The sequence below is a fragment of the Xenopus tropicalis genome, chromosome 8, assembly GCF_000004195.4.
Source record: "Xenopus tropicalis strain Nigerian chromosome 8, UCB_Xtro_10.0, whole genome shotgun sequence".
NCBI lineage: Eukaryota > Metazoa > Chordata > Amphibia > Anura > Pipidae > Xenopus > Xenopus tropicalis.
Window position 1 is genome coordinate 634,442 of NC_030684.2, and position 69,437 is coordinate 703,878.

The 69,437-nt window shown below is 55.3% G+C and overlaps 6 protein-coding genes across 16 annotated transcripts in view; 4 read left to right on the top strand and 2 right to left on the bottom strand.

Moving 5' to 3' along the window:
* Positions 1–3,390: 3,390 nt before the first annotated feature.
* ftsj1 (FtsJ RNA 2'-O-methyltransferase 1) lies at positions 3,391–11,975 on the bottom strand. Its single transcript, XM_031891028.1, has 8 exons — positions 11,770–11,975; positions 7,981–8,117; positions 7,840–7,909; positions 7,644–7,746; positions 6,916–6,994; positions 4,067–4,123; positions 3,581–3,630; positions 3,391–3,500 (listed from the first exon to the last, which is right to left on the bottom strand). Exons 2-8 carry the CDS (start codon positions 8,099–8,101, stop codon positions 3,396–3,398), a joined length of 585 nt encoding a protein of 194 aa, XP_031746888.1. The 5' UTR covers positions 8,102–8,117; positions 11,770–11,975; the 3' UTR covers positions 3,391–3,395.
* A 204-nt stretch (positions 11,976–12,179) lies between these two features.
* sft2d3 (SFT2 domain containing 3) lies at positions 12,180–13,270 on the top strand. Its single transcript, NM_001044518.1, is given in 1 exon segment — positions 12,180–13,270. A coding segment is annotated over 1 exon segment (609 nt). The 5' UTR covers positions 12,180–12,227; the 3' UTR covers positions 12,837–13,270.
* A 1,515-nt stretch (positions 13,271–14,785) lies between these two features.
* On the top strand, positions 14,786–29,727 carry syce1 (synaptonemal complex central element protein 1). Its single transcript, XM_031891040.1, has 14 exons — positions 14,786–14,985; positions 15,142–15,731; positions 20,362–20,412; positions 20,500–20,559; positions 21,569–21,643; positions 22,484–22,531; positions 23,173–23,227; positions 24,312–24,401; positions 24,721–24,784; positions 26,102–26,168; positions 26,411–26,531; positions 27,669–27,758; positions 28,378–28,435; positions 29,421–29,727. Exons 2-14 carry the CDS (start codon positions 15,632–15,634, stop codon positions 29,490–29,492), a joined length of 951 nt encoding a protein of 316 aa, XP_031746900.1. The 5' UTR covers positions 14,786–14,985; positions 15,142–15,631; the 3' UTR covers positions 29,493–29,727.
* A 77-nt stretch (positions 29,728–29,804) lies between these two features.
* LOC100498557 lies at positions 29,805–47,972 on the top strand. 2 transcript variants are annotated; one of them, XM_031891042.1, is made up of 7 exons: positions 29,805–31,820; positions 40,395–40,608; positions 41,697–41,797; positions 42,871–43,045; positions 44,730–44,822; positions 45,438–45,547; positions 45,724–47,972. In XM_031891042.1, the coding sequence occupies exons 2-7, from the start codon at positions 40,434–40,436 to the stop codon at positions 45,805–45,807; spliced, it is 738 nt and encodes a 245-aa protein (XP_031746902.1). In that variant the 5' UTR covers positions 29,805–31,820; positions 40,395–40,433; the 3' UTR covers positions 45,808–47,972. The 2 variants fall into 2 exon arrangements, with proteins under 2 accessions (XP_031746902.1, XP_031746901.1); XM_031891041.1 differs by having other exon boundaries at positions 45,438–47,972.
* Positions 45,039–59,263, bottom strand: LOC100485203 (vacuolar fusion protein MON1 homolog B). Of its 10 annotated transcripts, none has more exons than XM_031891031.1 (7): positions 59,050–59,263; positions 56,105–56,168; positions 55,516–55,829; positions 54,030–55,452; positions 51,258–52,056; positions 47,700–47,847; positions 45,039–46,243 (listed from the first exon to the last, which is right to left on the bottom strand). In XM_031891031.1, the coding sequence occupies exons 2-7, from the start codon at positions 56,148–56,150 to the stop codon at positions 46,016–46,018; spliced, it is 2,958 nt and encodes a 985-aa protein (XP_031746891.1). In that variant the 5' UTR covers positions 56,151–56,168; positions 59,050–59,263; the 3' UTR covers positions 45,039–46,015. The 10 variants fall into 10 exon arrangements, with proteins under 10 accessions (XP_031746891.1, XP_031746898.1, XP_031746897.1 ...); XM_031891038.1 differs by having other exon boundaries at positions 54,030–54,820; positions 55,157–55,829; XM_031891037.1 differs by having other exon boundaries at positions 54,030–54,859; positions 55,157–55,829.
* Positions 59,264–62,784: 3,521 nt separating this feature from the next.
* Positions 62,785–69,437, top strand: part of ptpn18 (protein tyrosine phosphatase non-receptor type 18) — a 16,224-nt gene continuing 9,571 nt past the window's right edge. Inside the window, exons 1-3 of the mRNA XM_031891039.1 lie at positions 62,785–62,977; positions 64,649–64,757; positions 64,982–65,058. Of these exons, the coding sequence (XP_031746899.1) occupies positions 62,882–62,977; positions 64,649–64,757; positions 64,982–65,058 (282 nt within the window). The 5' untranslated portion in view covers positions 62,785–62,881. The remainder of the gene's footprint in view (positions 62,978–64,648; positions 64,758–64,981; positions 65,059–69,437) is intronic.

A 69,437-nucleotide genomic window follows, 5' to 3' on the forward strand; every position in this document is an offset into this window, starting at 1 on the left:
TGGAGAGAGGCTGTGGGTAGGTGGGTAGAGGAGGTGAATAAGGTGGGAGAGAGGGGGGGTGTGTGGAGAGAGGTGTGGTGGGTGGAGAGAGGTGGCGTAGGTGGAGAGAGGGTGGTGTGGGTCCGGAGAGAGGTGGGTAAGTGGGTGGAGAGAGGTGGGAGGTAGGTGGGAGAGGGTAGTGCGGTGGTGTGAAAAGACTCCTAAATAGCCTGCTGAAGCATTGCTGCAGGAGGATGGAGGGCCGGAGTCCCAGGACAGGAAACCAGTTGGCTCAGAGAGTCAGAGGAAGAGAAGTGCTGTTGAGAAGAAGCTTGCTGGAAAGGCTGCAGTGGGAACTGGTGACGCAAAGCAGAGTGGATAACTCCGGCCTCCCACTCATTTGAATTGATTCCCCAGCACTGACCCCTGGTTACCACTTCCAGCACCTGAGTTTACACTCCCAGCACCTGAAGTACACTCCCAGCACCTGAGTACACTCCAGCCACCTGAGTTACACTTCCCACACCTGAGTTACACTCCAGCACCTAGTACACTCCAGCACCTGATTATCACTCCAGGCACCTGAGACACTCCCAGCCACCTGAGTTACACTCCCAACACCTGAGTTACACCTCCCAGCCCACCGAGTACACTCCCAAGCACGTTGAGTTACATTCCCAGCACCTGAGTTACACTCCCAGCACCTAGTTTACACTCCACACCTGGTAACACTCCCACACCTTGAAGTTACACTCCCAGCACCTGAGTTACACTCCAGCCCTGAGTCACACTCCCAGCCACCTGGAGTTACACTCCCAGCACCTGAGTTACACTCCCAGCACCTGAGTTACACCCCAGCACCTGAGTTACACTCCAGCACCTGGTTTACACTCCCAGCACCTGAGTATACACTCCAGCACCTAGTTACACTCCACCACCTGAGTTACACTCCCAAGCACCTGAGTTACACTCCAGCACCTGAGTTACACTCCAGCACCTGAATTACACTCCAGCACCTGAGTACACTCCAGCACCTGAGTTACACTTCCAGCACCGAGTTACCACTCCAGCCCCTGAGTGTACACTCCGCACCTGAGTTGACACCCTCCCAGCACCTGAGTTACACTCCCAGCACCTTGAGTTACACTCCACCCCTGAGTTACACTCCATCACTGAATTACACTCCAGCACCTGAACTTAACACTCCCAGCCACCTGAGTTACACTCCACACCTGAGTTACACTCCCAGCACCTGTATTACACTCCCAGCACCTGAGTTACACTCCCAGCACCTGAGTACCCACTCCAGCACCTGATTACACTCCCATGCACCTAGTTACACTCCAGCACCTGAATTAACACTCAAGCACCTGAGTTACACTCCCCAGCCAACCTGAGTTACACTCCAGCCCCTGATTACACTCCAGCAACCTGATGTTACACTCCAGCACCTGAGTTACACTCCCAGCACCTTGGTTACACTCCACACCTGTAGTTACACTCCCAGCACCTGAGTTACACCTCCCAGCACCTTGAGTTACACTCCAGCACCTGATCACCACTCCACACCTGATCACAACTCCAGCATGAAGTTAATCTGCCAGTTATACCCCCCACCTAACAGAGAGTGCAACTGGGAGCCTCACTGTTGAGGACTGTTACTGGGCTCTGGAACTGCCAGTGACTAATATAAGGGAACTAGCCACAAAATACCCCCTACAGTGTGCCTTTGTTGCAGTACATCTGTTTGTGCCTAAGGGATGCTTGTAATAAACAGTGTTTACCGTTTACCTGCCCCTGTGCTTGCTTATGGCCCATAGTCTGTCCCTGCTCGAGACGTCACAGTGTGGTGGAGAATAGTAGTGGGAGAGAAGTGTGGGTAGTGGTGTGGGAGAGAGGTGGAGTTAGTAGTGGAGATGAGGGTGCTGTACGTGGGAGAGAGTGGAGAGGTAGGTGAGGTGTGGTAGTAGTGGAGAGAGGGTTAGGTGGTGGGAGAGATGGTGGTAGCTGTGCTGTGAGGCAGACAGTACTTTAGCGGGTAGGTTTTCCGAGTCGTATGCGCTGTAATCCCCGCAGCCAGGGAATGGCACCAACACACGGTTGGGGCCCTCCAGTTGGTTGAAGTGCACATCTGGTGGGGGGGAGAGCAGTTAGTGCCCCAGGCTATGCCACTCAATCACACGCTCCCATAACCCCCGCTCTTACCGTTAGCAGTGACAGCAGGGTTGGACATATTTGGGACATACCCCTCCGGGAGCGGTAACCCGGCAAACGACAAAGGCTTCACGTGGCAAGGACAAGGAAAGGTGCGGCGTTACAATCATACACAGTAGCAGGGTGGTACAGGGTGGGGTTACATTGGGCTCACACTGGGTACCATTGGGTCACACTGGGGGGTATATTGGGGTCACACTGGCGGATATATGGGCACACTGGGGGCACATTGGGGAGCACACTGGGGGCACATTGGGCGAGCACACTGGGGGCAACATTGGGGGGTACAGTTGTCACACTGGGGTACATTGGGGCACACTGGAACAGGTGGGGCCACACTGGCGTTACATTGGGGGCACACTGGAGACAGGGGGGATGGCCACATCTGGGAGCACACTGAGTTCAGGGGGGGCCACATGGCGGACACTGGCATACAAGATGGGGGCCACATAGGTTTACATTGGGGGCACACTGGAGTACAGGGGTGGCCACACTGGCGTACATTGGGGAGCACCACTGGAGCTACAGGGTGGTGGGGCACACTGGGGTTACATTGTGGCCACCACTGGAGTACAGGGGGGGCACACTTGGCGGGTTAAAACCCAATGCGGGCACACGAGATACAGATGTGGGCCACACTGGTTACATTGGGGGGCACACTGGGAGTTACAGGGGTGGGGGCACACTGGGTACATTGGGGGCAACACGGGGTACAAGGGTGGGCCACCACTGGGTACCATTGGGGCACACTGGAGTACAGGTGGGGCCCACACTGGGTTACATGTCACCACTGGGGGTACAGGGGTGGCGGGCCACACTGGGTACATTGGGGCGCACACTGCGGCGTACAGGGCGGGGGGGGCCACACTGGGTACTATTGGGGGCACACTGCGAGTACAGGGTGGGGGCCACACTGGTTACATTGGGGGGCACACTGGAGTACAGAGTGGGGGCCACCACGGGTTACATTGGGGGGCACACTGGGAGTACAGGGGTGGGGGGCCACACTGGGGTTACATTGGGGGGCACACTGGGGGGTTAACAGGTGGGCCAACCCACTGAGTACAGGGTCGGGGCCACACTGGGTTACATTTGGGGGCACACTGGTACAGTTGTGGGGGCCCACACTGGAGTACCAGGGGTCGGGGCCACCACGTTGGGTACATGGGGGCACACTGCGGTACAGGGCTGGGGCACACTGCTTACAATGCAGACGTTGCGCTGCTCCGGGGCTTGGCGCAGGTCACCTCTCGGAAGAAGATCTGCAGCTGGGAGTACAGCAGGGTCACATCTTTGCCCCGGAATATCTAAAGGGGGGGCAGAATTGCTCTTACTCACAGCTCCCATAGGGGTAAGTGGTGCCATCGGGCAGCGCCAAGCAACTCACCTTGGCCACAAAAGTGCCACCGTCTCTCAATACGTGCATGGTAATTTCAGGCCTGGGAGAGAAGGGGAGGCGCAATAAGTACCGAGCGGGGCATATGGGCAGTATGCCAGTACATGGGGGTATATGGGCGCTCGCAGTACATTGGCGTATATTGGCGCTGTGCCATTACATGGAAAGGGTATATGGCGCTGCCAATACATGGGGGTATATGCGGCCTGTGCCAGTACATGGGGTATTATGCGCGCTGCGCCAGTACAGGGGTATATGGCCTGCCCCCAGTACATGGGGTATATGGCCGCTGCGCCAGTAATGGGGGATATGGCGCGCGCCAGTACTGGGTTATATGGGCGCTCGCCAGAGTACATGGGTATATGGCCGCTGCCCATTACATGGGGTATATGGGCGCTGCGCCAGTACATGGGGGTATATGGGCGCTGTGCCAGTACATGGGGGTATATGGGCGCTGTGCCAGTACATGGGGGGCACTTACCGCCAGCAGGAGCTGCGCCTGGATGTACTCATCAATGTCATGTAATCCGGTCACTGCAAGCAAAGAACTGGGCTTTACCTTTAGCTGAACCATTTAAAGGGGAAGTAACACCTAAACTTCTGTATTAACCCCCCCCCCCCGCCCAGGTACAGAGCTATTCTCTGCTACTATCCTGCCTCCTGGCTGGCTCTCTTTCCCATGGTCAGGCCAGGACCCCCCTTGGCGTAATGAATCCAATCTCCCCCAGTAACTTACCCAGGTACAGAGCTCTGATCTCTGTACTTCCCCTGCTCCTGCGCTCTCTTTCCCATGTTCAGGCAGGAACCTCCCCTGGTGTAAGTCGCAATCCCAATCTCCCCCAGAGTACTTACCCACGGTACAGAGCTCTGATTCTCTGTACTTCCTGCTCCTGGGCTGCTCCTCTTTCCCATGTCAGGCAGGAACCCCCCCTGGGTAAGTGAATCCAATCTCCCCCCCCAAGTACTTACCCAGTACAGCAGCTCTGATTCTCTGTACTTCCTGCTCCGCGCTCTCTTTCCAAATGGTCAGACAGAACCTCCCCCTGGTAAGTGAATCCAATCTCCCCAGTACTACAGTAAGAGCTCTGATTCTCATGTACTTCCGCTCCTGGCTCTCTCTTCCCATGCGTCAGCAGGAACCCCCCCCCCGTGGTATAGCTAATCCAATCTCCCCCAGTACTTAGCCCAGTACAGACCTCTGATCTCTGTACTTCCTGCTCCTCGGCTTGCTCTCTTCCCTATGGTCAGACAGAAACCCCCCCCCTGGTAAGGAATTCCCAACCCCCCCAGTTACTGACCCAGGTACAGAGCTCTGATTCTCTGTACTTCCTGCTCCTGGCTGCTCTCTTTTCCCATGCGTCAGGCCAGGAACCTCCCCTGGCGTAAGTGGATCCAAAATCTCCCCCCCAGTTACTTACCCAGGTACCAGAGCTCTGATTTCTCTGTACTTCCTCCCTGGCGCCTCTCTTTCCCTATCTGGTCAGCAGAACCCCCCCCCCTCTGCGCGTAAGTGAATCCAACTCCCCCCAGAGTACTTTACCCAGGTAACAGAGCATCTGCATTCTCCTGTTACTTCCTGCTCCTGGGGGGGCCCTGCTTTCTTCCTTTTTTTTTTCCCCCCCCCCCCGCTCCTATATGGTTTTCTTTTTTTCAGGCAGGATACCATCCCCGCTGGGTAAGTGAATTCCAATCTCCAACCCCAGTACTACCCAGTACAGAGCTCTGATTCTCTGTACTTCCTGCTCCTGGCTGCTCTCTTCCAATGGCAGTACAGGAACCTCCCCTCTGGGGTAAGTGAATCCATATCTGCCGCCCCTAGTACTTACCCACGTACAGAGCTTGATTCTCTGACTTCCTGCTCCTGGGCTGCTTCTCTTCCCATGGTCAGACAGGAACCTCCCCCTGGTAAGTGAATCCAACTCCCCCATACCTTACCCAGGTACAGAGCTCTGATTCTCTGTACTTCCTGCATCCTGGGCTCTCCTTTCCATGTCAGACAGTAAACCCCCCCCCTGGTAAGTGAATCAATTCTCCCCCCAGTACTTACCCAGGTACAGAGCTCTGATTCTCTGTTACTTCCTTGCCCTCCTGGCTGCTTCTCGTCCCATGTGTCAGGCAGAAACCTCCCCCTGGGTAAGGTGAATCCAATCTCCCCCATACTACCCAGGGACAGAAGCTCCTGATTCTCATTGTACTTCCTGCTCCTCATGGGTCTCTCTTTTCCATGTCAGCAGAACCTCCCCCCTGGTAAGTGAATCCCAATCTCCCCCCAGTACTACCCAGACAGAGCTCTGATTCTCTGTACTCCTGCTCCTGCTGCCTCTCTTCCATGGTCAGGCGGAACCTCCCCTCCGGTTAAGTGGAATCCAATCTCCCCCCCATACTTACCCAGGTACAGACTCTGATTCTCGTACTTCCTGCTCCTGGCTGCTCTCTTTCCCAGGGTCAGGCAGGACCCCCCCCGCCCTCTGGGTAAGTGAATCCAATCTCCCCCAGTACTTACCCAGGTACAAGAGCTCTATTCTCTGTACTTTCTGCTCCTGGGCTGCTCTCTTCCATGGTCAGGCACGAACCCCCCCCCTGGAGTGAATCCAATCTCCCCCCAGTACCTTTACCCAGTACGACTCTGATCTCGTACTTCCTGCTCGCTGGGCGCTTCTCTTTCCATGGTCAGACAGGAACCTCCCCCTGGTAAGTGAATCCAATCCTCCCCCCAGTACTACCCAGTACAGAGCTCTGATTATCTGTACTTCCTGCTCCTGGGCGCCCTCTCTTTCCATCGCAGCGAGACCCCCCCCCCCGGGTAAAGTGAATCCATCTACCCCCAGACTACCCAGTACAGAGCTCTGATTCTCTGTTAACTTCCTGCTCCTGGGCTGCTTCCTCTTTCAACCATGTCAGCAGTAACCTCCCCCTGGAAGTGAATCCAAACTCCCCCAGTTATCCTTACCCAGGTACAAAGCTCTATTCTCTGACTTTCCTGCTCCTGCGGACTGCCTCTTTTCCCATGTCAGACCAGAAACCCCCCCCCCCCCGGGTAAGTGAATCCAATCTTCCCCCCAGTACTTACCCAGTACAGAGCTCTGATTCTCTTAAACTTCACTGCCTCCTGGCTGCTCTCTTTCCATGGTCAGACAGGGAACCTCGCCCCTGGTAAGTAATCAATCCCCCCCAGTACTTACCCAGTACAGAGCTCTTGATTCCTTTGTTACTTCCTGCTCCTGGGCTGCTCTCTTTCCCATGGTCAGGCAGGAACCCCCCCTGGGTAAGTGACCCCCCCCACACCACTATAAATGCCCCTGGTGCGTAGAAACGCTGTAGGTTACCATCGGGGGCGCCGTCACAAACAACCAGATCAGCCGGTTGGCCTTCAAAGTGTCGGATGATCTCATGAGCAGTGGAGACCTGCGGGGGACAAAGGAGCTTCAGACACATGGGTCATTTAGTTGCCCTGTTCTAGGTAGCCCAAAAAGCAGACTGTACAGCTCACAGGCAGTGCCCCACCCTCTGGTTTAGTTCTAGGTAGCCCAAAAAGCAGACTGTACAGCTCACAGGCAGTGCCCCACCCTCTGGTTTAGTTCTAGGTAACCCAAAAAGCAGACTGTACAGCTCACAGGCAGCGCCCCACCCTCTGGTTTAGTTCTAGGTAGCCCAAAATGCAGACCGTACAGCTCACAGGCAGTGCCCCACCCCCTGGTTTAGTTCTAGGTAGCCCAAAATGCAGACTGTACAGCTCACAGGCAGCGCCCCACCCTCTGGTTTAGTTCTAGGTAAACCAAAATGCAGACCGTACAGCTCACAGGCAGCGCCCCACCCTCTGGTTTAGTTCTAGGTAAACCAAAAAGCAGACTGTAGAGCTCGCAGGCAGTGCCCTCCCCCCTAGTTCTGTTCAGACAGTGCCCCAACCCCTGAAATGATGCATCATGGGATCCAGCCCCCTTACTACACAGAAGAGAAGAGGGTACTGCCCAAGGTGCGGTGCCAGCCTGGTACACAGTTTCCTTAGGGTTCCTGATCCCAATTCCCATCTCTCTGCATAGAGAATTGCCCTCACCTTTGTGATGTCCCCCTGAATCTGAATTACCCCCGGGAGGGGTGCCATAGCCTGGAGATCCACTGCCACAATCTTCACCTGCCCGCTCTGCTCCTCACTGCCCCTGCACAGAGAGAAGGAATGGTGCCAGTTACCCCGGCACAGCCAGACACAGGGGCAAGTACAGAACCCCCCGGCCCAGACAGGAAGTACTTACCGGAGCTTCCTGCTCAGCACCTGACTCCAACTCCCGGGGGCCGCGCACAGATCCACCGCTCTCTGCACCCCTGGGGGGACAGGCAGGTTAGTGCCACAGCCCCTCTCTGCACCCCCCCCACAGGCTCTTTAGGGTACTTACCTTGGAACAGACGGTACTCCTCGTCCAACTGCAGCAGTTTGAATGCACTGCGAGCCCTCCAGCCCTCCTCCTTGGCCAGCCGGTAGTAAATGTCCCTCTTATCCTTCGACGAGCGACCCATGTTGGGCAGTAGGTGCCTGGGGCAAGAACACAACTCTGAGCCCCGCCCACAGGAACCCCGGGCACCTCCCACGGTACAGGTAGGTACATCCCCCCTGCCCCATATACAGCAACATCGGCACCTACCTAATGCCCTCACAGGGTACAGAGGTAAGTACATCCCCTGCCCCATATACAGCAACACCGGCACCTACCTAATGCCCTCACAGGGTACAGAGGTAAGTACATCCCTGCCCATATACAGTAACACTGGCACCTACCTAATGCCCTCACAGGGTACAGAGGTAAGTACATCCCCTGCCCCATATACAGTAACACTGGCACCTACCTAATGCCCTCACAGGGTACAGAGGTAAGTACATCCCCTGCCCCATATACAGTAACACTGGCACCTACCTAATGCCCTCACAGGGTACAGAGTAAGTACAAAACCACCCTGCCCCATATACAGTAACACTGGCACCTACCTAATGCCCTCACAGGGTACAGAGGTAAGTACCTCCCCTGCCCCATATACAGCAACACCGGCACCTACCTAATGCCCTCACAGGGTACAGAGGTAAGTACATCCCCTGCCCCATATACAGTAACACTGGCACCTACCTAATGCCCTCACAGGGTACAGAGGTAAGTACACCCCCTGCCCCATATACAGTAACACTGGCACCTACCTAATGCCCTCACAGGGTACAGAGGTAAGTACATTCCCCCTGCCCCATATACAGTAACACTGGCACCTACCTAATGCCTCACAGGGTACAGAGGTAAGTACATCCCCTGCCCATATACAGTAACACTGGCACCTACCTAATGCCCTCACAGGGTACAGAGGTAAGTACACCCCCTGCCCCATATACAGTAAAAACTGCACCTACCTAATGCCCTCACAGGGTACAGAGGTAAGTACACCCCCTGCCCCATATACAGCAACACTGGCACCTACCTAAGCCCTCACAGGGTACAGAGGTAAGTACACCCCCTGCCCCATATACAGCAACACTGGCACCTACCTAATGCCCTCACAGGGTACAGAGGTAAGTACATCCCCTGCCCCATATACAGTAACACTGGCACCTACCTAATGCCCTCACAGGGTACAGAGGTAAGTACATCCCCTGCCCCATATACAGCAACACTGGCACCTACCTAATGCCCTCACAGGGTACAGAGGTAAGTACACCCCCTGCCCCATATACAGTAACACTGGCACCTACCTAATGCCCTCACAGGGTACAGAGGTAAACAACCCCTGCCCCATATACAGTAACACTGGCACCTACCTAATGCCCTCACAGGGTACAGAGGTAAGTACACCCCCTGCCCCATATACAGTAACACCGGCACCTACCTAATGCCCTCACAGGGTACAGAGGTAAGTACATCCCCTGCCCCATATACAGCAGGACTGGTACCTACCTAATGCCCTCACAGGGTACAGAGGTAAGTACATCCCTGCCCCATATACAGCAGGACTGGCACCTACCTAATGCCCTCACAGGTACAGAGGTAAGTACATCCCCTCCCCATATACAGTAAACTGGCACCTACCTAATGCCCTCACAGGGTACAGAGGTAAGTACACCCCCTGCCCCATATACAGTAACACTGGCACCTACCTAATGCCCTCACAGGGTACAGAGGTAAGTACCTCCCCTGCCCCATATACAGCAACACCGGCACCTACCTAATGCCCTCACAGGGTACAGAGGTAAGTACATCCCCTGCCCCATATACAGTAACACTGGCACCTACCTAATGCCCTCACAGGGTACAAGTAAGTACACCCCCTCCCATATACAGTAACACTGGCACCTACCTAATGCCCTCACAGGGTACAGAGGTAAGTACACCCCCTGCCCCATATACAGTAACACTGGCACCTACCTAATGCCCTCACAGGTACAGGTACATTACACCCCTGCCCCATATACAGTAACACTGGCACCTACCTAATGCCCTCACAGGGTACAGAGGTAAGTACACCCCCTGCCCCATATACAGTAACACTGGCACCTACCTAATGCCCTCACAGGGTACAGAGGTAAGTACACCCCCTGCCCCATATACAGCAACACTGGCACCTACCTAATGCCCTCACAGGGTACAGAGGTAAGTACACCCCCTGCCCATATACAGCAACACTGGCACCTACCTAATGCCCTCACAGGGTAAGAGGTAAGTACATCCGCCCCATATACAGTAACACTGGCACCTACCTAATGCCCCACAGGTACAGACGGTAGCATACATCCCCTGCCCCATATACAGCAACACTGCGCACCTACCTAATGCCCCTCACAGGGTACAGAGGTAAGTACACCCCCTGCCCCATATACAGTAACACTGGCACCTACCTAATGCCCTCACAGGGTACAGAGGTAAGTACACCCCCTGCCCCATATACAGTAACACTGGCACCTACCTAATGCCCTCACAGGGTACAGAGGTAAGTACACCCCCTGCCCCATATACAGTAACACCGGCACCTACCTAATGCCCTCACAGGGTACAGAGGTAAGTACATCCCCTGCCCCATATACAGTAACACTGGCACCTACCTAATGCCCTCACAGGGTACAGAGGTAAGTAACACCCCTGCCCCATATACAGTAACACCGGCACCTACCTAATGCCCTCACAGGGTACAGAGGTAAGTACATCCCCTGCCCCATATACAGCAGGACTGGTACCTACCTAATGCCCTCACAGGGTACAGAGGTAAGTACATCCCCTGCCCCATATACAGCAGGACTGGCACCTACCTAATGCCCTCACAGGGTACAGAGGTAAGTACATCCCCTGCCCCATATACAGTAACACTGGCACCTACCTAATGCCCTCACAGGGTACAGAGGTAAGTACATCCCCTGCCCCATATACAGTAACACTGGCACCTACCTAATGCCCTCACAGGGTACAGAGGTAAGTACACCCCCTGCCCCATATACAGCAACACTGGCACCTACCTAATGCCCTCACAGGGTACAGAGGTAAGTACACCCCCTGCCCCATATACAGTAACACCGGCACCTACCTAATGCCCTCACAGGGTACAGAGGTAAGTACATCCCCTGCCCCATATACAGCAGGACTGGTACCTACCTAATGCCCTCACAGGGTACAGAGGTAAGTACATCCCCTGCCCCATATACAGCAGGACTGGCACCTACCTAATGCCCTCACAGGGTACAGAGGTAAGTACATCCCCTGCCCCATATACAGTAACACTGGCACCTACCTAATGCCCTCACAGGGTACAGAGGTAAGTACATCCCCTGCCCCATATACAGTAACACTGGCACCTACCTAATGCCCTCACAGGGTACAGAGGTAAGTACACCCCCTGCCCCATATACAGCAACACCGGCACCTACCTAATGCCCTCACAGGGTACAGAGGTAAGTACATCCCCTGCCCCATATACAGCAGGATGGGGAGTTCCCAATGGGGGTAAGTGGGAAGGAATAAGCACATGGGGGTCAGTACACACCGGGGGTAACAGCCTGAAGGCCTGTCTGTGCGACCCCCATTGTAGTTACTGGGGCAGTTATAGACTGGGGTGGGGAGTGGCAGTGCGTTGAATGGAGGGGCTAGCGGCCTGGCGGGGGGAGACCGAGGAATGGGGGGTATATGGGGGAAGGACAGACCCGGACTGACTGACTGACTTACCGCAAGTACCGAATCCCCTGGGCAGGTAGCGCTCCGTGTGAGACTGTGTAAGGCGGGGCTACAGGAGCGCAGCCAATCCGTAATGAGGGCGGGGCTACAGGAGCGCTGCCAATCCATAATGAGGGCGGGGCTACAGGAGCGCGGCCAATCCATAATGAGGGCGGGGCTACAGGAGCGCGGCCAATCCGTAATGAGGGCGGGGCTACAGAGCGCTGCCAATCCATAATGAGGGCGGGGCTACAGGAGCGCGGCCAATCCGTAATGAGGGCGGGGCTACAGGAGCGCGGCCAATCCGTAATGAGGGCGGGGCTACAGAGCGCTGCCAATCCATAATGAGGGCGGGGCTACAAGAGCGCGGCCAATCCATAATGAGGGCGGAGCTACGCAATAGTCAGAGCGCAGCCTTTACGAGCCAGGCGCCGCTTGATGACATCACGGAGCCGGAAGTAGGCGCTAAGATGGCGGATCTGGCCCGGCAGCTCCAGGAGTATGTGGCGCAAAGCAAGTCGGGTAAAAGCGGTTCGGTTCCCTCCGGAGCAGCCAGCCCCCCGGCCGGGGAGAGAGCCGAGCCCGCATGGAAGGCATGGATAGGCCAACACGTCCCGACCCTCAGCGCTCTGGAGGCCGACCCCCTGCTGCCCGGGCTATCCGGCTCCCAGAGACTGGCCGGGGCGGGCCTGTGTGTGGCTGTGGCCGCTCTGTGCTTCGGCCTGTCCGGTATGTATGTGCCCATCCTGCTGCTCCGGGCCCGCAAGTTCGCCTTGCTCTGGTCCCTGGGCTCCGTGCTGGGCCTGGCCGCTGCCGCTCTCCTGCGGGGCCCCAGCCGCCTCCTGCGGGAACCCGAGCCCTGGAGCCTCATGTACCTGGCCGCCCTGGGGGGCACTCTGTACTCCGCCCTGGGGATCCGCAGCACCGGCCTCACTGTGCTTGGGGCAGCCGCTCAGATCCTCACCGCGGCCGGGCTGCTCCTGGGCCTGATCCCCGGCGGGGCCCTAGGGAGGCGCTATATCGGCAGCCTGTGCGGGAGCATGATGCGCAGGGGCGTGGCCAAGGCGCTGCCGGTGTGATTGGATTAGGCCCCGCCCATGAGGAAACTGACAATGAGGAACCAGTTGATAAAGCCGGGGCCCCTGGACTAATCATGGGGTGTGGAGCAGGTTTCAGTGCATTGCCCCTCCTGGGGCAGTAGGTTTGATCTACCTGTGGGATATGGGCCCTGTCCCAGCGACTTCCCAGGGGACCCAAACGGTGGCGGTGGGCTCGGTTCCGAGCTGGGTTCCAGACTCTGGTGCTGAGATCTCAAGGCCCGGCGTGGGTACAGCAAATGGACTCCGTGGGACTAGTGATTGTGGGGCTGATATTCTGCCCTGACTGGCGGAACCAAGTGCCTTCCCTGGCTGCCTGTCAGCCCCCTGCCCGCAGCGACTGGCACAGACTCAGGGCTAGCGGGTACTGCTTTATGGCACAGTAGATTGGATAGTAATAAAGGCGCAATCTCTCAGTATATAGTGGTGCCGGGTATGGTTTGTCCCCCAGGATCTAAGCACCAATAACACAGGCAGCTGTACCATGTGACCCCTCCACTGCCCCCCACCCTTGTGCTGCCAGTCACACAGGGGCACAAATACTTGTCCTTATTTACCTACATGTACTCAGAATGGCAGTTATAGCCCCCCTGGGAGGTCCAACCTTGGGTCAGGGCCCCTCATACAATGCTTCCACATGTAGAGAAGCATTGCTTTGTTGGACTCCCTGCTGAGAACATCTAGGGGTGCAAATAGGAGATTACCCCAAATCTCAGCCTAATGGCCGTTGAAGCTTGGCTGTCGGGGTGTGTACAAGAGCAGATAGGCATTTCCTTATTGTAGCTTTGCAGCAGTGCAGTAATCCATAGCTGCTACTCAGCCTTATTCAGTCTGTTATGGTAAGAATATAGAATATATAGATCAGATCTGTTCTCTGGGGGAACCTACATCCCACACACAAACGTCTTTGTGAGAACTAATAACTGTGTTACAAAGAGGTTGTGGGTAATTACTAAATTGCACAGGGAGGGGGTATCTCCCATGCACGCCAGGTTAGTGAGGCAACGCAGAGACATGTAGTGAGAAAGGCTGGGGGGCCCAGCAGGTGTGTGAGTGACACAGAGTGAGAGGCTGGGGGGCCCCTCTCCCTGGGGAAGTAGGAGTAGCCGGGGGCCCAGGATGTGTGTGAGTGACACAGAGTGAGAGGCTGGGGGGCCCCTCTCCCTGGGGAAGTAGGAGTAGCCGGCTGGCCAGGATGTGTGTGAGTGACACAGAGTGAGAAAGGCTGGGGGGCCCAGCAGTTGTGAGTGACACGAGTGAGAAAGGCTGGGGGCCCCTCTCCCTGGGGAAGTAGGAGTAGCCGGGGGCCCAGGATGTGTGTGAGTGACACAGAGTGAGAAAGGCTGGGGGGCCCAGCAGGTGTGTGAGTGACACAGAGTGAGAAAGGCTGGGGGGCCCCTCTCCCTGGGGAAGTAGGAGTAGCCGGGGGCCCAGGGATTGTGTGAGTGTCACAGAGTGAGAAAGGCTGGGGGCCCCTCTCCCTGGGGAAGTAGGAGTAGCCGGCCCAGGATGTGTGTGAGTGACACAGAGTGAGAAAGGCTGGGGGCCCCTCTCCCTGGGGAAGTAGGAGTAGCCGGGGGCCCAGGATGTGTGTGAGTGTCACAGAGTGAGAAAGGCTGGGGGGCCCCTCTCCCTGGGGAAGTAGGAGTAGCCGGGGGCCCAGGATGTGTGTGAGTGACACAGAGTGAGAAAGGCGGGGGGCCCCCCTCTCTGGAAGTAGGAGTAGCCGGGGGCCAGCAGGTGTGTGAGTGACACAGAGTGAGAAAGGCTGGGGGGCCCCTCTCCCGGGAAGTAGGAGTAGCCGGGGGCCCAGCAGGTGTGTGAGTGACACAGAGTGAGAAAAGCTGGGGGGCCCCTCTCCCTGGGGAAGTAGGAGTAGCCGGGGGCCTCCCAGCAGGTGTGTGAGTGACACAGAGTGAAAAGGCCTGGGGGGCCCTCTCCCTGGGGAAGTAGGAGTAGCCGGGGGCCCAGCAGGTGTGTGAGTGACACAGAGTGAGAAAGGCTGGGGGGGCCCCTCTCCCTGGGGAAGTAGGAGTAGCCGGGGGCCCAGGATGTGTGTGAGTGACACAGAGTGAGAAAGGCTGGGGGGCCCCTCTCCCTGGGGAAGTAGGAGTAGCCGGGGGCCCAGCAGGTGTGTGAGTGACACAGAGTGAGAAAGGCTGGGTGCCCCTCTCCCTGGGGAAGTAGGAGTAGCCGGGGGGCCAGCAGGTGTGTGAGTGACACAGAGTGAGAAAGGCTGGGGGGGCCCCTCTCCCTGGGGAAGTAGGAGTAGCCGGGGGGCCAGCAGGTGAGTGAGAAAGGCTGGGGGGGCCCCTCTCCCTGGGGAAGTAGTAGTAGCTGGGGGCCCAGCAGGTGAGTGAGTCTCAGGCTGAGAATGAACCCAGATAGAGGGCCCACCAGCCTATATATCAGATAACTCAGAGAAGCCCAATTGGTGCTGGTACCAGAGAATGAGCCCCTCGGGGCAGTAATGGTGGCCCCTCGGGGCAGTAATGGTGCCCCCCACATATGAAGGGTACGTGTGGGGTGAGAGCACTGTGCAAGTGTCAGGCCTCACAGACTCTTTCCCTGCTGGGGGGGACCTGGACTCCATTTTGTTACCTGTAGGTTTGTACTGCTGTGGGTGGGGCACACAGGGACAGCACAATTCTATTGGAGAACTTTCCTTCCCAGTCTGGGGTCAGTAGCCAATCGAAATAAGGCACGCCTCCAGGCACAAAAAGAGCGGGAAAAGCACAGTTAGTGCCTCTGGTCTGTCTGAAGCACCAACCAACAACATGGAGGCAGCTCCCCCCGCTGGGACTGAGGCAAATCCGCCCGTGTCCCCCCCTCCCTGTCACTCACTGGCTGCAGCCGCCTCCTGGGATTCAGAATCAGGTGACTTACATGGGGTACTGTACCCCCTGTCTGTAATATCCCAGGGACCCAACTGTACCCCCTGTCTGTAATATCCCAGGGACCCAACTGTACCCCCTGTCTGTAATATCCCAGGGACCCAACTGTACCCCCTGTCTGTAATATCCCAGGGACCCAACTGTACCCCCTGTCTGTAATATCCCAGGGACCCAACTGTACCCCCTGTCTTAATATCCCGGGACCCAACTGACCCCTGTCTGTAATATCCCAGGGACCCAACTGTACCCCCTGTCTGTAATATCCCAGGGACCAACTGTACCCCCTGTCTGTAATATCCCAGGGACCCAACTGTACCCCCCTGTCTGTAATATCCCAGGGACCCAACTGAACCCCAAACCCCTGTCAGCAATATCCCAGTGACCCAACTGTACCCCAAATCCCTGTCAGCAATATCCCAGGGACCCAACTGTACCCAATCCCTGTCTGTAATATCCCAGGGACCCAACTGTAACCAAACCCTGTCCAATATCCCAGGGACCCAACTGTACCCCAAATCCCTGTCAGCAATATCCAGGGACCCAACTGCCCAAACCCCTGTCAGCAATATCCCAGGGACCCATGTACCCCAAATCCCTGTCTGCAAATATCCCAGGGACCCAACTGTACCCCAAATCCCTGTCAGCAATATCAGGGACCCAACTGTACCCCAAACCCCTGTCAGCAATATCCCAGGGACCCAACTGTACCCCAAATCCCTGTCTGTAATATCCCAGGACCCAACTGTACCCAAATCCCTGTCTGCAATATCCCAGGGACCCAACTGTACCCCAAATCCCTGTCAGCAATATCCCAGGGACCCAACTGTACCCAATCCCTGTCAGCAATATCCCAGGGACCCAACTGTACCCAAACCCCTGTCAGCAATATCCCAGGCCCAACTGTACCCCAAACCCCTGTCAGCAATATCCCAGGGACCCAACTGTACCCAAATCCTGTCAGCAATATCCCAGGGACCCAACTGTACCCCAAATCCCTGTCAGCAATATCCCAGGGACCCAACTGTACCCCAAATCCCTGTCAGCAATATCCCAGGGACCCAACTGTACCCCAAATCCCTGTCTGCAATATCCCAGGGACCCAACTGTACCCCAAATCCCGTCAGCAATATCCCAGGGACCCAACTGTACCCCAAAACCCTGTCAGCAATATCCCAGGGACCCAACTGTAACCCCAAACCCCTGTCAGCAATATCCCAGGGACCAACTGTACCCCAAACCCCTGTCAGCAATATCCCAGGGACCCAACTGTACCCCAAACCCCTGTCAGCAATATCCCAGGGACCCAACTGTACCCCAAATCCTGTCAGCAATATCCAGGGACCCAACTGTACCCCAAACCCCTGTCAGCAATATCCCAGGGACCCAACTGTACCCCAAACCCCTGTCAGCAATATCCCAGGGACCCAACTGTACCCCAAACCCCTGTCAGCAATATCCCAGGGACCCAACTGTACCCCAAACCCCTGTCAGCAATATCCCAGGGACCCAACTGTACCCCAAATCCCTGTCAGCAATATCCCAGGGACCCAACTGGTACCCCAAATCTCTGTCTGTACCCCATCCCCCTGTCAGCAATATCCCAGTGACCCAACTGGTACCCCAAATCCCTGTCAGCAATATCCCAGGGACCCAACTGGTACCCCAAATCCCTGTCAGTACCTCAGGTACCCCGTCCCCCTGTCAGCAATATCCCAGTGACCCAACTGTACCCAAATCCCTGTCAGTACCTCAGGTACCCACCGTCCCCCTGTCAAGCAATATCCCAGTGACCCAACTGTACCCCAAATCCCTGTCAGTACCTCAGTACCCCCGTCCCCCTGTCAGCAATATCCCAGTGACCCAACTGTACCCCAAATCCCTGTCAGTACCTCAGGTACCCCATCCCCCTGTCAGCAATATCCCAGTGACCCAACTGTACCCCAAATCCCTGTCAGGACCTCAGGTACCCCATCCCCTGTCAGCAATATCCCAGTGACCCAACTGTACCCCAAATCCCTGTCAGTACCTCAGGTACCCCATCCCCCTGTCAGCAATATCCCAGTGACCCAACTGTACCCCAAATCCCTGTCAGTACCTCAGGTACCCCATCCCCCTGTCAGCAATATCCCAGTGACCCAACTGCGTACCCCCAAATCCCTGTCAGTACCTCAGGTACCCATCCCCCTGTCAGCAATATCCCAGGACCCAACTGGTACCCCAAATCCCTGTCAGTACCTCAGGTACCCCATCCCCCTGTCAGCAATATCCCAGTGACCCAACTGTACCCCATCCCCCTGTCAGCAATATCCCAGGGACCCAACTGGTACCCCAAATCCCTGTCAGCAATATCCCAGGGACCCAACTGGTACCCCAAATCCCTGTCAGCAATATCCCAGGGACCCAACTGTACCCCAAATCCCTGTCAGCAAAATCCCAGGGACCCAACTGTACCCCAAATCCCTGTCAGCAATATCCCAGGGACCCAACTGTACCCCACCCCTGTCAGCATATCCAGGGACCCAACTGTACCCCAAATCCCCTGTCTGCAATATCCCAGGGACCCAACTGTACCCCAAATCCCTGTCTGCAATATCCCAGGGACCCAACTGTACCCCAAATCCCTGTCTGTAATATCCCAGTGACCCAACTGGTACCCCAAATCCCTGTCAGTACCCCATCCCCCTGTCAGCAATATCCCAGTGACCCAACTGGTACCCCAAATCCCTGTCAGTACCCCATCCCCCTGTCAGCAATATCCCAGTGACCCAACTGTACCCCAAATCCCTGTCCAGGGACCCACTGTCCCCCCTGTCACAATATCCCAGGGACCCAACTGTACCCCAAATCCCTGTCTGCAATATCCCAGGGACCCAACTGTACCCCAAATCCCTGTCAGCAATATCCCAGGGACCCAACTGTACCCCAAACCCCTGTCAGCAATATCCCAGGGACCCAACTGTACCCCAAATCCCTGTCAGCAATATCCCAGGGACCCAACTGTACCCCAAATCCCTGTCTGCAATATCCCAGGGACCCAACTGTACCCCAAACCCCTGTCAGCAATATCCCAGGGACCCAACTGTACCCCAAATCCCTGTCTGCAATATCCCAGGGACCCAACTGTACCCCAAATCCCTGTCTGCAATATCCCAGGGACCCAACTGTACCCCAAATCCCTGTCAGCAATATCCCAGGGACCCAACTGTACCCCAAATCCCTGTCAGTACCTCAGGTACCCAACTGTACCCCAATCCCTGTCAGCAATATCCCAGTGACCCAACTGTACCCCAAATCCCTGTCAGTAACCTCAGGTACCCCATCCCCCTGTCAGCAATATCCCAGTGACCCAACTGGTACCCCAAATCCCTGTCAGTACCTCAGGTACCCCATCCCCCTGTCAGCAATATCCCAGGACCCAACTGTACCCCAAATCCCTGTCAGTACCTCAGGTACCCCATCCCCCTGTCAGCATATCCAGGAAACCCAACTGTACCCCAAACCCCTGTCTGTAATATCCCAGGGACCCAACTGTACCCCAAACCCCTGTCAGCAATATCCCAGTGACCCAACTGTACCCCAAATCCCTGTCAGCAATATCCCAGTGACCCAACTGTACCCCAAATCCCTGTCAGCAATATCCCAGGGACCCAACTGTACCCCAAATCCCTGTCAGTACCTCAGGTACCCCATCCCCCTGTCAGCAATATCCCAGTGACCCAACTGTACCCCAAATCCCTGTCAGTACCTCAGGTACCCCATCCCCCAGTCAGCAGTGACCCAACTGGTACCCCGGCAAATCCCTGTCAGTACCTCAGGTACCCCATCCCCCTGTCAGCAATATCCCAGGGACCCAACTGTACCCCAAATCCCTGTCAGTACCCCATCCCCCTGTCAGCAATATCCCAGTGACCCAACTGTACCCCAAATCCCTGTCAGCAATATCCCAGTGACCCAACTGTACCCCAAATCCCTGTCAGTACCCCTACCCCAGACTGTCAGCAATATCCCAGTGACCCAACTGTACCCCAAATCCCTGTCAGTACCTCAGGTACCCCATCCCCCTATCAGCAGTGACCCAACTGGTACCCCAAATCCCTGTCAGTACCTCAGGTACCCCATCCCCCTATCAGCAGTATCCCTCCTGGTACCCCAAATCCCTGTCAGTACCTCAGGTACCCCATCCCCCTATCAGCAGTATCCCTCCTGGTACCCCAAATCCCTGTCAGTACCTCAGGTACCCCGTCCCCCTGTCAGCAGTGACCCAACTGGTACCCCAAATCCCTGTCAGTACCTCAGGTACCCCGTCCCCCTGTCAGCAATATCCCAGTGACCCAACTGGTACCCCAAATCCCTGTCAGTACCTCAGGTACCCCGTCCCCCTGTCAGCAATATCCCAGTGACCCAACTGGTACCCCAAATCCCTGTCAGTACCTCAGGTACCCCGTCCCCCTGTCAGCAGTGACCCAACTGGTACCCCAAATCCCTGTCAGTACCTTAGGTACCCCACCCTCTCGTGATGTTGCCCCCACCCCCAGGGTGCAGTGCTAAGGATATGTAGAAGATGGAGTTGCAGCCATCTCTTGGGGTAAATAAGGTTTTTTCCCGGTTCCCAGGCAGCGGCGGCCCAGAGAGCCTGACGTCTTTGCTTCGGAAGCTACTGGAAGGTACGGGCACCCCCCCCCACACACACACAGAGACTGCGGGTACAGTGACCCCAGGGGTAACTCTGCCCCCCATTCTGTCTCCCACAGCTACAGATCTGGAGCCAAAGCTGGAGGAGCTGCTGACTGACATAAAGCGAGTGCAAGAAGGTAGCGGGGCAAGTTACACGTTACATGGAGTCTACATGCCATGTACAAACGCACACAATCCATAACAAGACGTACACGGCTAGTGTAGGGGGGTCTGGGGGGTAGAGGGGTACGGGGGAGTGCCAGCCCCCGGGGGGGGGAAATAGAGACTAAAGTCACATTCACCCCCCCCCCCCCCCAGTAATAAATTCAGTCTCTATTCCCCCCCCCCCAGGGGCTGGCACTCCCCCGTACCTCATAGTCACTTTAAAGTCACATTCACCCCCCCCACTTTCTGCTCTTGGAGTCCCCCCCTCATTGCCCTATTGTGCCCCTGTGCAAAGGGATAAGGGACACACCTACCTAACTCCTTTCTTGCTGATGGGGGGGGGCACCAGGCAGGTACCTCTCCTACCTACCCCTAAGGTGCTGGGGCAAGGTGGCCAACTGGGCGCCCCTGAGAGGAGGGGAGTGGCTAGAACCATGGGGGGGGGGGCAGTTCACCTTGAAGCTGACTTTTAGTACGTTATAGAATGGCCAGTTCTAAGCAACTTCTCAGTTGGTCTTCATTATTTATTTTTTATAGTTTTTGAATTATTTTCCTTCTTCTGACTCTTTGCAGCTTTGAAATGGGGGTCACTGACCCCGGCAGCCAAACCCTATTGCTCTGTGAGGCTCCAGTTTTATTGTTATTGTTACTTTTTATTACTTTGGGTTCTCTCCTATTTATATTCCATTCTCTCAGTCAAATCAGAGCCTGGTTGCTATGGTAATTTGCACCCTAGCAACCAGATAGCTGCTAAAATTCCAAACTGGAGAGCTACTACATGAAAAGTTAAGCTGAAGGTGAACATCCCCTTTAATGGCGCTCTTTGTATTTGAGATGACAAATGCTTTTTATTTCTCTACGAGACAAAACCAGACTGTAATTGGCGCATTCCGGAACGTACCAACCGAGCTTGGGGGCAATAATGCACTTTTTTTTCACTTCCATTTTTTTCCTATGGCTGACACTTTGTTTCTCTCGCAGCGAGATGCGCACTGAGCCGAGAGCTACAGGAGTGCCGGGAGCAGGGCGAGACAGCCAAGAGGGAGCTGGAGGAATGTATGTGACCCTGTTATTTTCCCCCACCCCCAGGATTCTCAGGCTGGTATTAGGGATCCAAGGTCCCCCCCCCCACTAATACCCTTATAATTAGCTATTGCCACAGTGGAACTCTGTATGGTCACATGACTAATTTACCCACTGGCGCCCACCGTCTGCCGTACCTATCCCCTCTGTGCCACACACACAGGGCACCCTAGGAAGGCCAAACCAATCAGAATCAGACTATAGGGGGGGGTCAATTACATACTCAAAGTGCAGTTTTAAACCCCATTGCTATGGTTTCCCCCCCCCCCCCGGAATTCCAGCATCATTGTAGTCACAAGAGCAGGGGGGTATTTAGGTCCGGTGCTGCCCTAGGCGATTGGAGATATTTTCAATAAAAGACCCCACTAGCCCCACCCATCAGTGCCACATCCTGCTGCCTCCTTTCCCAGGCTGTGCAGGGGGGCCGCAACACTGTAGGATAGGAACCAATCAGCAGCTAGGCTGGCCTGATAGGGAACTACAGCCTCTCTGTGCTTGTGTGACTGCAGGGCTGTAATTGGCTATCCCCCCTCCTACTATAGGGATCATTAGGACACGCCCACCCCTCATTTGAAACCCAGACAGGGACCTGAGAGGATCTATAGGGAGCCCCAATAAAGGGAAACTAACTGCCTAGAGGATTAGGGGTTTTTCCTTTATCCCATATGTTGCCTTTAATGAGGTGCTGGGGTGCAACTGCACTCATACATGAACCCCTCTATTTAGCCTGACACACTGGGATCTCTCATTCTAACTGGGCACGTATTGATCCAAATGGACCTGTATTTATAGCTCTTTCCCTGCTCCTTCCAGTAAAGGCAGAGAAGCTCCAGCTCGAGCAAACACTGTACAAAAACCAAGGTAAGCTTGCCAGTAATGTGTATATGTATATATAATATACAGCTTGGGCATTTCCCTATGGGAACAAAGTGCAAATTATATCCTTATAAACGCTGCTTAGTGATGTCATCAGTTATAATCGGAGCTTAGTGATGTCATTTCTGTCACATGACTCACTAAAACTTGTATTATAATAAATAAAGTCCCCCCCTGTCACCTTGGAGTTCCATGACCTGTGTAAAAGCACTCGGCCTTCAGCCCCGTCCCTTTATACAGACATGGAGCTCCTTGGCGACTTCTAATATCCATAGATTTTACAGTATTCACTATATAGATACACAGAAAGGGATTTCTGGGGCCCCGTGGCCCTAACTCTTACCCTAATGCACCAAAAGAGCCGAGTTTAGACTTGTTCACCTTATCATTAACTGGTAGTATGATGTAGAGCTTGATATTCTGAGACAATTTGCAATTGGTCCTCACTTTTTATTTTCGGTGGTTTTTGAATTGAATTTATCTTTTTGTTCAGCAGCTCTCGAGTTTGGCATTTCAGCAGCTATCTGGTTGCTATGGTGTGTGTGTGAGAGTGTGAGAGTGTGAGTGCCTCTGCAGGCAGAGTGGCAGCTTCTGATGATGAGACAGCTCCTTTTCATATTTTGCAGAGACCTTGCAGAAGCTGCAGCTGCAGTGCGAGAGGAAAGGGGCAGAGACCCGCAGGTACCACGTCTCTCCGTGCCACTTGTAATGCCCGCTGTACAAACAGGGACTGAGTGAGGGCTTGGTACTGCCACCATATTTACAGGCACATATATACATTTATATATATATATATATATATATACAGACAGTAAGAGATATGGGCAGGTATATATATATACAGACAGTAAGAGATATGGGAAAGTATATATATATATATATATATATATATATATATATATATATATACACAGACAGTAAGAGATATGGGCAGGTATATACAGTATATATACAATACAGACAGTAAGAGATATGGGCAGGTATATATATATACAGACAGTAAGAGATATGGGAAAGTATATATATATATATATATATATACAGACAGTAAGAGATATGGGCAGGTATATATATATACAGACAGTAAGAGATATGGGAAAGTATATATATATATATATATACATACAGACAGTAAGAGATATGGGCAGGTATATATATATACAGACAGTAAGAGATATGGGCAGGTATATATATATACAGACAGTAAGAGATACGGGCAGGTATATATATATATACAGACAGTAAGAGATATGGGCAGGTATATATATATATACAGACAGTAAGAGATATGGGCAGGTATATATATATACAGACAGTAAGAGATATGGGCAGGTATATATATATACAGACAGTAAGAGATATGGGCAGGTATATATATATACAGACAGTAAGAGATATGGGCAGGTATATATATATACAGACAGTAAGAGATACGGGCAGGTATATATATATATACAGACAGTAAGAGATATGGGCAGGTATATATATATACAGACAGTAAGAGATATGGGCAGGTATATATATATACAGACAGTAAGAGATATGGGCAGGTATATATATATACAGACAGTAAGAGATATGGGCAGGTATATATATATACAGACAGTAAGAGATATGGGCAGGTGTATATATATATATTTATATATACAGACAGGGCCCCATAGGCTGCAGGGGGGCTGTATGTATTGGGTGAGACAGTGGCACAGCCGTGAGTAGAATAAATGAGATGCCACCATAAGAGACTGTTCTGCTTGTTCTCTCACAGACAGAAGGAGCTGTCAGACAGCTGCAAGCAGAGGATTGGAGATCTCACCAACCAGATACAAGAGGAAAAGCTCAAACGCAGAATGCAGAGGTTTGGTGCCCAATAAATACCCGCACTTATACACACTGCCCCAGTATATATTATATATTGTAAGTGTAATGCAGACTCACTGTGGTACTGGCCCAATTCAGGTTCTGCCAGCACTATCCAATAATCCAGGGCTCGGATTCTTGCTAGCTCGTGCTCCAAGCTCGCTCTGATCGTATTGCACTACAAGGGCTGTGCTAGGGGCAAACAGTTTAATGGCACCTCTGGCAATCAGCATGGCAGCACCATGCCCTGGTACTGAGCCTTTCTGCTGGGTAATAAACACATCTGTTTCATTCAGTGATTTCCCATTCTTGTGTAGGCTGGAATACGAGAAGCAAGTGGAGGAGCTGATGGCGAAGCACAAGGACCTCTGGGAGTTGTATGTAAGAGAAACCTCTGGGAGTTGTATGTAAGAGAGGCCTCTGGGAGTTGTATTCAAGGGTGGCCCCTGGGAGTTGTACGTAAGGGCTGCACCTTACAGCAGCCCCCCTGGCATTCCCAGTACCCAGAGGCACAAACAGCCCCCCCCCAGCCCAATAAATAGTGACTGTCTGTGGCACCTTACAGCCCCCCCGGCATTCCCAGTACCCAGAGGCACAAACAGCCCCCCCCCCCAGCCCAATAAATAGTGACTGTCTGTGGCACCTTACAGCCCCCCTTCCATTCCCAGTACCCAGAGGCCCAAACAGCCCCCCCCAGCCCAATAAATAGTGACTGTCTGTGGCACCTTACAGCCCCCCCCGGCATTCCCAGTACCCAGAGGCACAAACAGCCCCCCCAGCCCAATAAATAGTGACTGTCTGTGGCACCTTACAGCCCCCCTGGCATTCCCAGTACCCAGAGGCCCAAACAGCCCCCCCCAGCCCAATAAATAGTGACTGTCTGTGGCACCTTACAGCCCCCCTGGCATTCCCAGTACCCAGAGGCACAAACAGCCCCCCAGCCCAATAAATAGTGACTGTCTGTGGCACCTTACAGCCCCCCTGGCATTCCCAGTACCCAGAGGCACAAACAGCCCCCCAGCCCAATAAATAGTGACTGTCTGTGGCACCTTACAGCCCCCCTGGCATTCTCAGTACCCAGAGGCACAAACAGCCCCCCCCCCAGCCCAATAAATAGTGACTGTCTGTGGCACCTTACAGCCCCCCCGGCATTCCCAGTACCCAGAGGCACAAACAGCCCCCCCAGCCCAATAAATAGTGACTGTCTGTGGCACCTTACAGCCCCCCCGGCATTCCCAGTACCCAGAGGCACAAACAGCCCCCCCAGCCCAATAAATAGTGACTGTCTGTTGCACCTTAAAGCAGCCCTCCTGGCATTTGCCAGAACCCAGGGTCAGACTGGGAGGTGCAGGACTCACAGGGGCCCTGCACCCTCCCAAGGGACCCCCGCTTTGGCCCCACACACACCCACCTGGGCCCCTGCCACCCACCCAACCTCCTCCCCACGCATACTTAGGTGCATTGGGAGAGGGGGACCCGCAGGCCCTGGAGCGCCCATCAGGGATCAGTTCTGGGCTGGCGGGGCCTATATATGTTACATACTGTATGATTGTGAGACACACCTAGCTATGGGCTACCGCACACCAGCTGCACCTCTTTATGCCCCACCATCACTGGGGGTTCCCATAGCCCATGGCTTGCAGTGAGCACTGAGGCTCCCACACAATGTGAGTGTAACAGCCATATTTATCATTACAGGACAAGAAGAGACTTTCTGTGCAGATTCCGCTGATGGAAGAAAGAAAAGTCAAACTGATCGGAGAAGGTGAGTATTGTTCTGTTCTGGGACCGGCACTGGGCGGGGCAAATCCATATCCCTGTAAGTAAGTAGGAGAGGAATAGAGTGCTAGCCTCATAGCACATACTTTCCTAGTTACCTTACTGACACTCCCCTCAGTCTTTCCCTACTTACTGGGCACACTGGGCACAGTGGTACAATACTCACTCTTGCAGGGGCAGCATTATGCCCCCTACTGACCCTTCCCCACGCTGCCATTGCCCACACAGAGACAGAAGTACAACGGAAGCTGTCACGGCTGCAAGAAGATGTGGAGAAGCTGCGAAACCAGGGGGTAAATGTAACTAGTGAGGGTGCCTTCCTGCGCTCCCCACAGGCTAAAGCTGCAATGTAAGTGCATTTAATGAGCATTTCTATTCCACTGCAAATGGAGGTTCCATTCCAGCTGCAGGGAGCAATACCACTTCCCTTCCCACCATCTGTCTGTGTGAGTTCCCTCTGGGCAAGCCCCCCCAGGGGCACGGACTAATGTGTGTGGAACAGAATTCCTTTCAACTATATCAGTGCTACATACACATAGAATAAATATAATTCATTATCTAGACTCATTCTGTCTGTCAGACACAACCAGCACCCCCTGTGGGACATTAGGGGTTATTACATATAGTGAATAAAGTGCCCCCAATTGTAAAATATAGGGATATTATAAGTCCCCGAGGAGTTCCTTATAATATATAGTGAATAATGTGCCCCCTATTGTAACATATAGGGATATTATAAGCCCCCGAGGGGTTGCTTATATTATATAGTGAATAAAGTACCCCCTATTGTAACATATAGGGATATTATAAGCCCCCGAGGGGTTGCTTATATTATATAGTGAATAAAGTACCCCCTATTGTAACATATAGGGATATTATAAGCCCCCGAGGAGTTCCTTATAATATATAGTGAATAAAGTGCCCCCTATTGTAACATATAGGGATATTATAAGTCCCCGAGGAGTTCCTTATAATATATAGTGAATAAAGTGCCCTCTATTGCAACATATAAGGATATTATAAGTCCCCGAGGAGTTCCTTATAATATATAGTGAATAAAGTGCCCCCTATTGTAACATATAGGGATATTATAAGCCCCCGAGGGGTTCCTTATAATATATAGTGAATAAAGTACCCCCTATTGTAAAATATTGGGATATTATTACTATTATTGTTACTTTATTTATTATAATATACAAGTTTTAGTGAGTCACGTGACAGAAATGACATCACTAAGCTCCATTTATAATGATATAATTTAAGTTTCGGTCCTATAGGGAAATGACCAAACCGTATATTATCTAAACATATAATTTATATATATACCCTGTATATACAGTATATATATATATATATATATACCTGTATGTATAACTTCCTGCTGCATACTAACGCTCTTCTATGAAATATAAGTGCCCAAGCCTGAAGCATTGCCCCAGCCCCTTGTGGCATAAAGACTTTACTGCAATTGTATTTCATTTCCTAGAAGTCTTTTTGAGGAGGAAAATATCCGCTCCAAGCAAATTCTTGACAAAACCACTGAGCGTCACAGGAGCGCGAATGAGATTTATACCAGGTAACAAGTCCCCAAGGCTGACATTCTGTGCCCCCCCTGCCCCCGCCCATAAACGAGATCCACAATCTGCTTGTGAATGTGGCCTCGGGGGGAGAAACAAGCAGAGCACGTCTCTTTACATTGCTAGCATTTTGGCGGGACATTCACTAGTGTGTACAGCAATCAGCGCTAGGGAGCAAGATGGCGCCCACGTTCACAGCAGGGGGGCCCACGCTTATAGTGGGGCTTAGTTCTAGTGACACTAGCTCTGCCACTTTACCCGCTGCATGTCACTCAAACAAACAGCTACTTTTGTCTTTAAATAAAACCATTTCTCAAGATATTTTCTGTAAAATCAGGATATTGGGAACTACCCAATAGGGTGACATTGGTCAAGATCTACTGCTAGATCCTGATCTAAGTTTGGGGCACATACTGAAGGGGCGGGCACATACCTACAATGGCTAAAGTATTACTGCAGTTGGCATACAGTGCCTGGCAGATTTGGTGGCTTCACCCTCAGGCATAGGTAGTGAGTTTTGCACCCTTGGCACTTACCAACCTAGAACTGGGGGTATTTAGCTGCAGCCCAAAGCTCTGTGTGGATCCAGAGTACTGACGGGTTAGAACTGTTTTGCAGGTTGTGCCAGGAGTGGGAGGCAGCCAGGAAGAACATGTCGGAAGATTCAGTGGATCAGGTAAGTGTCAGTATGTTCCATGCTTTCAACACCGTTATTGTATGGGAAAACGGGGAACACTAAATGGGAACCCCTGCCCCATAAAACAGGTTGTGTTTCTATTGTTATTTGGGGTTTCTTTGCATTAGAGCACTTCCCAGTACACATAACATTGCATGTCGTGTTTTATCTACAGCCGCCGGGAGCAAATAGGAATTTAGCAGTGCCCCATAAATATGTGGCGTGGCCCAAGTGGACACCAATGTTTTTGCCATAAAGGAATCCTGAAGAGCAGGGTCCATATATATATATATATATATATAGCTTTCTCATCTGCTCAGATATGTGTGTTTGGCTTAGCTGGCCTTACACCTAAAGAGCAGACCTTGGTCCTATGTGCTGGGCCGTATTGGGCTGATCCAATCTGTGGCCAATCTAGGGCCAATGACTGGATCAAAATGGGTGCCAGTCCAGGCCATCAGGGGAGGACTGCCAGTACGCTTGGTCTCCTGATGGGATTCTTATACTTGCCCAGTAGATATGTGCCCAATTTTTAGCCAGATATCAGTTCATGGGAGGAAGAGTCCGAGAAAAGGCCCATGTTGGGCATATAAGCTGCTGACTTGTTCTGAAGGGGCCAAATGTATGCCTATGTATGGTCAGCTTAGGTATGATTCCGTATCTGGGGGGGTCACATGACTGTGGGTAGGGTTGCCACCTTTATTTACAGATATTGCCCTATATTATATACAGATATTGCCCTACATTATATACAGATATTGCACTATATTATATACAGATATTGCCCTATATTATTTACAGATATTGCCCTATATTATATACAGATATTGCCCTATATTATATACAGATATTGCCCTATATTATTTACAGATATTGCCCTATATTATATACAGATATTGCCCTATATTATTTACAGATATTGCCCTATATTATATACAGATATTGCCCTATATTATATACAGATATTGCCCTATATTATTTACAGATGGCTTGTGGAGTGGGAGCAGAAGGTGCCCAGAAGGAGCAGGCCGGTGCCTTGCAGGAAGAGCAGCCGTAGCCATAGGAGGAGGTTTGGGAATAGGGAGTCTGTAGCAGTTCCGGAATGTTCTCTATAATATAATGTTACGTATGACTGGGGGCCACTCACGGCTGCCATATTTGCACGACTTACAGTTGATTGTGCAGTGAGCGTGGGCTGCTCAGAAGTTCTTTTGGTTTTAACATGACATTTCCCAATAGGCCCTGAGGCTTGAAACAGTTTGTGAAAAATAAAAACCACACGTTTAACCTGGCAAATTCTTCTCCAGCTCTTATTTTGCAGATATTTCAGGGGGGGGGGGGAGTGATGCAATTTCACTGTTTTCAATACAGGCAGAAGGTAGACACCCACGCTGCAGCTGGAAACTGATATCCCCACTATAGGGGAACAGTGGGAATAATGGTGTCACGGAGCAAGATTCCTAGTTGCCCCACAACCCCATCGCAGTATAAGGGTTCCAACTGAATGGGCAAAGTGGGACTGCCTGAAACCCACGGGGAAACCCCTGTAATTGGGACTAGGTTCCCCCTCCCTCCCAGGGCAAAAACAGAGAATAGCTCTGAGCCTGTAAATGACTCTCTAATTAGAAGCAAGGGACAGACTGACCTGGAATGACACACAGTCAGGCAGGAATGTGGCAACACCAGAATTTAATGGCACCAATGAGTAAGTACTGCCAGCCAGACAGTCAATACAACTGAGCAACTACCTGGATATTTTAATTGCTCTGTCGTAGAACTGTGCCAATTCAGGATGTGTTAAGGCGGGGGCGGAGATGCCAAGGGCAATCTTAAAGGGACCCATCTGAGATAAATCAGGGTAAAATCAGTGCCCTCAGTTAGTATGGGTAGGGGATGGCAGGGTATAGCCCTCAGTGCCTCAGTTAGTATGGTTAGGGGATGGCAGGGTATAGCCCTCAGTGCCCTCAGTTAGTATGGGTAGGGGACGGCAGGGTTTAGCCCTCAGTGCCCTCAGTTAGTATGGGTAGGGGACGGCAGGGTTTAGCCCTCAGTGCCCTCAGTTAGTATGGTTAGGGGATGGCAGGGTATAGCCCTCAGTGCCCTCAGTTAGTATGGTTAGGGGATGGCAGGGTATAGCCCTCAGTGCCATCAGTTAGTATGGTTAGGGGATGGCAGGGTATAGCCCTCAGTGCCCTCAGTTAGTATGGTTAGGGGATGGCAGGGTATAGCCCTCAGTGCCATCAGTTAGTATGGTTAGGGGATGGCAGGGTATAGCCCTCAGTGCCCTCAGTTAGTATGGTTAGGGGATGGCAGGGTATAGCCCTCAGTGCCCTCAGTTAGTATGGTTAGGGGATGGCAGGGTATAGCCCTCAGTGCCCTCAGTTAGTATGGTTAGGGGATGGCAGGGTATAGCCCTCAGTGCCCTCAGTTAGTATGGTTAGGGGATGGCAGGGTATAGCCCTCAGTGCCCTCAGTTAGTATGGGTAGGGGACGGCAGGGTTTAGCCCTCAGTGCCCTCAGTTAGTATGGTTAGGGGATGGCAGGGTATAGCCCTCAGTGCCATCAGTTAGTATGGTTAGGGGATGGCAGGGTATAGTCCTCAGTGCCCTCAGTTAGTATGGGTAGGGGACGGCAGGGTTTAGCCCTCAGTGCCCTCAGTTAGTATGGTTAGGGGATGGCAGGGTATAGCCCTCAGTGCCCTCAGTTAGTATGGGTAGGGGATGGCAGAGTTTAGCCCTCAGTGCCCTCAGTTAGTATGGTTAGGGGATGGCAGGGTATAGCCCTCAGTGCCCTCAGTTAGTATGGGTAGGGGACGGCAGGGTATAGCCCTCAGTGGTTCCACTGGTCTCTGGGGATGCTGCCTAACATGGCAGTGCTCCTATTGCCAGGAACCAGTTAACTAGTAACCCCAGTGATAACCCTAAATGACAGCTTAGAGTAGGCAGGATTCAGCCCACAAGTAAGAAGCTGAGCAGCAGAATGGAGTGTGAATATGTATCTGTGCCAGTGTTACCCCATATCCCTTGCACTGTTACTATTGGGGATCCACCCACTTCAGTTTCCAGGAACCCCAAGTTTCCGTTACACTTGGCTGGAAACGTGTTGCTTTACAGGAACATGTGATTGGCTGATACGCTCACTTCTCTGTCTCCAGTTCCTTTCACTTTCAGTCCCTGTACATCAGAGAGAAGAGAGAGTGCGGCCGGAGAGACAGCTGCCATTGCTTTGTGGGCTTCTTGTGTCTGCACCAAGCCACCGGGCTGCGGGGAGCCTTCCCTTGGCACTGCCCTCTCTGTGCCCGGGCACAAGTGGCACCTTGGAGAAAGGCACAGAGTAGAACTAGACTGCAAGCAGTGTCTGACCCAGCGCTCCTCCTGTCTCCCAGGTAAGGTGCTTCTCTTTGGGCAGTCACTACAACAACTCTCGGGGTCACAATACCATTTGAAGGGTCTCACGGGGGCTTGGTGCAAGTGCAGGAATCCTAAGGGCCCCGACAGCTACTGGGGGTCAGGGAGGAATGTCCCTCCTCTGAGGCAAATTGGAGAGGCTTCAGCTGGGGGGGGGGGAGGTTATTCACTCTGGGTCAGTAGCAGTCAGGCAGATCTGCACCAAAGAAGCTTGCCTTCCTACCCTGCTAGGGCACCCCATACCCCACTCCTACCCCACTGCACCAAAGAGCATCAGCTTGCCTTCCTACCCTGCTAGGGCACCCCGAACCCCATACCCCTGACCGCATAGCTTGCTTCCACTGCTAGGGCACCCGTACCCCACTCTACCTCCACTGACCAAAGAGCATCAGCTTGCCTTCCTACCCTGTGGGCACCCCGTACCCCACTCCTACCCCATGCACTAAGAGCAATCAGAAGCTTGCCTTCCTTACCCTTGCTAGGGCACCAGGTACCCCACTCCTACCCCACTGCACCAAAGAGCATCAGCTTGCCTCCTACCTGCTAGGGCACCCCGTACCCCACTCCTACCCCACTGCACCAAAGAGCATCAGCTTGCCTTCCTACCCTGCTAGGGCACCCCGTACACCCACTCCTACCCCACTGCACCAAAGAGCATCAGCTTGCCTTCCTACCCTGCCTAGGGCACCCCGTACCCCACTCCTACCCCACCTGCACTAAAGAAGCTTGCCTTCCTACCCTGCTAGGGCACCCCGTACCCACTGCTACCCCACTGCACCAAAGAGCATCAGCTTGCCTCCTACCCTGCTAGGGCACCCCGTACCCCACTCCTACCCCACTGCACCAAAGAGCATCAGCTTGCCTTCCTACCCTGCTAGGGCACCCCGTACCCCACTACTACCCCACTGCACCAAAGAGCATCAGCTTGCCTTCCTACCCTGCTAGGGCACCCCGTACCCCACTCCTACCCCACTGCACTAAAGAGCATCAGCTTGCCTTCCTACCCTGCTAGGGCACCCTGTACCCCACTCCTACCCCACTGCACCAAAGAGCATCAGCTTGCCTTCCTACCCTGCTAGGGCACCCCGTACCCCACTCCTACCCCACTGCACCAAAGAGCATCAGCTTGCCTTCCTACCCTGCTAGGGCACCCCGTACCCCACTCCTACCCCACTGCACCAAAGAGCATCAGCTTGCCTTCCTACCTGCTAGGGCACCCCGTACCCACTCCTACCCCACTGCACTAAAGAGCATCAGCTTGCCTTCCTACCCTGCTAGGGCACCCCGTACCCCACTCCTACCCCACTGCAACAAAGAGCATCAGCTTGCCTTCCTACCCTGCTAGGGCACCCCGTACCCCACTCCTACCCCACTGCACTAAAGAGCATCAGCTTGCCTTCCTACCCTGCTAGGGCACCCGTACCCCACTGCTACCCCACTGCAACAAAGAGCATCAGCTTGCCTTCCTACCCTGCTAGGGCACCCCGTACCCCACTCCTACCCCACTGCACTAAAGAAGCTTGCCTTCCTACCCTGCTAGGGCACCCCGTACCCCACTGCTACCCCACTGCACCAAAGAGCATCAGCTTGCCTTCCTACCCTGCTAGGGCACCCCGTACCCCACTCCTACCCCACTGCACCAAAGAGCATCAGCTTGCCTTCCTACCCTGCTAGGGCACCCGTACCCCACTCCTACCCCACTGCACCAAAGAGCATCAGCTTGCCTTCCTACCCTGCTAGGGCACCCCGTACCCCACTGCTACCCCACTGCACCAAAGAGCATCAGCTTGCCTTCCTACCCTGCTAGGGCACCCCGTACCCCACTCCTACCCCACTGCACCAAAGAGCATCAGCTTGCCTTCCTACCCTGCTAGGGCACCCCGTACCCCACTCCTACCCCACTGCACTAAAGAGCATCAGCTTGCCTTCCTACCCTGCTAGGGCACCCCGTACCCCACTCCTACCCCACTGCAACAAAGAGCATCAGCTTGCCTTCCTACCCTGCTAGGGCACCCTGTACCCCACTCCTACCCCACTGCAACAAAGAGCATCAGCTTGCCTTCCTACCCTGCTAGGGCACCCCGTACCCCACTCCTACCCCACTGCAACAAAGAGCATCAGCTTGCCTTCCTACCCTGCTAGGGCACCCCGTACCCCACTCCTACCCCACTGCACTAAGGAGCATCAGCTTGCCTTCCTACCCTGCTAGGGCACCCCGTACCCCACTCCTACCCCACTGCACCAAAGAGCATCAGCTTGACTTCCTACCCTGCTAGGGCACCCCGTACCCCACTCCTACCCCACTGCACCAAAGAGCATCAGCTTGCCTTCCTATCCTGCTAGGGCACCCCGTACCCCACTCCTACCCCACTGCTGCAAAGAGCATCAGCTTGCCTTCCTACCCTGCTAGGGCACCCCGTACCCCACTCCTACCCCACTGCAACAAAGAGCATCAGCTTGCCTTCCTACCCTGCTAGGGCACCCCATACCCCACTCCTACCCCACTGCACTAAAGAGCATCAGCTTGCCTTCCTACCCTGCTAGGGCACCCCGTACCCCACTCCTACCCCACTGCACCAAAGAGCATCAGCTTGCCTTCCTACCCTGCTAGGGCACCCCGTACCCCACTCCTACCCCACTGCACTAAAGAGCATCAGCTTGCCTTCCTACCCTGCTAGGGCACCCCGTACCCCACTGCTACCCCACTGCACTAAAGAGCATCAGCTTGCCTTCCTACCCTGCTAGGGCACCCCGTACCCCACTGCTACCCCACTGCACCAAAGAGCATCAGCTTGCCTTCCTACCCTGCTAGGGCACCCCGTACCCCACTCCTACCCCACTGCAACAAAAGAGCATCAGCTTGCCTTCCTACCCTGCTAGGGCACCGCGTACCCCACTCCTACCCCACTGCAACAAAGAGCATCAGCTTGCCTTCCTACCCTGCTAGGGCACCCCGTACCCCACTCCTACCCCACTGCAACAAAGAGCATCAGCTTGCCTTCCTACCCTGCTAGGGCACCCCGTACCCCACTCCTACCCCACTGCACTAAAGAGCATCAGCTTGCCTTCCTACCCTGCTAGGGCACCCCATACCCCACTCCTCCCCACTGCACTAAAGAGCATCAGCTTGCCTTCCTACCCTGCTAGGGCACCCCGTACCCCACTCCTACCCCACTGCACTAAAGAGCATCAGCTTGCCTTCCTACCCTGCTAGGGCACCCCGTACCCCACTCCTACCCCACTGCAACAAAGAGCATCAGCTTGCCTTCCTACCCTGCTAGGGCACCCCGTACCCCACTCCTACCCCACTGCACTAAAGAGCATCAGCTTGCCTTCCTACCCTGCTAGGGCACCCCGTACCCCACTCCTACCCCACTGCAACAAAGAGCATCAGCTTGCCTTCCTACCCTGCTAGGGCACCCCGTACCCCACTGCTACCCCACTGCACTAAAGAGCATCAGCTTGCCTTCCTACCCTGCTAGGGCACCCCGTACCCCACTCCTACCCCACTGCAACAAAGAGCACTACCCTGCTAGGGCACCCCGTACCCCACTGCTACCCCACTGCACTAAAGGCATCAGCTGCCTTCCTACCCTGCTAGGGCACCCCGTACCCCACTCCTACCCCACTGCACTTAAAGAGCATCAGCTTGCCTTCCTACCCTGCTAGGGCACCCCGTACCCCACTCCTACCCCACTGCACCAAAGAGCATCAGCTTGCCTTCCTACCCTGCTAGGGCACCCCGTACCCCACTCCTACCCCACTGCACTAAAGAGCATCAGCTTGCCTCCTACCCTGCTAGGGCACCCCGTACCCCACTCCTACCCCACTGCAACAAAGAGCATCAGCTTGCCTTCCTACCCTGCTAGGGCACCCCGTACCCCCACTGCTACCCCACTGCACTAAAGAGCATCAGCTTGCCTTCCTACCCTGCTAGGGCACCCCGTACCCCACTCCTACCCACTGCACCAAAGAGCATCAGCTTGCCTTCCTACCCTGCTAGGGCACCCCGTACCCCACTCCTACCCCACTGCACCTAAAGAGCATCAGCTTGCCTTCCTACCCTGCTAGGGCACCCCGTACCCCACTCCTACCCCACTGCACCAAAGAGCATCAGCTTGCCTTCCTACCCTGCTAGGGCACCCCGTACCCCACTCCTACCCCACTGCACAAAGAGCATCAGCTTGCCTTCCTACCCTGCTAGGCACCCCGTACCCACTCTACCCCACTGCACAAAGGGCATCAGTTGCTTCCTACCCGCTAGGGCACCCGACCCACTCCTACCCACGCACTAAAGAGCATCAGCTTGCCTTCCTACCCTGCTAGGGCACCCTGTACCCCACTCCTACCCCACTGCACCAAAGAGCATCAGCTTGCCTTCCTACCCTGCTAGGGCACCCCGTACCCCACTCCTACCCCACTGCACCAAAGAGGCATCAGCTGCCTTCCTACCCTGCTAGGGCACCCCGTACCCCACTCCTACCCCACTGCACCAAAGAGCATCAGCTTGCCTTCCTACCCTGCTAGGGGCACCCCGTTACCCCACTCCTACCCCACTGCACTAAAGAGCATCAGCTTGCCTTCCTACCCTGCTAGGGCACCCCGTACCCCCTCCTACCCCACTGCAACAAAGAGCATCAGCTTGCCTTCCTACCCTGCTAGGGCACCCCGTACCCCACTCCTACCCCACTGCACTAAAGAGCATCAGCTTGCCTTCCTACCCTGCTAGGGCACCCCGTTACCCCACTGCTACCCCACTGCAACAAAGAGCATCAGCTTGCCTTCCTACCCTGCTAGGGCACCCCGTTACCCCACTCCTACCCCCACTTGCCACTAAAGAAGCTTGCCTTCCTACCCTGCTAGGGCACCCCGTACCCCACTGCTACCCCACTGCACCAAAGAGCATCAGCTTGCCTTCCTACCCTGCTAGGGCACCCCGTACCCCACTCCTACCCCACTGCCACCAAAGAGCATCAGCTTGCCTTCCTACCCTGCTAGGGCACCCCGTACCCCACTCCTACCCCACTGCACCAAGAGCATCAGCTTGCCTTCCTACCCTGCTAGGGCACCCCGTACCCCACTGCTACCCCACTGCACCAAAGAGCATCAGCTTGCCTTCCTACCCTGCTAGGGCACCCCGTACCCCACTCCCTACCCCACTGCACCAAAGAGCATCAGCTTTGCCTTCCTACCCTGCTAGGGCACCCCGTACCCCACTCCTACCCCACTGCACTAAGAGCATCAGCTTGCCTTCCTACCCTGCTAGGGCACCCCGTACCCCACTCCTACCCCACTGCAACAAAGAGCATCAGCTTGCCTTCCTACCCTGCTAGGGCACCCTGTACCCCACTCCTACCCCACTGCCAACAAAGAGCATCAGCTTGCCTTCCTACCCTGCTAGGGCACCCCGTACCCCACTCCTACCCCACTGCAACAAAGAGCATCAGCTTGCCTTCCACCCTGCTAGGGCACCCCGTACCCCACTCCTACCCCACTGCACTAAGGAGCATCAGCTTGCCTTCCCTACCCTGCTAGGGCACCCCGTACCCCACTCCTACCCCACTGCACCAAAGAGCATCAGCTTGACTTCCTACCCTGCTAGGGCACCCCGTACCCCACTCCTACCCCCACTGCACCAAAGAGCATCAGCTTGCCTTCCTATCCTGCTAGGGCACCCCGTACCCCACTCCTACCCCACTGCTGCAAAGAGCATCAGCTTGCCTTCCTACCCTGCTAGGGCACCCCGTACCCCACTCCTACCCCACTGCAACAAAGAGCATCAGCTTGCCTTCCTACCCTGCTAGGGCACCCCATACCCCACTCCTACCCCACTGCACTAAAGAGCATCAGGCTTGCCTTCCTACCCTGCTTAGGGCACCCCGTACCCCACTCCTACCCCACTGCACCAAAGAGCATCAGCTTGCCTTCCTACCCTGCTAGGGCACCCCGTACCCCACTCCTACCCCACTGCACTAAAGAGCATCAGCTTGCCTTCCTACCCTGCTAGGGCACCCCGTACCCCCACTGCTACCCCACTGCACTAAAGAGCATCAGCTTGCCTTCCTACCCTGCTAGGGCACCCCGTACCCCACTGCTACCCCACTGCACCAAAGAGCATCAGCTTGCCTTCCTACCCTGCTAGGGCACCCCGTACCCCACTCCTACCCCACTGCAACAAAAGAGCATCAGCTTGCCTTCCTACCCTGCTAGGGCACCGCGTACCCCACTCCTACCCCACTGCAACAAGAGCATCAGCTTGCCTTCCTACCCTGCTAGGGCACCCCGTACCCCACTCCTACCCCACTGCAACAAAGAGCATCAGCTTGCCTTCCTACCCCTGCTAGGGCACCCCCGTACCCCACTCCTACCCCACTGCACTAAAGAGCATCAGCTTGCCTTCCTACCCTGCTAGGGCACCCCATACCCCACTCCTACCCCACTGCACTAAAGAGCATCAGCTTGCCTTCCTACCCTGCTAGGGCACCCCGTACCCCACTCCTACCCCACTGCACTAAAGAGCATCAGCTTGCCTTCCATACCCTGCTAGGGCACCCCGTACCCCACTCCTACCCCACTGCAACAAAGAGCATCAGCTTGCCTTCCTACCCTGCTTAGGGCACCCCGTACCCCACTCCTACCCCACTGCACTAAAGAGCATCAGCTTGCCTTCCTACCCTGCTAGGGCACCCCGTACCCCACTCCTACCCCACTGCAACAAAGAGCATCAGCTTGCCTTCCTACCCTGCTAGGGCACCCCGTACCCCACTGCTACCCCACGCACTAAAGAGCATCAGCTTGCCTTCCTACCCTGCTAGGGCACCCCGTACCCCACTCCTACCCCACTGCAACAAAGAGCATCAGCTTGCCTTCCTACCCTGCTAGGGCACCCCGTACCCCCACTGCTACCCCACTGCACTAAAGAGCATCAGCTGCCTTCCTACCCTGCTAGGGCACCCCCGTACCCCACTCCTACCCCACTGCCACTTAAAGAGCATCAGCTTGCCTTCCTACCCTGCTAGGGCACCCCGTACCCCACTCCTACCCCACTGCACCAAAGAGCATCAGCTTGCCTTCCTACCCTGCTAGGGCACCCCGTACCCCACTCCTACCCCACTGCACTAAAGAGCATCAGCTTGCCTTCCTACCCTGCTAGGGCACCCCGTACCCCACTCCTACCCCACTGCAACAAAGAGCATCAGCTTGCCTTCCTACCCTGCTAGGGCACCCCGTACCCCACTGCTACCCCACTGCACTAAAGAGCATCAGCTTGCCTTCCTACCCTGCTAGGGCACCCCGTACCCCACTCCTACCCCACTGCACCAAAGAGCATCAGCTTGCCTTCCTACCCTGCTAGGGCACCCCGTACCCCACTCCTACCCCACTGCACCAAAGAGCATCAGCTTGCCTTCCTACCCTGCTAGGGCACCCCGTACCCCCACTCCTACCCCACTGCACCAAAGAGCATCAGCTTGCCTTCCTACCCTGCTAGGGCACCCCGTACCCCACTCCCTACCCCACTGCCACCAAAGAGCATCAGCTTGCCTTCCTACCCTGCTAGGGCACCCCGTACCCCACTCCTACCCCACTGCACCAAAGAGCATCAGCTTGCCTTCCTACCCTGCTAGGGCACCCCGTACCCCACTCCTACCCCACTGCACTAAAGAGCATCAGCTTGCCTTCCTACCCTGCTAGGGCACCCCGTACCCCACTCCTACCCCACTGCACTAAAGAGCATCAGCTTGCCTTCCTACCCTGCTAGGGCACCCCGTACCCCACTCCTACCCCACTGCACCAAAGAGCATCAGCTTGCCTTCCTACCCTGCTAGGGCACCCCGTACCCCACTCCTACCCCACTGCACCAAAGAGCATCAGCTTGCCTTCCTACCCTGCTAGGGCACCCCGTACCCCACTCCTACCCCACTGCACCAAAGAGCATCAGCTTGCCTTCCTACCCTGCTAGGGCACCCCGTACCCCACTCCTACCCCACTGCACCAAAGAGCATCAGCTTGCCTTCCTACCCTGCTAGGGCAACCCCGTACCCCACTCCTACCCCACTGCACCAAAGAGCATCAGCTTGCCTTCCTACCCTGCTAGGGCACCCCGTACCCCACTCCTACCCCACTGCACTAAAGAGCATCAGCTTGCCTTCCTACCCTGCTAGGGCACCCCGTACCCCACTCCTACCCCACTGCACTAAAGAGCATCAGCTTGCCTTCCTACCCTGCTAGGGCACCCCGTACCCCACTCCTACCCCACTGCACTAAAGAGCATCAGCTTGCCTTCCTACCCTGCTAGGGCACCCCGTACCCCACTCCTACCCCACTGCACCAAAGAGCATCAGCTTGCCTTCCTACCCTGCTAGGGCACCCAGTAGCTTCTAGTGATGCCACGGGGCCCCTGTGCTCCATTCTGCTGGGTAAGAACTGAAATGGACCCTGATCCAGTAAGTGCCTGCCTGGCACAGGAAAGGGTTAATCTCTAACTGGGACTCCATTTGCCTTTATTCTACCTGCTCCCTGTTTAATTACCAACTGTGCATCCATCCCCTAAGGGCTTCCAGATCAAGGGGCCTGGCAGTGGCACCGGTGAGATGCTGAACGGCTCGGTACCCCGAGCACAGAGACTGGCCAATGCCCGTGTACAGATGCCCGAGGAGAACGATGAGAGGAGCCCCCCTGGAATCTTCCAACCATCTCTATTGCTTCTGCCCATTTCTCCGCTGAGGTCTTTCCAATCTATTGTAGAACTGGAGATTTCAGGTCCAGGTAAAGGCGTGTTCCTGTAGTGTGCCCAGAACATTCCCTCTCTGTATATTTGTATTTATACATATGGGTAGGGGGTGCCATAGTGTTTCCCTTAGACAGTACAGTATGGGGGTACAGCTTATTGTGTGCCCAGAACATTCCCTCTCTGTATATTTGTATTTATACATATGGGTAGGGGGTGCCATAGTGTTTCCCTTAGACAGTACAGTATGGGGGTACAGCTTATTGTGTGCCCAGAACATTCCCTCTCTGTATATTTGTATTTATACATATGGGTAGGGGTGCCATAGTGTTTCCCTTAGACAGTACAGTATGGGGGTACAGCTTATTGTGTGCCCAGAACATTCCCTCTCTGTATATTTTGTATTTATACATATGGGTAGGAGGTGCCATAGTGTTTCCCTTAGACAGTACAGTATGGGGGTACAGCTTATTGTGTGCCCAGAACATTCCCTCTCTGTATATTTGTATTTATACATATGGGTAGGAGGTGCCATAGTGTTTCCCTTAGACAGTACAGTATGGGGGTACAGCTTATTGTGTGCCCAGAACATTCCCTCTCTGTATATTTGTATTTATACATATGGGTAGGGGTGCCATAGTGTTTCCCTTAGACAGTACAGTATGGGGGTACAGCTTATTGTGTGCCCAGAACATTCCCTCTCTGTATATTTGTATTTATACATATGGGTAGGAGGTGCCATAGTGTTTCCCTTAGACAGTACAGTATGGGGGTACAGCTTATTGTGTGCCCAGAACATTCCTTCTCTGTATATTTGTATTTATACATATGGGTAGGGGGTGCCATAGTGTTTCCCTTAGACAGTACAGTATGAGGGTACAGCTTATTGTGTGCCCAGAACATTCCTTCTCTGTATATTTGTATTTATACATATGGGTAGGGGGTGCCATAGTGTTTCCCTTAGACAGTACAGTATGGGGGTACAGCTTATTGTGTGCCCAGAACATTCCCTCTCTGTATATTTGTATTTATACATATGGGTAGGAGGTGCCATAGTGTTAGACAGTACAGTATGGGGGTACAGGTGAGACCCCTACACACAGCTCTGTTGTTCTGTGCTTGGCAGGTGCCCTGTGGTCGGAAGATGTTTGCTCCAAATTTCAAGATCTCCCCGACTTCACCCCTGCACAAATGGAAGCTCTGATTGGGCTGCTCAGGTGGAGACAGGTAGGTCCCCCTCTGGATCACCCACAGGGCTGGCACCCTATCAGCTTAGTCACCCTCTGGATTACCCACAGGGCTGGCACCCTATCAGCTTAGTCACCCTCTGGATTACCCACAGGGCTGGCACCCTATCAGCTTAGTCACCCTCTGGATTACCCACAGGGCTGGCACCCTATCAGTTTCAGGCCTGTATGGATTCCTGTAGCTATAAAGGTGCCACAAGCAATGGGTAGACTACAGATGACAGAACGGTTTGCCAACCCATTCAGATTGGCATGGGTACTGGGCGTGTCCAGCAGGATAAGTCACTTGTATGCAGATAGCGTGCCACAAATGTGCCATCAGTGAGGGCACTGCTACTGATTAGGCCCCTAACAAGAGAGGGTTAATTGGCCATGTGATCAGCGCAGTGCCAGCTGTACAAGGGCCACACATGCCAGTTAATACCCGCGCCGGTGGGAGATACGTGCCAGATTCAGCGCTCCTGTTTACAAGAACTGGGGGGGGGTTTCCCTTTTTTCAAACCTTTGCTCATTTGCTGCTTCCGGGTTTTTATTTAACACTGTGTTATTTTGTAAAGGACGGGCACCATGCCAGCATGCCCTTGCCTGAGTGCAAGTTTCTCTTCCCCTTTATACACTCACTGCCACCCTTTCCTCTCCTTACTGGGCTGATATGGGGCCAGATACCAGTGCTCATTTATGCCCTCCTGGGCAGAATGCAAAGGGAAGAAAATGGGTGCAATTTGCCCACTGCCTTCTGCCACCTGTGGCTGTGCCCTAACTAGACTGGTCTGGGAGGGGCACAGGGCACAGCAACAATGGGAACATCTTTATTGTCTGCCCTACGGCAAGTGGTAAGGACAGGGCTGGGCACTGCCCCCTCAGGCTGGGCACTTTGCACTACACAGCTGTTTATCTGGGCATAAGCATCACTAAGGGGGGCACTTCTGCCCAGGGCAATTCTAAATAAGCCCTATGGCTTTAAATGAAATCTGTCAGCACCAACCCAGAGCAAGGGTAAGTACCAGCCTTATTGCCAGTTAATCACCAGCAGAGTGTGTTGCCATTTTGCAGCTTGGTGCCTCAGCCAATGGGAACACACTGAGGGTCAGTCAATACCTCCTGATGTTCCAGAACCAAATCGAGGACCGGAAGGAGCTGCGCCATTTGGCTCAGAAGCTGAAGAGTTTGGGCAGAACAGACGTGGTGCAGGCTATGCACGAACAGAAGGACCTGCTCCGCTGGCTGGGTGAGTTGGCTACCTACCTGTGCCCAACTGGCCCGAACATCCCCCCTCTGTGCTGAAGTTGTAGGAAACCCATCAGATATGGCCGCCCCTAGCCAGTGAGAACCTGTAGGGAACCCATCAGATATGGCCGCCCCATAGCCGGCAGGAACCTGTAGGGAACCCATCAGATATGGCCGCCCCATAGCCGGCGGGAACCTGTAAGGAACCCATCAGATATGGCCGCCCCATAGCCGGCAGGAATCTGTAGGGAACCCATCAGATATGGCCGCCCCATAGCCAGCGGGAACCTGTAGGGAACCCATTAGATATGGCCGCCCCATAGCCGGCGGGAACCTGTAGGGAACCCATCAGATATGGCCACCCCATAGCCGTCAGGAATCTGTAGGGAACCCATTAGATATGGCCGCCCCATAGCCGGCAGGAACCTGTAGGGAACCCATCAGATATGGCCGCCCCATAGCCGGCGGGAACCTGTAGGGAACCCATCAGATATGGCCGCCCCATAGCCGGCGGGAATCTGTAGGGAACCCATTAGATATGGCCGCCCCATAGCCGGCGGGAACCTGTAGGGAACCCATCAGATATGGCCGCCCCATAGCCGGCAGGAACCTGTAGGGAACCCATCAGATATGGCCGCCCCATAGCCGGCGGGAACCTGTAGGGAACCCATCAGATATGGCCACCCCATAGCCGGCAGGAACCTGTAGGGAACCCATCAGATATGGCCACCCCATAGCCGGCAGGAATCTGTAGGGAACCCATTAGATATGGCCGCCCCATAGCCGGCGGGAACCTGTAGGGAACCCATCAGATATGGCCACCCCATAGCCGGCAGGAACCTGTAGGGAACCCATCAGATATGGCCGCCCCATAGCCGGCGGGAACCTGTAGGGAACCCATCAGATATGGCCGCCCCATAGCCAGCGGGAACCTGTAGGGAACCCATTAGATATGGCCGCCCCATAGCCGGCGGGAACCTGTAGGGAACCCATCAGATATGGCCACCCCATAGCCGGCAGGAATCTGTAGGGAACCCATTAGATATGGCCGCCCCATAGCCGGCAGGAACCTGTAGGGAACCCATCAGATATGGCCGCCCCATAGCCGGCAGGAACCTGTAGGGAACCCATCAGATATGGCCGCCCCATAGCCGGCGGGAATCTGTAGGGAACCCATTAGATATGGCCGCCCCATAGCCGGCGGGAACCTGTAGGGAACCCATCAGATATGGCCACCCCATAGCCGGCAGGAACCTGTAGGGAACCCATCAGATATGGCCGCCCCATAGCCGGCGGGAACCTGTAGGGAACCCATCAGATATGGCCACCCCATAGCCGGCAGGAACCTGTAGGGAACCCATCAGATATGGCCACCCCATAGCCGGCAGGAACCTGTAGGGAACCCATCAGATATGGCCGCCCCATAGCCGGCAGGAACCTGTAGGGAACCCAGCAGATATGGCCGCCCCATAGCCGGCGGGAACCTGTAGGGAACCCATCAGATATGGCCACCCCATAGCCAGTGGGAACCCATCAGATATGGCCGCCCCATAACCAGCCGGAACCCATCAGATATGGCCGCCCTGTAGCCTGTAGGAACCCATTAGTCACTCTGCCCATTCCTAGTGCAGCCGACACCCTAGGGAGCGCTGGGTATGATGCTTTCCCTCTATCTACCCCCCCAGGGCCTGTCACGCCGGAGGGGCAATTAATCAAAGAGATGAGGATCTCTCAGTGGCTGCAATTCACCACCGCACTCAGCGTCACTAACCCCACAGGTAAGTGCCACCCTGCCCACAGCAGCACCCAGGCGGGGGGGGGGGCACCACAGGTCACTGGCGCCAGTCGCAAGATGCTCTGTTGCCGAGAGTAACCAGGGCTGGCTGTGCTGGCCAAGTGCCGACTTGTGCTGCTGGGGCCCCCGGGGGCCACTGTGTTATTACACGGAGTAAAGATTAACCCTTCTGTTCCCACTGCCAAACATACATCCATTATCCTGTCAATGTATACTTTATTTTCTCTGCCGGGGAGTCCTGTAATTCATTTACACTGAAGTCTGTACACGGTAGCACCAAGGGGGGGGCACGATACATTTCCAAAAATAAGCCCCATCTGTAATCAGCCAATATACAGGAAATCCTTACACACAAATACCATATATATATATATATACCCAGGGGGATGTGCGACCCCCCCAAACTGTCACAACAGTCCTGCTGCCCGTACCCCCTCATGCAGTGCCAGGGTGCCAGCCTTGGGTGCCAACTGGCAAACAGCAGGAGAGAGTTGCTGGCAGCAGGGCACATGATAAGAAAAGGCAGACTGTGATTGGAGCAGACAGTTTGGGGCCCCTTACCTTTGCCCGCTACAAACCACCTTCTCTGTTCCGCCAGGGAACGACTGGAGGCTACTGGCCACCAAGCTGGACATTCCCCGCACCTTTGTGGATCTCTGGATGCAACAAGGCCAGAACCCAGCGGATAAGGTGTTAAAGACATTTATGGTAAGTGGAACCCACTGTAACCCCGTAGTGTCCCACCCTCTGCCCTGCGGATGCTGTTGGACTACAACTCCCAGCCTCCCTGCAGCTGCCACTGGGGGGGAGGTTCTGACAGTATCTGGAGTGAGCGTAACTCCTCCCAGTGTTCTGACGGGCCAATGGCAACTCTTGTTGTGCAGGTTCGGGTCAGTGAAGCCACCATGGGCCGACTCTTTGACCTGATGACTGAAATGGAGAGGGAAGACCTTGCTGCGATGCTCTGACCCAATACGTGCCACTCCCACCCCTCCTGCGCTCCTGGGTCTCGGTGCCACGCCGGAACATTCTGTAGGACTCGGGGAGCTGGAAGATCACATAATGGCTGATGGGTGGCATCCTGGACTGGTGCTGATCTGACAAAGGGGTGGAGCCAGGTGTTGGGTGGGCGGAGCGTAGGTTCTGCCGGCCCCCCTCTCTCTGGGTTGCTCCATGTTAGAGGCCAGTAAAGAACCCATTCTGAGAGGGGTCATTTCTGTCTGTCCTGCTGCCCTTGGCCCCCTTCCCTGGCACAGGGGTGGTCGAGTACTTTGGGGGGTAGCGGATAAATAGGCGGTCTTCCTCCTTCTTAATCCAGCGCAGAAGCTTCGTTATAACATTAATGGCCCCCACCTTCGTCACTAACGAGCTAAACGCTGTGTACAGTTCAAACTTGCTGGTCACCTGGAATAGAGGGGGCAACATTAGCGCAAAGTACCCTCGCTAGCACTCTAATCGGGGTACGGGAATACCCTCGCTAGCACTCTAATCGGGGTATGGGGATACCCTCGCTAGCACTCTAATCGGGGTACGGGAATACCGTTGCTAGCACTCTAATCGGGGTATGGGGATACCCTCGCTAGCACTCTAATCGGGGTATGGGGATACCCTCGCTAGCACTCTAATCAGGATACGGGGATACCCTCGCTAGCACTCTAATCAGGATACGGGGATACCCTCGCTAGCACTTTAATCAGGGTACGGGGATACCCTCGCTAGCACTCTAATCAGAGTATGAGGATACCCTCGCTAGCACTCTAATCAGGGTACAGTGAGATCCAAGGTAGAGAGCTAAGCTTCTATCTGTGCCTAGAGGCCTAGAGACAGTCTGGGTACCGGTTCCTAGAGACAGTCTGGGTAGCGGTTCCTAGAGACAGTCTGGGTAGCGCTTCCTAGAAACAGTCTGGCTACTGGTTCCTGGAGACAGTCTGGGTACCGGTTCCTAGAGACAGTCTGGCTACTGGTTCCTAGAGACAGTCTGGGTACTGGTTCCTAGAGACAGTCTGGGTACTGGTTCCTAGAGACAGTCTGGGTACTGGTTCCTAGAGACAGTCTGGGTACTGGTTCCTAGAGACAGTCTGGGTACTGGTTCTGGTTACTAGTTCCTAGAGACAGTCTGGGTACTGGTTCTGGTTACTAGTTCCTAGAGACAGTCTGGGTAGTGGTTCCTAGAGACAGTCTGGGTAGCGGTTCCTAGAGACAGTCTGGGTAGTGGTTCCTAGAGACAGTCTGGGTAGCGGTCCCTAGAGACAGTCTGGGTAGCGGTCCCTAGAGACAGTCTGGGTAGCGGTCCCTAGAGACAGTCTGGGTAGCGGTCCCTAGAGACAGTCTGGGTGCCGGTCCCTAGAGACAGTCTGGGTACCGGTTCCTAGAGACAGTCTGGGTAGCGGTTCCTAGAGACAGTCTGGGTAGCGGTTCCTAGAGACAGTCTGGGTAGCGGTCCCTAGAGACAGTCTGGGTAGCGGTCCCTAGAGACAGTCTGGGTAGCGGTCCCTAGAGACAGTCTGGGTAGCGGTCCCTAGAGACAGTCTGGGTGCCGGTCCCTAGAGACAGTCTGGGTGCCGGTTCCTAGAGACAGTCTGGGTACCGGTTCCTAGAGACAGTCTGGGTAGCGGTTCCTAGAGACAGTCTGGGTAGCGGTTCCTAGAGACAGTCTGGGTGCCGGTTCCTAGAGACAGTCTGGGTGCCGGTTCCTAGAGACAGTCTGGGTGCCGGTTCCTAGAGACAGTCTGGGTGCCGGTTCCTAGAGACAGTCTGGGTACCGGTTCCTAGAGACAGTCTGGTTCCGGCCCTCTCTCTGTAGACCCCCACCCACCAAGGAAGCACATTTAGGGGGGTATGGGTGCCAATGAGACATTACCCAGGCCAGCAGGGTCTCCTTCTCAGCCACATGGTAGATGAGGCGCAGGGGGCGGGCCGAGTTGTGCATCCGGCAGTGCAGGTAGCGGTACAGATCAAACAGCCGCTGTCTCTCCTCCTCGCTGGCGTACGGACTGTCAGCTTCCGGGCTGCAACGGCACAGAGACAGTATCATGGCATGGCTGCTGGCAGGCACTCCATAGGCCAGCTGGGCCCAACTGCCAGGGGCAATATGTTGTACTAACGGGCAATAAATGTATCTGTCTGCTGCCTACTGCGTCCCACTGTGGCACCAACTAACGGGCACACTGCATCATGGGTAACACACAGATTTACATCAAGCCCCGCATAGGAAACTCCTCCCACCCAGACACGATTTCCATTATCATAGCTGATCCCACAGTAACCCCCCCATTATCACATTAGCCACTCCCATACTAACTCCTCCCCACAGACTTACTATCACATTAGCCACTCCCACAGTAACCCCTCCCCCACAGACTTACTATCACATTAGCCACTCCCATACTAACTCCTCCCCACAGACTTACTATCACATTAGCCACTCCCACAGTAACCCCTCCCCCACAGACTTACTATCACATTAGCCATTCCCACAGTAACCCCTCCCTCACAGACTTACTATCACATTAGCCACTCCCATACTAACTCCTCCCCACAGACTTACTCCCACAATAACCCCTCCCCCACAGACTTACTATCACATTAGCCACTCCCACAGTAACCCCTCCCTCACAGACTTACTATCACATTAGCCACTCCCACAGTAACCCCTCCCCCACAGACTTACTATCACATTAGCCACTCCCACAGTAACCCCTCCCTCACAGACTTACTATCACATTAGCCACTCCCACAGTAACCCCTCCCTCACAGACTTACTATCACATTAGCCACTCCCACAGTAACCCCTCCCCCACAGACTTACTATCACATTAGCTACTCCCACAGTAACCCCTCCCTCACAGACTTACTATCACATTAGCCACTCCCACAGTAACCCCTCCCTCACAGACTTACTATCACATTAGCCACTCCCACAGTAACCCCTCCCCCACAGACTTACTATCACATTAGCTACTCCCACAGTAAACCCCTCCCTCACAGACTTACTATCACATTAGCCACTCCCACAGTAACCCCTCCCCCACAGACTTACTATCACATTAGCCACTCCCACAGTAACCCCTCCCCCACAGACTTACTATCACATTAGCTACTCCCACAGTAACCCCTCCCTCACAGACTTACTATCACATTAGCCACTCCCACAGTAACCCCTCCCCCACAGACTTACTATCACATTAGCCACTCCCACAGTAACCCCTCCCTCACAGACTTACTATCACATTAGCCACTCCCACAGTAACCCCTCCCCCACAGACTTACTATCACATTAGCCACTCCCACAATAACCCCTCCCCCACAGACTTACTATCACATTAGCCATTCCCACAGTAACCCCTCCCTCACAGACTTACTATCACATTAGCCACTCCCACAGTAACCCCTCCCTCACAGACTTACTATCACATTAGCCACTCCCACAGTAACCCCTCCCCCACAGACTTACTATCACATTAGCTACTCCCACAGTAACCCCTCCCCCACAGACTTACTATCACATTAGCTACTCCCACAGTAACCCCTCCCTCACAGACTTACTATCACATTAGCCACTCCCACAGTAACCCCTCCCCCACAGACTTACTATCACATTAGCCATTCCCACAGTAACCCCTCCCTCACAGACTTACTATCACATTAGCCACTCCCACAGTAACCCCTCCCCCACAGACTTACTATCACATTAGCCACTCCCACAGTAACCCCTCCCTCACAGACTTACTATCACATTAGCCACTCCCATACTAACTCCTCCCCACAGACTTACTCCCACAATAACCCCTCCCCCACAGACTTACTATCACATTAGCCACTCCCACAGTAACCCCTCCCCCACAGACTTACTATCACATTAGCCACTCCCACAGTAACCCCTCCCTCACAGACTTACTATCACATTAGCTACTCCCACAGTAACCCCTCCCTCACAGACTTACTATCACATTAGCCACTCCCACAGTAACCCCTCCCTCACAGACTTACTATCACATTAGCCACTCCCACAATAACCCCTCCCCCACAGACTTACTATCACATTAGCCATTCCCACAGTAACCCCTCCCCCACAGACTTACTATCACATTAGCCACTCCCACAGTAACCCCTCCCTCACAGACTTACTATCACATTAGCCATTCCCACAGTAACCCCTCCCTCACAGACTTACTATCACATTAGCCACTCCCACAGTAACCCCTCCCTCACAGACTTACTATCACATTAGCCACTCCCACAGTAACCCCTCCCCCACAGACTTACTATCACATTAGCTACTCCCACAGTAACCCCTCCCTCACAGACTTACTATCACATTAGCCACTCCCACAGTAACCCCTCCCCCACAGACTTACTATCACATTAGCCACTCCCACAGTAACCCCTCCCTCACAGACTTACTATCACATTAGCCACTCCCACAGTAACCCCTCCCCCACAGACTTACTATCACATTAGCCACTCCCACAGTAACCCCTCCCCCACAGACTTACTATCACATTAGCCATTCCCACAGTAACCCCTCCCTCACAGACTTACTATCACATTAGCCATTCCCACAGTAACCCCTCCCTCACAGACTTACTATCACATTAGCCACTCCCACAGTAACCCCTCCCTCACAGACTTACTATCACATTAGCCATTCCCACAGTAACCCCTCCCTCACAGACTTACTATCACATTAGCCACTCCCACAGTAACCCCTCCCTCACAGACTTACTATCACATTAGCCACTCCCACAGTAACCCCTCCCCCACAGACTTACTATCACATTAGCTACTCCCACAGTAACCCCTCCCTCACAGACTTACTATCACATTAGCCACTCCCACAGTAACCCCTCCCCCACAGACTTACTATCACATTAGCCACTCCACAGTAACCCCTCCCTCACAGACTTACTATCACATTAGCCACTCCCACAGTAACCCCTCCCCCACAGACTTACTATCACATTAGCCACTCCCACAGTAACCCCTCCCCCACAGACTTACTATCACATTAGCCACTCCCACAGTAACCCCTCCCCCACAGACTTACTATCACATTAGCCACTCCCACAGTAACCCCTCCCCCACAGACTTACTATCACATTAGCCACTCCCACAGTAACCCCTCCCCCACAGACTTACTATCACATTAGCCACTCCCACAGTAACCCCTCCCTCACAGACTTACTATCACATTAGCCACTCCCACAGTAACCCCTCCCCCACAGACTTACTATCACATTAGCCACTCCCACAGTAACCCCTCCCTCACAGACTTACTATCACATTAGCCACTCCCACAGTAACCCCTCCCTCACAGACTTACTATCACATTAGCCACTCCCACAGTAACCCCTCCCCGAAAGACTTCCTACCACATTAGCCACAAGGGTGCAGTGATGCCCCAAGAATGAGCCCCCACCTGGTGAACTGAGGGAGCTGCCGGTAAGTCTCGGGCACATCCAGGGGCTTGTATACAAAGTGCAGTAGCTCCGGGATTCCCACCAGGGAGGCGCTATAGGAGCAGTAGCGCATGGCCCCGCCCAGGGCTTGCAGGGAACCCTGGGATTCCATGGCCGCTTGGATCTTCCCCTTGCAGCCGGACACGGCGTAGAAGGACTCCTTGTCGGTGGAGAGCAGCACCAGGCACACGGTGCACTGAGGGTCCAAGTAGGAGATATAGGCATAGAAATAGCCATCAGGGTTGAAGCGAGGAAGGCAGATGGGGGTCCAGATCTCCCCCGCCTGGAAGGCAGAAGATGCCCCGATGAGGTTGAGCAGGAGGTGCAGGTCGGCAGGGTCCAGCCGGCAATCCTCAATCACCGCCTTCTCCTGCACCACCGTCACCAGCTGCTGCTGGGCCACCAAGATGGAGAAGACCAGGTTGGGCGTGATGGCCTTGGTCAGGATGGAGCTGAGCGAGTCCCTCAGGGTGCTGGGAATGGCCACGCAGCGCACCGCCCCCAGCAGAACCCCAGGGTCCATCTCCATCGTGTCCAGCAGGCTGTCCAGAATCTTTTCAGAACCGGCCAGCAGCCGGCGCAGGTCGTAATTCTTCTTGCGCTCAAAGATGCGCGCCACGCTGGCCTGGGTCAGCATACTGATAATCTGGTAATAGACGTAGCGCAACTCCTGCCGCAGCTGCTCCTCCGACTGGGGGGTGCGCGACACCGACACCAGCACCAGGGGCCCCTCCTGCAGGAACACCACCTTCTGGTTATCTGCAACGCCAAGCGGGACAGCGGTTACTCACCCTCCTGTGTACCCCCATACTGTCTAACACTATGGCACCCCCTACCCATACGTATAGATACACATATACAGAGAAGGAATGTTCTGGGCACACAATAAGCTGTACCCCCATACTGTACTGTCTAAGGGAAACACTATGGCACCCCCTACCCATATGTATAAATACAAATATACAGAGAGGGAATGTTCTGGGCACACAATAAGCTGTACCCCCATACTGTACTGTCTAAGGGAAACACTATGGCACCCCCTACCCATATGTATAAATACAAATATACAGAGAGGAATGTTCTGGGCACACAATAAGCTGTACCCCCATACTGTACTGTCTAAGGGAAACACTATGGCACCTCCTACCCATATGTATAAATACAAATATACAGAGAAGGAATGTTCTGGGCACACAATAAGCTGTACCCCCATACTGTACTGTCTAAGGGAACACTATGGCACCCCCTACCCATATGTATAAATACAAATATACAGAGAAGGAATGTTCTGGGCACACAATAAGCTGTACCCCCATACTGTACTGTCTAAGGGAAACACTATGGCACCTCCTACCCATATGTATAAATACAAATACACAGAGAGGGAATGTTCTGGGCACACAATAAGCTGTACCCCCATACTGTACTGTCTAAGGGAAACACTATGGCACCTCCTACCCATATGTATAAATACAAATATACAGAGAGGGAATGTTCTGGGCACACAATAAGCTGTACCCCCATACTGTACTGTCTAAGGGAAACACTATGGCACCTCCTACCCATATGTATAAATACAAATATACAGAGAAGGAATGCTCTGGGCACACAATAATCTGTACCCCCATTACTGTACTGTCTAAGGGAAACACTATGGCACCCCCTACCCATATGTATAAATACAAATATACAGAGAGGGAATGTTCTGGGCACACAATAAGCTGTACCCCCATACTGTACTGTCTAAGGGAAACACTATGGCACCTCCTACCCATATGTATAAATACAAATATACAGAGAGGGAATGTTCTGGGCACACAATAAGCTGTACCCCCATACTGTACTGTCTAAGGGAAACACTATGGCACCCCCTACCCATATGTATAAATACAAATATACAGAGAAGGAATGTTCTGGGCACACAATAAGCTGTACCCCCATACTGTACTGTCTAAGGGAAACACTATGGCACCTCCTACCCATATGTATAAATACAAATATACAGAGAGGGAATGTTCTGGGCACACAATAAGCTGTACCCCCATACTGTACTGTCTAAGGGAAACACTATGGCACCCCCTACCCATATGTATAAATACAAATATACAGAGAAGGAATGTTCTGGGCACACAATAAGCTGTACCCCCATACTGTACTGTCTAAGGGAAACACTATGGCACCTCCTACCCATATGTATAAATACAAATATACAGAGAAGGAATGTTCTGGGCACACAATAAGCTGTACCCCCATACTGTACTGTCTAAGGGAAACACTATGGCACCCCCTACCCATATGTATAAATACAAATATACAGAGAAGGAATGTTCTGGGCACACAATAAGCTGTACCCCCATACTGTACTGTCTAAGGGAAACACTATGGCACCTCCTACCCATATGTATAAATACAAATATACAGAGAAGGAATGTTCTGGGCACACAATAAGCTGTACCCCCATACTGTACTGTCTAAGGGAAACACTATGGCACCCCCTACCCATATGTATAAATACAAATATACAGAGAAGGAATGCTCTGGGCACACAATAAGCTGTACCCCCATACTGTACTGTCTAAGGGAAACACTATGGCACCCCCTACCCATATGTATAAATACAAATATACAGAGAGGGAATGCTCTGGGCACACAATAAGCTGTACCCCCATACTGTACTGTATAAGGGTGCCTAGGTTAGGGGCACCAGTAGCCATAGAGGGGCAGGAAGGTACCTGAGTAGATGGAGCGGATGGAATTGTCCCCACTCTGTACGAAGCTGACCAAAGCCATCATGACCCCCATGGTGGAGGACAAGGCTTCCTCGTTGCCATGCCGAGAGTAAATGGGCTTCCCGGCCTCACTCAGTACAAAGACATGTTTCCTCCGGGAGCGCCAGCCCTCGGCACTGATGTCCTCGTCTCGATGGATGGGACTGGTGGGCGGGGAGACATCAGAAGCTCCTCCCCCAACCACTGGCGGAAGGGTAGGGAAGTCTCCAGAGTCCTCCAAAGTGTTCTCTGTGGAGTCAGATAGTTCCCTGGAGCTGCTCTCCTCACAAGCCTCACTGGGCCCGGGGCCCGAATCCTCCTCTGGCCCATCTACAGCACTTCCACTCTCACAGCCCTCACCCACAATCCCTTGCTCTGTGTCCTCACCATTCACCTCCGGCATTGGCTGCTGGTAGGGCTCAGTAACAGTGCGCCCCAAAATTGTCTCCAACTCTGCGCCAACAACAGGCCCCAGACTCGTTGGTCCCAGTTCCGCACTAAAACTGGGCCCTAGTGTGGCACCCAAAGTGCTCGGCTCCGGTTCCTCTCTAACAGCGGGCCCCAAAGTGCTCGGCTCCGGTTCCTCTCTAACAGCGGGCCCCAAAGTGCTCGGCTCCGGTTCCTCTCTAACAGTGGGCCTCAGGGTGCTTGGCTCCGGTTCCTCTCTAACAGCGGGCCTCAGGGTGCTCGGCTCCGGTTCCTCTCTAACAGCGGGCCCCAGAGTGCTCGGCTCCGGTTCCTCTCTAACAGTGGGCCTCAGGGTGCTCGGCTCCGGTTCCTCTCTAACAGTGGGCCTCAGGGTGCTCGGCTCCGGTTCCTCTCTAACAGCGGGCCTCAGGGTGCTCGGCTCCGGTTCCTCTCTAACAGTGGCACCCAAAGTGCTCGGCTCCGGTTCCTCTCTAACAGCGGGCCCCAGGGTGCTCGGCTCCGGTTCCTCTCTAACAGCGGGCCCCAGAGTGCTCGGCTCCGGTTCCTCTCTAACAGTGGGCCCCAGGGTGCTCGGCTCCGGTTCCTCTCTAACAGTGGGCCCCAGAGTGCTCGGCTCCGGTTCCTCTCTAACAGCGGGCCCCAGTTCCTCTCTAACAGTGGGCCCCAGGGTGCTCGGCTCCGGTTCCTCTCTAACAGCGGGCCCCAGGGTGCTCGGCTCCGGTTCCTCTCTAACAGTGGGCCCCAGGGTGCTCGGCTCCGGTTCCTCTCTAACAGCGGGCCCCAGGGTGCTCAGCTCCGGTTCCTCTCTAACAGCGGGCCCCAGGGTGCTCGGCTCCGGTTCCTCTCTAACAGCGGGCCCCAGGGTGCTCGGCTCCGGTTCCTCTCTAACAGCGGGCCCCAGGGTGCTCGGCTCCGGTTCCTCTCTAACAGCGGGCCCCAGGGTGCTCGGCTCCGGTTCCTCTCTAACAGTGGGCCCCAGAGTGCTCGGCTCCGGTTCCTCTCTAACAGCGGGCCCCAGTTCCTCTCTAACAGTGGGCCCCAGGGTGCTCGGCTCCGGTTCCTCTCTAACAGCGGGCCCCAGGGTGCTCGGCTCCGGTTCCTCTCTAACAGTGGGCCCCAGGGTGCTCGGCTCCGGTTCCTCTCTAACAGCGGGCCCCAGGGTGCTCGGCTCCGGTTCCTCTCTAACAGCGGGCCCCAGGGTGCTCGGCTCCAAGTCCTTGGGATAGGTTCCTTGGGGAGAAACCTCACTAGGGTGACCCAATGGAAGGCCTGTTGGGTCGGGGTGTCCCTCCTGCGGGGAGCATTGTCGGGGTATCACCTGCTCATCTCTGTTACCTGCAGGGAAAGGACAAAGACAAATGTAAGATGGAGAGTAAAACTCACTGGCCCAGTACAGATCGTTACTGGTCCCTAATCATTTCCCCCAGTGGCACTGGGTCCAGATCTGACCCTGCTCGGGGCCCTATGCATAAACATGGAAATGAGAGCAGCCAATCAGGGCAGGACTAATTCTACCAATGACAAGCCTCATGCTGATCATTGGCCCTTGTATATTATAGGGCCACAGCACAGAGAATTGGACCCTGCTGTCTCTATCCACCATCACTCACCTGTGTGTGTGCCAGCCGCTCCCCGGGGCCCCAGGCCGCTCTCCATGCTTGCATGCCCCCGCACCTTAGGGACACAAGCAGCACATTAGTAGCATGTAAAGGGGCCCCACATCTCTAGCTATGGGGGGGGGAGCCAGGTAAAGGGGCCCCACATCTCTAGCTATGGGGGGGAGCCAGGTAAAGGGGCCCCACATCTCTAGCTATGGGGGGGGGAGCCAGCCAGGTAAAGGGGCCCCACATCCCTAGCTATGGGGGGGGAGCCAGGTAAAGGGGCCCCACATCTCTAGCTATGGGGGGGGGAGCCAGCCAGGTAAAGGGGCCCCACATCCCTAGCTATGGGGGTGACAGCCGGCCATGTAAAGGGGCCCCAGATCTCTAGCTATGGGGGGGCCGGTTGGGTTATGGGGCCCCAGATCTCTAGCTATGGGGGTGACAGCTTGGGTTATGGGGCCCCAGATCTCTAGCTATGGGGGGGCCGGTTGGGTTATGGGGCCCCAGATCTCTAGCTATGGGGGGGCCGGTTGGGTTATGGGGCCCCAGATCTCTAGCTATGGGGGGGCCGGTTGGGTTATGGGGCCCCAGATCTCTAGCTATGGGGGGGCCGGTTGGGTTATGGGGCCCCAGATCTCTAGCTATGGGGGTGACAGCTTGGGTCATGGGGCCCCACATCTCTAGCTATGGGGGTGACAGCTTGGGTTATGGGGCCCCACATCTCTAGCTATGGGGTGACAGCTTGGGTTATGGGGCCCCACATCTCTAGCTATGGGGGTGACAGCTTGGGTTATGGGGCCCCAGATCTCTAGCTATGGGGGTGACAGCTTGGGTCATGGGGCCCCACATCTCTAGCTATGGGGGTGACAGCTTGGGTTATGGGGCCCCACATCTCTAGCTATGGGGGTGACAGCTTGGGTCATGGGGCCCCACATCTCTAGCTATGGGGGTGACAGCTTGGGTTATGGGGCCCCACATCTCTAGCTATGGGGGTGACAGCTTGGGTCATGGGGCCCCAGATCCCTAGCAATGGGGGTGACAGCTTGGGTTATGGGGCCCCAGATCTCTAGCTATGGGGGTGACAGCTTGGGTCATGGGGCCCCAGATCTCTAGCTATGGGGGTGACAGCTTGGGTTATGGGGCCCCAGATCTCTAGCTATGGGGGTGACAGCTTGGGTCATGGGGCCCCAGATCTCTAGCTATGGGGGTGACAGCTTGGGTTATGGGGCCCCAGATCTCTAGCTATGGGGCTGACAGCTTGGGTCATGGGGCCCCAGATCTCTAGCTATGGGGGTGACAGCTTGGGTTATGGGGCCCCAGATCTCTAGCTATGGGGGTGACAGCTTGGGTCATGGGGCCCCAGATCTCTAGCTATGGGGTGACAGCTTGGGTTATGGGGCCCAGATCTCTAGCTATGGGGCTGACAGCTTGGGTTATGGGGCCCCAGATCTCTAGCTATGGGGGTGACAGCTTGGGTCATGGGGCCCCAGATCTCTAGCTATGGGGGTGACAGCTTGGGTTATGGGGCCCCAGATCTCTAGCTATGGGGGTGACAGCTTGGGTCATGGGGCCCCAGATCTCTAGCTATGGGGGTGACAGCTTGGGTTATGGGGCCCCAGATCTCTAGCTATGGGGGGCCGGTTGGGTTATGGGGCCCCAGATCTCTAGCTATGGGGGGGGCGGTTGGGTTATGGGGCCCCAGATCTCTAGCTATGGGGGGCCGGTTGGGTTATGGGGCCCCAGATCTCTAGCTATGTGGGTGACAGCTTGGGTTATGGGCCCCACATCTCTAGCTATGGGGGGGGCGGTTGGGTTATGGGGCCCCAGATCTCTAGCTATGGGGGTGACAGCTTGGGTTATGGGGCCCCAGATCTCTAGCTATGGGGGTGACAGCTTGGGTTATGGGGCCCCAGATCTATAGCTATGGGGGTGACAGCTTGGGTTATGGGGCCCCAGATCTCTAGCTATGGGGGTGACAGCTTGGGTTATGGGGCCCCAGATCTCTAGCTATGGGGGTGAAAGCTTGGGTTATGGGGCCCCAGATCTCTAGCTATGGGGGTGAAAGCTTGGGTTATGGGGCCCCAGATCTCTAGCTATGGGGGGTGACAGCTTGGGTTATGGGGCCCCACATCTCTAGCTATGGGGGGTGACAGCTTGGGTTATGGGGCCCCAGATCTCTAGCTATGGGGGTGACAGCTTGGGTCATGGGCCCCAGATCTCTAGCTATGGGGGGCCGGTTGGGTTATGGGGCCCCAGATCTCTAGCTATGGGGGTGACAGCTTGGGTTATGGGGCCCCAGATGTCTAGCTATGGGGGGGCCAGTTGGGTTATGGGGCCCCAGATCTCTAGCTATGGGGGTGACAGCTTGGGTTATGGGGCCCCAGATCTCTAGCTATGGGGGGGCCGGTTGGGTTATGGGGCCCCAGATCTCTAGCTATGGGGGGCCGGTTGGGTTATGGGGCCCCAGATCTCTAGCTATGGGGGGCCGGTTGGGTTATGGGGCCCCAGATCTCTAGCTATGGGGGGCCGGTTGGGTTATGGGGCCCCAGATCTCTAGCTATGGGGGGGCCGGTTGGGTTATGGGGCCCCAGATCTCTAGCTATGGGGGGCCGGGTTGGGTTATGGGGCCCCAGATCTCTAGCTATGGGGGGGCCGGTTGGGTTATGGGGCCCCAGATCTCTAGCTATGGGGGGGCCGGTTGGGTTATGGGGCCCCAGATCTCTAGCTATGGGGGGGCGGTTGGGTTATGGGGCCCCAGATATTAAGGGAAGCAGCCAATCACATTTGGCTCCGGGGTTCCCGGCACAAACACCAGGCCCAGCTTCTCCAGCAACTTCTGACTCCGCCCCGCACCGGGCCTATCGATTCCCCCCCACCCCCGGGTACAATAACCCCCACACCCGGATATCGGGGTGCGGAACCCCGTTCCCTACAGTAGGGAGCACTAAACTCACCCACAGGAGCGACCAGCCGAGCCCCCAGGACGCACAGCTGAGCAGGAGGGCGGGACTTCCGGCAGCCAATCACGCAGCGCAGAGGCGTTCCCGGCGGGACAGCAGCTCCTATAGGAGAAGAAAGAACACATGGGGAGGCGTGGCAGCTAGCACGACGTCACTGTGCAGGCGGCTCAACTTTACAAACTGTCGCCTGACTGGAGAGACGCCGCCATCTTGGTTTGACTTGGAAAGGGATTATGGGTAGGTGTTGGGATTAAAGGGGCAGCAACGCTAAATTCCTAATGGCAGTCACATGACTTGTTACGTCAGTAACACTCCCTGTTGCCATGGTTACCTGAGCCCACTATAACAACAGAGTGCAGGAGGGGGGCCTAGGGCTGGGGTACAGGCTTATTTACCCCCTGGGGACCTTCTAGCTGCCCTATAGGGGGCAGGAGGGACAATGTCTGTGCCCACATGGCTGCTTATAAGGGCCAATAGGGGGCCATGTTGGGATTGGGGTGCTGGTTATTGCCCCCACAGGGAACTGAACTCTGCTCAAGGTACTGCTCCATTTGCCCCCGGGGAGTCAGGAAGGAGCAAATCTGAGAGGCTTCAGCTGCTTTTTACCCTCCCTGGAGGCATTTAGGTAAGTTGGGGTGCCCACCCCTGTACCTACAGATGCCCAGGCTGCTGGGGTGCCCACCCCTGTACCTACAGATGCCCAGGCTGCTGGGGTGCCCACCCCTGTACCTACAGATGCCCAGGCTGCTGGGGCACCCACCCCTGTACCTACAGATGCCCAGGCTGCTGGGGTGCCCACCCCTGTACCTACAGATACCCAGGCTGCTGGGGTGCCCACCCCTGTACCTACAGATGCCCAGGCTGCTGGGGTGCCCACCCCTGTACCTACAGATACCCAGGCTGCTGGGGCGCCCACCCGTGTACCTACAGATGCCCAGGCTGCTGGGGCGCCCACCCGTGTACCTACAGATGCCCAGGCTGCTGGGGTGCCCACCCCTGTACCTACAGATACCCAGGCTGCTGGGGCGCCCACCCCTGTACCTACAGATGCCCAGGCTGCTGGGGCGCCCACCCCTGTACCTACAGATGCCCAGGCTGCTGGGGCGCCCGCCCGTGTACCTACAGATACCCAGGCTGCTGGGGCACCCACCCCTGTACCTACAGATGCCCAGGCTGCTGGGGCGCCCACCCGTGTACCTACAGATACCCAGGCTGCTGGGGCGCCCACCCCTGTACCTACAGATGCCCAGGCTGCTGGGGTGCCCACCCCTGTACCTACAGATACCCAGGCTGCTGGGGCGCCCACCCCTGTACCTACAGATGCCCAGGCTGCTGGGGCGCCCACCCCTGTACCTACAGATGCCCAGGCTGCTGGGGCGCCCGCCCGTGTACCTACAGATACCCAGGCTGCTGGGGCACCCACCCCTGTACCTACAGATACCCAGGCTGCTGGGGCGCCCACCCATGTACCTACAGATACCCAGGCTGCTGGGGCGCCCACCCGTGTACCTATAGATACCCAGGCTGCTGGGGCGCCCACCCGTGTACCTACAGATACCCAGGCTGCTGGGGTGCCCACCCCTGTACCTACAGATGCCCAGGCTGCTGGGGCGCCCACCCGTGTACCTACAGATGCCCAGGCTGCTGGGGCGCCCACCCCTGTACCTACAGATACCCAGGCTGCTGGGGCGCCCACCCGTGTACCTACAGATACCCAGGCTGCTGGGGCGCCCACCCCTGTACCTACAGATACCCAGGCTGCTGGGGCGCCCACCCGTGTACCTACAGATACCCAGGCTGCTGGGGCGCCCACCCGTGTACCTACAGATACCCAGGCTGCTGGGGTGCCCACCCCTGTACCTACAGATGCCCAGGCTGCTGGGGCGCCCACCCGTGTACCTACAGATGCCCAGGCTGCTGGGGCGCCCACCCGTGTACCTACAGATACCCAGAATGCTGGGGCGCCCACCCGTGTACCTACAGATGCCCAGGCTGCTGGGGCGCCCACCCGTGTACCTACAGATACCCAGAATGCTGGGGCGCCCACCCCTGTACCTACAGATGCCCAGGCTGCTGGGGCGCCCACCCGTGTACCTACAGATGCCCAGGCTGCTGGGGCACCCACCCGTGTACCTACAGATGCCCAGGCTGCTGGGGTGCCCACCCGTGTACCTACAGATGCCCAGGCTGCTGGGGCCCCCACCCGTGTACCTACAGATGCCCAGGCTGCTGGGGCCCCCACCCCTGTACCTACAGATGCCCAGGCTGCTGGGGCACCCACCCGTGTACCTACAGATGCCCGGGGTGCCCACCCGTGTACCTACAGATGCCCAGGCTGCTGGGGCCCCCACCCGTGTACCTACAGATGCCCAGGCTGCTGGGGTGCCCACCCGTGTACCTATAGATGCCCAGGCTGCTGGGGCGCCCGCCCGTGTACCTATAGATGCCCAGGCTGCTGGGGCGCCCACCCGTGTACCTACAGATGCCCAGGCTGCTGGGTCGCCCACCCGTGTACCTACAGATGCCCAGGCTGCTGGGGCACCCACCCGTGTACCTACAGATGCCCAGGCTGCTGGGGTGCCCACCCGTGTACCTACAGATGCCCAGGCTGCTGGGGCCCCCACCCGTGTACCTACAGATGCCCAGGCTGCTGGGGTGCCCACCCGTGTACCTATAGATGCCCAGGCTGCTGGGGCGCCCGCCCGTGTACCTATAGATGCCCAGGCTGCTGGGGCGCCCACCCGTGTACCTACAGATGCCCAGGCTGCTGGGTCGCCCACCCGTGTACCTACAGATGCCCAGGCTGCTGGGGCGCCCACCCCTGTACCTACAGATGCCCAGGCTGCTGGGGTGCCCACCCCTGTACCTACAGATACCCAGGCTGCTGGGGTGCCCACCCGTGTACCTACAGATGCCCAGGCTGCTGGGGCGCCCACCCCTGTACCTACAGATGCCCAGGCTGCTGGGGCGCCCACCCATGTACCTACAGATGCCCAGGCTGCTGGGGCACCCACCCGTGTACCTACAGATGCCCAGGCTGCTGGGGCGCCCACCCGTGTACCTATAGATGCCCAGGCTGCTGGGGCGCCCACCCGTGTACCTACAGATGCCCAGGCTGCTGGGTCGCCCACCCCTGTACCTACAGATACCCAGGCTGCTGGGGTGCCCACCCGTGTACCTACAGATGCCCAGGCTGCTGGGGCGCCCACCCCTGTACCTACAGATACCCAGGCTGCTGGGGTGCCCACCCGTGTACCTACAGATGCCCAGGCTGCTGGGTCGCCCACCCCTGTACCTACAGATACCCAGGCTGCTGGGGCGCCCGCCCGTGTACCTATAGATGCCCAGGCTGCTGGGGCGCCCGCCCGTGTACCTATAGATGCCCAGGCTGCTGGGTCACCCACCCCTGTACCTACAGATACCCAGGCTGCTGGGGCGCCCACCCCTGTACCTACAGATGCCCAGGCTGCTGGGGCGCCCACCCCTGTACCTACAGATGCCCAGGCTGTGGATGCCCAGTCCATAGCAAGTTATGCCATTGGGCACCACCCTGCCTCCCAGCGCTGGCGCCTTTCTTCCTCTTTGTGGCTGGCACAGGTGCTGCCAGGTTGCCCCGCTGTGGCAGGAACGGGTCGGGCCGGCCGAGCAGGGAGAGGGGTGTGGGGCAGGAGGAGGGGCTGAACGTGCAGCTCAGACACATTCCTTTTCTGGACATTTGTCACTTCCTCGTACAGCGATTCGGCTTCTCATGTCTCTCCCCCCGGGGAGCTCTGGCACAGGTAGCTGAGACCGCCGCCCCCTTGCCCACCCCTTGCCCACCGTCGCCATGAGCCAAGCGGCCAATAACCTGAGGGGCTTCCTCGCCAGGGTGCAGTCTCTCAAGCGCAGGGGGGAGGAGGACGCTCTCGGGCTGGAATTCCAGGTGAGAACAAAGCGGCGCTGTCTGTCCCTCTCTGCCTCCCACCTTCATCTTCCTCCTCTGCCTCTGCCCCTTCACTTTGCCCCGGGGCCCCCTGATATGGGATGGGCCCCCCTGTGGGACGAGCCCCTCTATGCACTCACACACCTGCCCCCATACACACTGGCCAATCACACACAACTGCCCCCATACACACTGGCCAATCACACACCTGCCCCCATACACACTGGCCAATCACACACCTGCCCCCATACACACTGGCCAATCACACACCTGCCCCCATACACACTGGCCAATCACACACCTGCCCCCATACACACTGGCCAATCACACACCTGCCCCCATACACACTGGCCAATCACACACCTGCCCCCATACACACTGGCCAATCACACACCTGCCCCCATACACACTGGCCAATCACACACCTGCCCCCATACACACTGGCCAATCACACACCTGCCCCCATACACATTGGCCAATCACACACCTGCCCCCATACACACTGGCCAATCACACACCTGCCCCCATACACACTGGCCAATCACACACCTGCCCCCATACACACTGGCCAATCACACACCTGCCCCCATACACACTGGCCAATCACACACCTGCCCCCATACACACTGGCCAATCACACACCTGCCCTCATACACACTGGCCAATCACACACCTGCCCCCATACACACTGGCCAATCACACACCTGCCCCCATACACATTGGCCAATCACACACCTGCCCTCATACACACTGGCCAATCACACACCTGCCCCCATACACACTGGCCAATCACACACCTGCCCCCATACACACTGGCCAATCACACACCTGCCCCCATACACACTGGCCAATCACACACCTGCCCCCATACACACTGGCCAATCACACACCTGCCCTCATACACACTGGCCAATCACACACCTGCCCTCATACACACTGGCCAATCACACACCTGCCCCCACACACACTGGCCAATCACACACCTGCCCCCATACACACTTGCCCCAACCTGTACATGGCAAAGTGTTGAACTCAGATTCAGTTTCTGATTGGACAGTAACATCACATGTCAGAACAGGGCAGCTAGGGGCAAGTTACCCACAGGGGTACAGTGAGGGGCACTTACAGTTAATAAACACTTATGGTTCAGACATTTTCTTCTTCTCAGTAGCCCCCCCCCCCCATGCCTGAAGGTTATGGGGCTGTTAGTGGGGGGCATATATATATATATACCTGTATGTTCCAGCCAATCAGAGTGGCTGCTCAGTAATAGGCACCCACCATACACAGAGGGGTATTACCCAGGGGGCCATTCTGTGCTGTGGGAATAGGGCTACTTGGCCCCTGTGGGTCAGTATTGGGGGGGGTCGCCCAGCCGTTCCTACTTCCTCCCACCTGTTTCCCAACACCGCAGGGAAGTGACAGAAACGGGATGTGAGAGGTTTCAGTGGCTCCCGTGTCCCTGCCCCAACCTCTGGCGTTGCCCCTAGCGACGCCTCACTTCCAGCAGCCGGAGGGCCCCATTAGTGCACCCCATACCGCTAGTACCTGCTGGCAGTTAGCAGCTCTCTGTCAGGCCCCCCAGCAGCGAGGGTCAGACTTACCGGCTGTGACTTTCCCCCGGTTTCTGTTCTGGTACCAAACCTGGCGCTGTTGTTCCTCTGCCCGCAGGAGATCAGGGCACAAGCGGGCGCTTTCCACAAGGAGAGCGACTTTACCACAGAGGTCGGAGGGAGTCCAGAGAACCTGAAAAAGAACCGCTACAAAGACATCCTGCCATGTAAGGGGCATACGCCTGTGTATGGGCAGCGGGCAGTGCCCAGGTGCTTTGGGCATCATGGGATTGGAGTAAATGCCAGGTATCCTGGTGGGGGAATGAGCCCCATAAGCAGGGAGTGGCACCAGTGGGCTGTATCTGGGACCTGGATCAGAACCGGGCACAATATGCCAGAGGGAGGGGCACATGGGGTTGGCACCTCGTTAATACATTGTTCTGCCTTTCAGACGACCAAACCCGCGTGCCAGTCACTTTCCTGTCTGAGGAAGAAGGTTCCGATTATATCAATGCCAGCTTCATTAAGGTACCCGCTAGTGGGTAGGAGGAGTCAGTGCCAGCCCCAGAATTAGCGGTATCTGTGCCAGCTTCATTAAGATACCCGCTACTGGGTAGGAGGGGTCAGTGCCAGCCTCAGGATTAGCGGTATCTGTGCCAGCTTCATTAAGGTACCCGCTAGTGGGTAGGAGGAGTCAGTGCCAGCCTCAGGATTAGCGGGTATCTGTGCCAGCTTCATTAAGGTACCAGCTAGTGGGTAGAAGGGGTCAGTGCCAGCCCCAGAATTAGCGGGTATCAGTGCCAGCTTCATTAAGGTACCCGCTAGTGGGTAGAAGGGGTCAGTGCCAGCCTCAGGATTAGCGGGTATCAGTGCCAGCTTCATTAAGATACCCCTAGTGGGTAGGAGGAGTCAGTGCCAGCCCCAGAATTAGCGGGTATCTGTGCCAGCTTCATTAAGGTACCAGCTAGTGGGTAAAAGGGGTCAGTGCCAGCCCCAGAATTAGCGGGTATCAGTGCCAGCTTCATTAAGGTACCCGCTAGTGGGTAGAAGGGGTCAGTGCCAGCCCCAGAATTAGCGGGTATCAGTGCCAGCTTCATTAAGGTACCCGCTAGTGGGTAGGACAGGACAGTGCCAGCCCCAGAATTAGCGGGTATCTGTGCCAGCTTCATTAAGGTACCCGCTAGTGGGTAGGACGGGACAGTGCCAGCCCCAGAATTAGCGCGTATCTGTGCCAGCTTCATTAAGGTACCCGCTAGTGGGTAGGAGGGGTCAGTGCCAGCCCCAGAATTAGCGGGTATCAGTGCCAGCTTCATTAAGGTACCCGCTAGTGGGTAGAAGGGGTCAGTGCCAGCCCCAGAAGTAGCGGGTATCAGTGCCAGCTTCATTAAGGTACCCGCTAGTGGGTAGGAGGGGTCAGTGCCAGCCTCAGAATTAGCGGGTATCTGTGCTAGCTTCATTAAGGTACCCGCTAGTGGGTAGGAGGGGTCAGTGCCAGCCTCAGAATTAGCGGGTATCTGTGCTAGCTTCATTAAGGTACCCGCTAGTGGGTAGGAGGGGTCAGTGCCAGCCTCATGATTAGTGGGTATCCGTGCCAGCTTCATTAAGGTACCCGCTAGTGGGTAGGAGGGGTCAGTGCCAGCCTCAGAATTAGCGGGTATCTGTGCTAGCTTCATTAAGGTACCCGCTAGTGGGTAGGAGGGGTCAGTGCCAGCCTCATGATTAGTGGGTATCCGTGCCAGCTTCATTAAGGTACCCGCTAGTGGGTAGAAGGGGTCAGTGCCAGCCTCAGGATTAGCGGGTATCTGTGCCAGCTTCATTAAGGTACCTGCTAGTGGGTAGGACGGGGCAGTGCCAGCCCCAGAATTAGCGGGTATCTGTGCCAGCTTCATTAAGGTACCCCCTAGTGGGTAGGAGGGGTCAGTGCCAGCCTCAGAATTAGCGGGTATCTGTGCCAGCTTCATTAAGGTACCCCCTAGTGGGTAGGACGGGGCAGTGCCAGCCCCAGAATTAGCGGGTATCTGTGCCAGCTTCATTAAGGTACCCCCTAGTGGGTAGGAGGGGTCAGTGCCAGCCTCAGAATTAGCGGGTATCAGTGCCAGCTTCATTAAGGTACCCGCTAGTGGGTAGGAGGGGTCAGTGCCAGCCTCAGAATTAGCGGGTATCAGTGCCAGCTTCATTAAGGTACCCGCTAGTGGGTAGGAGGGGTCAGTGCCAGCCTCAGAATTAGCGGGTATCAGTGCCAGCTTCATTAAGGTACCCGCTAGTGGGTAGGAGGGGTCAGTGCCAGCCTCAGAATTAGCAGGTATCTGTGCCAGCTTCATTACGGTACCCGCTAGTGGGTAGGAGGGGTCAGTGCCAGCCCCAGAATTAGCGGGTATCAGTGCCAGCTTCATTAAGGTACCCCTAGTGGGTAGGAGGGGTTAGTGCCAGCCCCAGAATTAGCGGGTATCAGTGCCAGCTTCATTAAGGTACCCGCTAGTGGGTAGGAGGGGTCAGTGCCAGCCTCAGAATTAGCGGGTATCTGTGCCAGCTTCATTAAGGTACCCGCTAGTGGGTAGGAGGGGTCAGTGCCAGCCTCAGGATTAGCGGGTATCTGTGCCGGCTTCATTAAGGTACCCGCTAGTGGGTAGGAGGGGTCAGTGCCAGCCCCAGAATTAGCGGGTATCAGTGCCAGCTTCATTAAGGTACCCCCTAGTGGGTAGGAGGGGTTAGTGCCAGCCCCAGAATTAGCGGGTATCAGTGCCAGCTTCATTAAGGTACCCGCTAGTGGGTAGAAGGGGTCAGTGCCAGCCTCAGGATTAGCGGGTATCAGTGCCAGTTTCATTAAGATACCCCTAGTGGGTAGGAGGAGTCAGTGCCAGCCCCAGAATTAGCGGGTATCTGTGCCAGCTTCATTAAGGTACCAGCTAGTGGGTAAAAGGGGTCAGTGCCAGCCCCAGAATTAGCGGGTATCAGTGCCAGCTTCATTAAGGTACCCGCTAGTGGGTAGAAGGGGTCAGTGCCAGCCCCAGAATTAGCGGGTATCAGTGCCAGCTTCATTAAGGTACCCGCTAGTGGGTAGGACAGGACAGTGCCAGCCCCAGAATTAGCGGGTATCTGTGCCAGCTTCATTAAGGTACCCGCTAGTGGGTAGGACGGGACAGTGCCAGCCCCAGAATTAGCGGGTATCTGTGCCAGCTTCATTAAGGTACCCGCTAGTGGGTAGGAGGGGTCAGTGCCAGCCCCAGAATTAGCGGGTATCAGTGCCAGCTTCATTAAGGTACCCGCTAGTGGGTAGAAGGGGGTCAGTGCCAGCCCCAGAAGTAGCGGGTATCAGTGCCAGCTTCATTAAGGTACCCGCTAGTGGGTAGGAGGGGTCAGTGCCAGCCTCAGAATTAGCGGGTATCTGTGCTAGCTTCATTAAGGTACCCCTAGTGGGTAGGAGGGGTCAGTGCCAGCCTCAGAATTAGCGGGTATCTGTGCCAGCTTCATTAAGGTACCCGCTAGTGGGTAGGAGGGGTCAGTGCCAGCCTCAGAATTAGCGGGTATCTGTGCTAGCTTCATTAAGGTACCCGCTAGTGGGTAGGAGGGGTCAGTGCCAGCCTCATGATTAGTGGGTATCCGTGCCAGCTTCATTAAGGTACCCGCTAGTGGGTAGAAGGGGTCAGTGCCAGCCTCAGGATTAGCGGGTATCTGTGCCAGCTTCATTAAGGTACCCGCTAGTGGGTAGGACGGGGCAGTGCCAGCCCCAGAATTAGCGGGTATCTGTGCCAGCTTCATTAAGGTACCCCTAGTGGGTAGGAGGGGTCAGTGCCAGCCTCAGAATTAGCGGGTATCTGTGCCAGCTTCATTAAGGTACCCCCTAGTGGGTAGGACGGGGCAGTGCCAGCCCCAGAATTAGCGGGTATCTGTGCCAGCTTCATTAAGGTACCCCCTAGTGGGTAGGAGGGGTCAGTGCCAGCCTCAGAATTAGCGGGTATCAGTGCCAGCTTCATTAAGGTACCCGCTAGTGGGTAGGAGGGGTCAGTGCCAGCCTCAGAATTAGCAGGTATCTGTGCCAGCTTCATTACGGTACCCGCTAGTGGGTAGGAGGGGTCAGTGCCAGCCCCAGAATTAGCGGGTATCAGTGCCAGCTTCATTAAGGTACCCCCTAGTGGGTAGGAGGGGTTAGTGCCAGCCCCAGAATTAGCGGGTATCAGTGCCAGCTTCATTAAGGTACCCGCTAGTGGGTAGGAGGGGTCAGTGCCAGCCTCAGAATTAGCGGGTATCTGTGCCAGCTTCATTAAGGTACCCGCTAGTGGGTAGGAGGGGTCAGTGCCAGCCTCAGGATTAGCGGGTATCTGTGCCGGCTTCATTAATGTACCCGCTAGTGGGTAGGAGGGGTCAGTGCCAGCCTCAGAATTAGCGGGTATCTGTGCCAGCTTCATTAAGGTACCCGCTAGTGGGTAGGAGGGGTCAGTGCCAGCCCCAGAATTAGCGGGTATCAGTGCCAGCTTCATTAAGGTACCCCCTAGTGGGTAGGAGGGGTTAGTGCCAGCCCCAGAATTAGCGGGTATCAGTGCCAGCTTCATTAAGGTACCCGCTAGTGGGTAGGAGGGGTCAGTGCCAGCCTCAGAATTAGCGGGTATCTGTGCCAGCTTCATTAAGGTACCCGCTAGTGGGTAGGAGGGGTCAGTGCCAGCCCCAGAATTAGCGGGTATCTGTGCCAGCTTCATTAAGGTACCCCTAGTGGGTAGGAGGGGTCAGTGCCAGCCCCAGAATTAGCGGGTATCAGTGCCAGCTTCATTAAGGTACCCGCTAGTGGGTATGAGGGGTCAGTGCCAGCCTCAGAATTAGCGGGTATCTGTGCCAGCTTCATTAAGGTACCCGCTAGTGGGTAGGAGGGGTCAGTGCCAGCCTCAGAATTAGCGGGTATCTGTGCCGGCTTC

Bases quoted from the DNA above. Each gene is read 5' to 3' on its own strand.
- ftsj1 (XM_031891028.1), bottom strand. From the start codon at position 8,101: ATGGGTCGCTCGTCGAAGGATAAGAGGGACATTTACTACCGGCTGGCC. The intron at 3,631-4,066 runs GTGCCCCCCATG...TCTCTCCCAGGC, and splicing joins GCAGCTCCTGCTGGCGGTAA to CTGAAATTACCATGCACGTA. The intron at 3,501-3,580 runs GTGAGTTGCTTG...CCCCCCCTTTAG, and splicing joins GTGGCACTTTTGTGGCCAAG to ATATTCCGGGGCAAAGATGT.
- syce1 (XM_031891040.1), top strand. From the start codon at position 15,632: ATGGAGGCAGCTCCCCCCGCTGGGACTGAGGCAAATCCGCCCGTGTCC. The intron at 20,413-20,499 runs GTACGGGCACCC...TGTCTCCCACAG, and splicing joins GCTTCGGAAGCTACTGGAAG to CTACAGATCTGGAGCCAAAG. The intron at 26,169-26,410 runs GTGAGTATTGTT...TTGCCCACACAG, and splicing joins AGTCAAACTGATCGGAGAAG to AGACAGAAGTACAACGGAAG.
- LOC100498557 (XM_031891041.1), top strand. From the start codon at position 40,434: ATGCTGAACGGCTCGGTACCCCGAGCACAGAGACTGGCCAATGCCCGT. The intron at 40,609-41,696 runs GTAAAGGCGTGT...TGTGCTTGGCAG, and splicing joins ACTGGAGATTTCAGGTCCAG to GTGCCCTGTGGTCGGAAGAT. The intron at 41,798-42,870 runs GTAGGTCCCCCT...GCCATTTTGCAG, and splicing joins GGCTGCTCAGGTGGAGACAG to CTTGGTGCCTCAGCCAATGG.
- LOC100485203 (XM_031891029.1), bottom strand. From the start codon at position 56,150: ATGGAGAGCGGCCTGGGGCCCCGGGGAGCGGCTGGCACACACACAG. The intron at 55,830-56,104 runs GTGAGTGATGGT...CTTTCCCTGCAG, and splicing joins AGCGGCTGGCACACACACAG to GTAACAGAGATGAGCAGGTG. The intron at 52,057-54,029 runs GTACCTTCCTGC...TTGGCGTTGCAG, and splicing joins CATCCGCTCCATCTACTCAG to ATAACCAGAAGGTGGTGTTC.